This window comes from Dromiciops gliroides, chromosome 1 (assembly GCF_019393635.1).
Source record: "Dromiciops gliroides isolate mDroGli1 chromosome 1, mDroGli1.pri, whole genome shotgun sequence".
Lineage (NCBI taxonomy): Eukaryota > Metazoa > Chordata > Mammalia > Microbiotheria > Microbiotheriidae > Dromiciops > Dromiciops gliroides.
The window spans coordinates 521,660,676-521,717,755 of NC_057861.1; the positions used below are offsets into that span (position 1 = coordinate 521,660,676).

At 38.1% G+C, this 57,080-nt stretch overlaps 1 pseudogene; it reads left to right on the forward strand.

Moving 5' to 3' along the window:
* The first annotated feature begins 428 nt into the window (after nt 1-428).
* Nucleotides 429-53,699, forward strand: LOC122751142 (annotated as a pseudogene).
* Nucleotides 53,700-57,080: the final 3,381 nt, after the last annotated feature.

Sequence of the window (57,080 nt, forward strand, 5' to 3'; positions counted from 1 at the left end):
CTCAGGGGTACTGTCAATCAAGGCTACCAGCCAATTAGCTTGGAGATGTGTGCTTGCGAGTGGATGGAATATTACCAGTTTCACAGGAGGCTTGTGGGATGAAGGAGGTGTGGCTCACTCTCTTTCGTGAGGACTCTCGTGGAGAGTGGAGCTAAAATGCGCTCTCCCTTTGATAGATAGATGAATCTAGGCCTTTCCCTCTCTCTTCACCAAATTCTTATTCTCCTTAATAAATGCTTAAAAGTCTAAACTCTTGCTAAAGCTTCTAATTTATTGGTGACCACTCATTAGATATTTTAGACAGACTAGCTCGAATTTTAGCCCCTTACAGAATAAGAGTATAATTCTTTATTGAGGAATACCTAAGGATCACCACCTCTCACCTGTGACAGTATGATGCCAGTTTCTTATTCTGGCCAGCATAAATACTTAGTGACAGTTGGAGTGCCCAGACTATACTAAAATCTCCTTTAGATGAACATAACGGTTTTTTGAGGCTTACTATGAGAATATCTGCCAATAAGAGAAAAATAAAGAAGAGAAATACCCCTTTTGCTGGGTTTGGGATGAGATTTGATACAGTGGGAGTGGGATTGTCATTAATTTATGATTTAAAGAATATTTCTACCTTCTAAGGATCCAGTTTTCTGCCCATTGGTTTCATTTTTCCATAATGACTCTAATGAAAAAATACTTCTGCCAAATCAGTATCTGTGGGCTATAGGATGTCTCATGTTCTTGGCCTATCTGAGGGGCAGCTAGGTGGCACAGTGGATAGAGCACCGGCCCTGGAGTCAGGAGTACTTGAGTTCAAATCTGGCCTTAGACACTTAACACTTACTAGCTGTGTGACCCTGGGCAAGTCACTTAACTCCAATTGCCTCACTAAAAACAAACAAACAAACAAACAAAAAACTATCTGAGAACTGGGAATATGACTTCATTGACTTGGGGGTGGAGTCCCTTCACCTCTGTAAGGAATACTTTAAGGATAAGCTCTACCAGTCCCTGAAACTGCCACTCAAGAAACTCCATCAACTGCTCTCTGATCACCAGAGGGAACCCCAAAGCTATGGCCCAGACAGCCTCGATCAAGTTGGAGAACAAGTTAAAAAGGGAGCCTCTGACTGAGGCTGAATGACTCTCAACATAACTTGTTGCTGTACTCACTTCGGGGCAAGTCAGAGGTTCATTTAGTTTCCACTGAGCAGGGAGGAGGAGGAGGACTTCCCCATTGCATATTCAGTGGTGATTGAAAACTTTGAGAGGCTTCTGAGAGCTGTTCATGCCCCACAGAGCATCTACTGCATCCACATGGATAAGAAGCCTTCAAGGAGGCAGGCAGAGCCTAATATTGGTTCATGTTTCCCAAATGTCTTACTGGTCCAAGTGGTATAGGTATCCTGGGCCAGAGTAGAAGCTGATCTGAACTGCATGGAGGAGTTGCTCCAGACTTTTGTGCCCTGGAAATACCTTTTGAATACCTGTGGTACTGATTTTCCCATAAAGACCAAAGCTGAGATGGATTTCTTTAAGCAGAACAGGAAAGTTTGTAATCTAGATTGTCTGGTCAGGTCTGCTAAGTTATTTTGATGAGTAGCTGGGATGCTGCTCAATGCCTGTTGAATTTACTTTTTCCTGTGGAGACGACAGGGTACATATATGTTTTGTGAAATCACACAGAGAAATAATTTGTTTTTTTCCTCATAAGTTTTAGATGATATTAAAGATGTATTGAGTTAAAATCCTACTTCAGACACTTATTAGCTGTCTTATTAGGCAAATTATTTAACCTTGTCTGTCTCAGTTTCCTCTTCTGAAATAGGAGAAAACAACAGCTCCTACCTCACAGGGTTGTTGTGGGGATGAAATGGGATATCATATGTAAATCACTTTATAAATTTTAAAGTATAATTTACATATTAGCTATTATTGTTACTATTGGTAATGGCCAGGCCTTTGGAGGATAATAGTAATGTTGTAACATGTAAACTATATGTTCTCCTTTGTTTACAGATATATCTGTCCTCTTTCCTCTAGTGCCAATTTTTCTAAAAAGTTGTGTATACTTTTTTCTTTTTATTGAATGACACATTCACATTTATTCATACATAATTGTGAGGGTATTTTAATTTTCACTTTGAAATGATTTTCCATTGGTAGTGGCTTTTAGTAGCTTTAAGTTTCTGTATTTTCCCATTCATACACAACCCTAACCCCTAACCCTTCTCCCCACCCCCCACCAATTCCTCCCCCTACCCTAGTCTTCTGTCAAGTGATTAGTTATGCAATGAATTTTCCCTATCAAAAGGAATTATTTTGTAATATATATCATTGCATTAGCTCCCCTCTCCTCTCCCTGATGAGATTAATTCACACCTAGATCAATGGACTTTGCTCTGATATCATCCTTGGACTTCATTATAATATAGCCCAACTTCAAGTTATGTCAATCAAGCAGATTTAAATCATGCTAGCCAATTAGATTTGTTTGATGTATAACAACCTCATCAAAAAGGGATAAAAAACCTGGACAGGTAGCCATATTGTCTCTCTCAACTCTCTGGGACCACATGATCTCTGTCTCTTACTCTCTCCCTTGGTTTCCTTGGGACCACATGCTGTCTGTCTGGATAACCATATGTGGTCCCTTAGGGGCTTTTCTCCTGCTCATGCTAACTGGCTTTCTCTGCCTTTACTACCAAACAGCCTGGGACCATGAGAAGCTGGGGACATATGTGGTCAATCCCTTACTGGTATAATATTGATAAATTAATATAAGCTTATCCAAAATTTGTATCTATAGTAATTATTTTCAGCATCACAATACACCCCTGGAAGGAATACTTCAAGAATGATTATACCAAGTTCTGGAGCCCTGGGCCATCCACACCTCTCTTTTTGACCAAGGTTCCTGTTTGATGCTGCCTGAGTACAGAGTGCTACAAAGATGTGAAAATTTTGTGTGAAATAAGCTAAAATTACTGGTCATTTGCATTTTAATAGTTCTCAGTTTAAAAATAGGAGAAAGCACCAAGATGTTTCTTGTGGTCATTTTTGGTGAATAGGACCTACAAATTTTTAAATGAGCCTGAACCAAGAAAATATTGTAAAATAGAAATGTCCATTTTCATACAGATGGCTTCCAAATCTGTATACCCAGCCCTAATTTCTCTCCTGAATTTCAGTTACTAACCAATTGCCTGCTTGGACATATAAACTTAGATGTGTATCTGCATGTCAAATTTAATCTCTTCAAGAACCAGAACTCATTTTTGTCATTCTCCATCCCCAAGCTAACTTCCTCCTCCAAACTTCCCTATTTCGGTTGAGAGCACCACCCTTCACCCATTTCCCAGGTTCACAATTTCAGTCATTTTTGACTCTTGGTTCACCCTTACTGTCCATATTCAATCCATTGAAAAATCTTGTACAGTCTACCTCCAAAACCTCCCTTCTGTCTATTCATATAGCCCCCATCCTAGTTTAGATGATCATCACATCTTGCTAGACTCTGTAACAACCTCCTAATTGGTCTCCCTGCTCTTCTCTCCTCTCCAATCTATTTTCCATATAACTATCAAAATAACTTTCTGGCCATTTTACTCCTCTGCCCCACAAAACTTCAGAGGCTTTCTACTGCTTCCAAGATAAAATGAAAATTTCTGAGCCCATACCTTTAAGACTCCTCAATTTGTTCCAACCTACCTTTCCATACTTATTGCTTCTTACTTCTTATATACTCAGCATTCCAGCTAAATTGAACTAAAAATTCTATTTTTTACCTTTGTGTATTTGCCACCCCATATTCCTGAAATAGACTTTGTTCTCATATCTGTACTCCAAGAATCCCTACCTTCAGCATTGGGGCCAGATGCCCCACCTTCCCTTTTCTCTAAACACATCACACACACAGAGACACAGACACAGCATACCCCAGTTGCTAGTGTTTGTTTCATTAATGTGTATGTATGTATGTATGTATGTATGTATGTATGTATGTATGTTTCATTTCCTCCAATATGTGATGTTTAAAATCTATATTGTGTGATCACCTTAAATTAGAAGCTTCAGCACCAGTCTTTGGGCATTAAACATTTATTAAAGCATACAGGTTTTAACATGGAGTTCAGAAAGTTAAGAAAAGGTCCATCTAGCCTAGAGTTCTAGCCTGGTTGGGTTCTTCCTCAAGTCCTCCTCCAGGAGCCTGCTTTAATTAGGAACTCTCCAGCAAGCTGATTGTGGAAGCTTTTTATAGGTCTGGAACAGAGGCAGTCCTTACACACTACTTCAAGCTGATTGGTTGGCATCATCCAAATCCATTGATTTTGAAGGTGTTCTCAAGTTGAGTTCACAGTCTAGCTTCTGAGAACAATACCTTCTTAAGGGTTAGACAGGTGTGATTACAATCCAGTTAACTTGAAGTAGGCTAGTCAGCAATCAATCACTTTCACTTGATTCAATCAGTCTAGATTAATATCCAGGTGGGTCTTTGAGTATCTGTGAAATCCCATTATTTCATCACAAATAGAATGCAAATGCCTCAAGGGCAGAGATCATCTCCTTTTTTTTTTTTTTAAACATATAAGGTATTTTATTTTTTCTGTTACATGTAAAGATAGTTCTCAACTTTTGTTTATACAAGCTTTACAATTTCAGGTTTTTCTCCCCCCCTCCCCTCCCCCTCCCTCCCCTAGACAGCAGGTAATCTGATATAGGTTATATCTATATATCTATATACATATACATATAGATATATATATACACACACATACATATACACATAATAACATTAATCCTATTTCTGCATTAATCCTGTTACAAGAGAAAAAATCAGAGCAGTGATGCAAAACCTCAAAATAGAACAAAAAACAACAGCACCCCAAACAAAAGAAATAGTATGGTTCAATCAGCATCTATACTGATCATCTCCTTTTTATCATTGTATCTCAGTAGCTAGCACAGTGCCTTACCTTATATATCTAATCAATCAATCAATACTTATTAAGCACCTACTATGTGCCAAGAAATATAAATATAGGAGCACTAGCATTGGTGTCAAGAATGTGACATGAATCCTAATTCTCCTTACTTTTCCCTTGAACTTGTGTAAATCACACCCTTTCTATACTTCATTTTCATCCATAAAATAAGGAGATTTAAAATCCTTTCCAACTCTTAAGTTTTAGAAAATCTTCTAGAGTTTATATGCTGACATAATTCAGCTTAGCATTTATTCACACAATTCAAACTATCAGAGCAGCAGTACTTCCTTTGAAAGTAGTATTCTTTCCCTCCCTCCTCTCTCTCTCTCTCTTACACACACACACACACACACACACACATACACACACACTCAGATTTAGTTTTACTTGTATTCAGTAATAACACAAAATTTAAAAGCTATACGCTCCCCAACTGGACAGTATATGTTAAGGTGAGAAATAGTTATCTTTGGATGCCCTTGTGTACTTATTTGTGTTCTCTTGAGCAAAAGGCAGGGCGGCGGGTCAGAATGAAAAACATCTCCTGGCTACATGTGGCACCACATAGACACAAACTACTGTATCCATGGAGAGAGAAATAACTTAGGTTTAATAGTCCTACACTATTATTTTATATTCCATTTTGGGTTGTATATCTATTCTCAATTTCTTTGGGGTTTTTTTGGGGGGGGCAGTTTTTAGACTGGTTGATATCTTGTGTATGGGTTGGATTATTTGGCTGCTGGAGTCTCTTCAGCTTCTCAAATTCTGCGATTCTTTGTGGGGTGGGAAAAGCTGACCTCTGTGCTCAGGGCCTCCTGACATATATTCTTTCCCTCCATTTCTTGGAATATCACATGCTAAATTTAGGTTGGATTCTCTTGGAAACTTTAGGGAACACACACCTCTTAGATGGAGTTATTTTTGTCCTCAGATGCAGGCAAATTGCTATGTATTAACACTAAATTATTTTGTTGCCAAGTTTTAGAAAACATTCAATCAATTAAGTAGGTAAACAAGCAAGCAGGTCTGAATTGTCCAGGGCTAACCCTATGCTACATTGGGAATGCAAATGAAGTAGAAAACATAGCCTCTGGACTCCAAGAATTTAAAATCTAGTTGGGGAAATCAAGCATGATTTATAGATACATGAAATAATTAAATAAAAAGCCTAGAAAAGAAAGGTAAGATTTCTGGAAGTTGTATGATTGAGCTGGGCATTAAAGGATAGGATTTGGCAACATTATACAATAGAAAGAGCGATGGATATGAAATAAAAGACTAGAGTTTAAATCTTGGCTCTGAAACTTAAATCACCCTGGGTCCCTGTTCCCTCATCTGTAAAATGACATTGGTTGGAGGGGGGGGTGGGGGAGGAGGATAGATTAGCTGACCTTTAAGGAACTTTTAACTCTAAATCTATGGGTAGGTAACACAGTAGCTAGAACAGTGGAGTTAGTCAGGAAGACCTGAGTTCAAATTCTGCCTGAGACATGAATTCTGAGATACTGGGAAAGTCATTTATCCTTTTCCACATGAATTTCTCTGCATTATTTTAAATTTAGGAACTCCAAAATAGTCAGACTGCTTCTTTCAGTCATTAGTCCTTTCTTTGCTAGTGATAGTCACTACTAAAGAACAGTTTTTTTTTATTATTTATCCCCTCCTCTCATGGCCATTCAAAAGAACCATGCTTCACAGGTACCAAGGCCTTCTAATGTAAACCAGAAGAAATTAAGGGTTGCATCAATTAATATTCAGACTCCTTGGATATCATGAAGAAAACACTTTTTAAACCTTAAGGTGCTATATAAATATGAGTTTTTGTTATTCAGATACCAAAATCTACCCACACACTTCTAACAGAAACACCCACCAAACAGAATTGAGATCAAAAATTCAACCTTTCAGCTTTAACCTTCCTTATCATTAGCAGGACAGGTACAGACCACTTAGCCTGGCAGCATCACAGGGTGGGGTGAGTGCTGCATCTGGAATCTGAGCACCTGATTTAAAATCTTGGCCCCGTCCCTAATTCTGTAACTAGAGATAAGTACATCCATCTCTCAGGTCATGAGTTTCTTTATCTGTAAATTTATGGGTTTGGACTAGAAGATTGCCATGGTCCCTTCTAGCTCTCTCTGGTTCTATATTGGCATATAAACATCTGGGAATGAGCCAGCCACACTCTCAGAGGCTTGACATCAAGACAAAAGGGCAGATTTCTCTCTTTTCCCCCACTGTTTGGTGTTGATAGTATTTGTCCAGTTGTCTAAACTGAAAAGAGAATATCGCTAAGAATTTCAGATATATTTCTGAATTTATTTCTTTATATCGTCAATGGAAGAAGTGTGGAATAGCAGGAAGAACAGTGAACTTTGGAGTCTGAAAGGTTTGAATCCTAGTTCTGTGAAGCTCTGTGACTCTGGATCATCAATTATTACCCTCTGTGCACTGGAAAGATCTTGGTGTTTCAATGGATAGAGTGCTGGACTTGGAGTCAGGATGTCTCAAGTTCAAATGCTGATTACTAACTATCTTGGAGAAGTCATTTAAACCCTGTGCCTCAATTTCCTCATTTGAAAAATGGAGATATTAATAGCATCTACCTCACAAGGTTGTTGTGAGGACTAAATGAGAACATACACAAAGTGCTCTATCAACCTTAAAAAGCTCTATTAATGATAGCTACTTATTATTATTACTGTAGTTGTAGTTGCTATTACCTATTTTGGAGGTTGCTGTGAAGTTCAGATGAGCTAATGTATGTGTTTTATAACCATAAAGCTTTATCCAAAAATACAAATTGTGGTAGGCTGGGGGGCGGAGCCAAGATGGAGGAGGAAAGGCAGTGACTTCTCAGAGCTCTCCCCCCAAACTCCTCCAAATTCCTTCAAAAATACAAATTGTTCTTTCCTTTCTGGAGGTGGGTAGCATTTTTCATCATGGGTCCTTTGGAATTTAACACTGATCTTAACTAGAGCTTTTGGTGGGGCAGGTCACTGGGGAGTGTTTCAAACTGTATCCTATTTGTTAACCATGTGGGCCTGGTAAGCCCAGAAATGTTTGGGGGCAACACCTGTAAGAAGACTAGGAAGCCAGTATTTTCAATCCAGTTTCAATTCTGTAATATTACTTATTTTATTTTGTTTATTTGTTTAGAATTTTATTTTTCTGAATTACATGTAAAAACAAATTTTTACATCAATTTTTAAAAAGCTTTGTGTTTCAACTTCTCTTCCTGTATCCTTCCCCAAGAATTCAAACAATTCAATATAAGTTATACATGAGTAGTCATGCAAAACATCTCCACATTAGCCAGGTTGTGAAAGAAAACAGACAAAAACAAAACTTCAAATTAAGGAACTATCAAAAAAATTATGCTTCAATCTGTTTTCAGACACTATCAGTTCTTTCTCTCTAGATGGATTGCAATTTTCATAAGTTTTTCTGAGTTATCTTGGATTATTGCATTGCTGAAAATAACCAAGTCATTCCCATCAGATCATCTTACACTATTGCTATTATTTTGTATGCAGTACATTTCACTCTTCATCAGTTCATGTAGGACTTTCCAGGTTTTTCTGATAGCATCCTGCTCATCATTTTTTTTTGTTTCTGATAAAGTAACTAATAAAAAAAATTATGCTTCAAACTGTATTCAAATACCATCAGTTCTCTCTCTGTAGATGGAATGCATTTTTCATAAGATCTTTGGAATTGTCTTGGATCATTGCATTGCTGAAAATAACCAAATACTGCATATTTTAAATCATGCCAGGAAATATCAGACTATGACAGTCACCCCTCACCCCACCATCCTCCCACCCAACACCTCTACCCAGTCAGAAGAAGCAAAAAAACTTGGGTTTGGCAGGTACTGGAATGCAGTGAACATATTTGGCATTTGCTGTTGATTTACTGCACAAAGCACAGTGAATATCGTTTTAGTTCAGTAAACTTGGATCAAATGGCAAACCTTTCATTAACGAAAACAATCTGAGTTGATCTAAAGTCTCTGGGGACATCTGGAACTATTGTTCTCTGTGGTAGGTCAGCTCTTCAATACTTTCCAGTTTTAGGGAAGGGACTTTTGCTTCCAACATTGGGAGGGAGGGAGGAATTCTCATATTTAATGATTTGCTTTCCATGGAAAGAAGGTATTCAATATTATCATTCAGAGAATATGCTAGAGACCTATACTTTAACCAGGCAAGAGATCTACAGATAGAAATACTTTAATGACTTAGTAGTCGGTGAATTACTGAGTCAGTGAGTCAACAAGCACTTATTAAGCACTTAATATGTGCCAAGCACTGGGGATACAAAGAAAAGAGAAGGACATTCCCTGTCCTCAAGGAGCATACGTTGGAATGAGAGGGACAACATGTAGATAATTGGATATATACAGGATATATTCAGAGTAGATGGGAGGGAATCTGAGACGGGAAGGCACTAACATCTAGGGAGTGGGAGGAACGGGAAGAATCTTCTGCATGAGGTAGGACTTGAGCTGATGTGAAAAAAATCAGAGAAATAAAGAGGTGGAGGTGAAGAGGAAGAGTGTTCCAAGCATGGAGGTCAGCAATGAAAAGTCATGGAGATGGAAGATAGAGCTTAATGCCTGAAGGGTTACAAGAAGGCCAGTATAGCTGGATCAAAGATTTTGTGAAGGATAGTCAAGTACAAGAAGATTAGAAAAGACTTAGTGGTCAAAGGCTTTGAGGGCAGTGAGGTGGTACAGTGAATAGGGTGCAGGGCCTGGAGTCAGGAAGATTCATCTTTGTGAATTCAAACCTGGCCTCAGATACTTCCTAGCTGTGTGACCCTGAGTAAATAACTGAGTCTTGTTTGCCTTAGTTTCCTCATCTGTCAAATGAGCTGGAGAAGGAAATGACAAACCACTCCACTAACTCTTTCAAGAAAACCCTAAACAGAGTCACAGAAAGTCAGACATAACTGAATGACCAAACAACAAGAACATGAAGAATTGTAAATTCCAGAGATATTGATTTTCAAGGTGAGAGGGAGTCACTGGAGCTCTTTGTGTGTGTATGTTGGAAGGGAGGGTGACATGGTTGGATTTACCTTTTTTTAAAAAAATCACCTTGACAGATGAGTGGAGGATGGATTGGAACTAGAAGACATATGGTAGAAAGTAGTTAGAAAGCTATTGCAAAAGTTCAAGTGAGAAGGGATGAGAGTTTGGATTAGGTTGTGCAATGTGAATGGAGAGTAGGGGGTGTACAGGAGATATTTTCAAGAAGAAACAAGATTGGCAATATATTGGCTACATAGAGCAGCAATTCTCAATTTTTTGGGTCTCAAGAACCCTTTATACTCTTGAAAATTATTGAGGGTCATAGCTATTAATACCACATTAGGAATGAAAACATCTTAGTATCTCTGTGTGTGTGTGTGTGTGTGTGTGTGTGTGTGTGTGAGAGAGAGAGAGAGAGAGAGAGAGAGAGAGAGAGAGAGAGAGAGAGAGAGAGAGAGAGAGGGGCAATTGGGGGTTAAGTGACTTGCCCCAGGATCACACAGCTAGTAAGTGTGTAAAGTGTCTGAGGCCAGATTTGAACTCAGGTCCTCCTGAATCCAGGGCCGGTGCTCTATCCACTGTGCCACCTAGCTGCCCCCATCTTAGTATTTTTATGAAAATATTTTTTATTTCATGGAACACATAAAATGTCTCAGGAACCCCCAAACCACACTTTGAGAACCACCAGCATGGAGTGAAAGTGAGGTGTCTGAGGCACATAAAAGTTAAGTGAATGACTTTCCCAAGTTTGCAGAGGTGGTATCAGATAAGTTTGGAACCTAGGTAAGGCAGGGGAGTCTGATGACAATCTTTAGATATGTACTCAACTTTGGAAGAGGGAAGTTTCCCAGGCTCAAGTATGCAAAACTGATGACATATACCAATTGTTGCCTTCCTAGGTTTTCCTAAGTCTGTCTGGGAAAGGAGGGACAAGTCATTTCATAATATTCCCTCCACTAATCACTTGCCTGGATCTCCCCATGAAGGTACCTCCCCTCTTCCTTCCTACCTTTTCCAGCTATACTCTGGTTCCCTAACTCCTGGGAGGTCTCCAGCATCCTATGGATGCTGATAACTTATTCCTTAAATAACTCATTCCTTAAAGATTAACAAACTCCCACTTCCAGATTCTGAATTCAACTGTTATTATTCAAACCTCATTCTCTATGCCCACTGCCCTCCCTTATTCCTATCCACTTCAATGCAACCTTCCTTTCTGCCATGTCCCATTCTAATGCTACCCACCCCTTCCACTGAGTTCTTTGGAATGCCTCTTCCAGTTCCCACTCCTTCCACCTAGGATTCCCTGAGACCTGGAACTCTCCCAATGACACAATTTCCCTGGTCATCCCATTTTAACTTTCACTCATACTCCAACTTCCTGGTCAAGATGGGGGAGTTAGAATACTCTTGTTTCCCATTAGCTACTTCCAGATTCCCCTTCTACCCCATGATCACTCGATAACCTCCCCTCCTCTGAGGTTCACTCAATCCATACCAACCTATCAGAATTCTGGCAGCTCTTGTCTGCCAACCTCTAGGTCACTCTCCTTTCCTCTTTCCTGGTTCTCCTCCTCCTGATCACTCCTCAGTCTCCTTTGCTAGATCTTCACCAAGTCACATTCACTAATTATGAGTGTCCCACAGTGCTCTGTCCTGGGTCCTCTTTTCTTCTCCCTCAGTACTATTTCCATTAGTGATCTCATCAGCTTCCTTGGATTCAACTATCTCAATGCTGCTGATTCTCAGATCTATTTATCCAGCCCTAAGCTCTCCCCTGGCTTCCAGCATCTCATCTCCAACTGTCTATTGGCATCTCAGAGTAAATGTTTTCTCCACCATTAGACTTGAGAGCAGAAACCATTTTTTGCCTTTTTTGGTCTACTCATCATTTAACACAGTACCTGGCACATGGTAGATGATTAACAAATACCAGTTTGACTAATGTGCTTGTTGAGGTTGTAAGGACTAAAATTCTAGCTAGTCTGTCTAAAATATCTAATGAGTGGTAGCCAATAAATTATAAGTTTTAGTAAGAGTTAGACTTTTGGGGCAGCTAGATGGCGCAGTGGTTAAAGCACCGGCCCTGGATTCAGGAGTACCTGAGTTCGGGTCTGGCCTCAGACACTTGACACTTACTAGCTGTGTGACCCTGGGCAAGTCACTTAACCCCCATTGCCTAAAAAAAAAAAAAAAAAAAGAGTTAGACTTTTAAGCATTTATTAAGGAGAATAAGAATTTGGTAAAGAGAGAGAGAAAGGCCTACATTCATCTATCTATTAAAGGGAGAGCGCATTTATTTCTAGCTTCCTTCTCCACCGGAGTCCTCAGGAAACAGCGAGAGTCAGAGTGCCAGGCTCCACCTTCTTCCTCCCACAAGCAAACGTCACTTCCTGATGCCAAAGAAAAGATGCATGGTCTTTCCCTCAGAGACCTTCACCTCATGGCAGAGCTTTTCTACAGTAAGTCTCCAGCAGGTGGCGTCATTCTAATCGTTACAAGGTGTATATTAGAGATAAGTAGGGTAAAAAATATCTACCCATTAAGGCCTTATCTGTAGTCTTTTATAAATTATTATTGTCTCTCCTATCAGTTGAGGTGATTATTTTCTGGTTCAAGTGTTTTCAAGTGGAGGAAGCCTCTGCAACACTTACCAAAGGAGATTCAACAGAATGATTTCTTAAGTGGAGCAAAAAGATAAATAGTAGGAATGTGTACTACCCAAGCATTCTGTGGCCAAGGAATCTAAACTCTAAGATGTGACACTGCATACATAAGTAACTGGGAAGTAAAAAACTTTGCTTGGACACCAGATAGGACCAAGACCCATCTCCCCTGGCATATTATCAGCATTTATTTATATAATATCATAATCCATGTACATAACAGGGAGAATATTATATTACAGATCCCAAGTGTATAGATACCCATAATATTCATTATCCTATCATCCACAAGGTGCTGAATGTTATGATAAACACATTCTCAACTGTACCTAGTCCTTGAAAGTAGATGGGGTGATGAGTCTACTGAGAGTTGATTATAATATGGTAGGACATACCAACATGCTTCTGTAAAATGGCGATCAAGGAAGATTTAAAATTAGTTATCTTCTGAAATATTTGCTTTTTAGAAACTTTGAGTCCACAGGCAAATGTTTCTGAAGGAACCCTGTTACTTCTTCTTCTTGTTGTTGTTGTTGTTTTTTGCAGGGCAGTGAGGGTTAAGTGACTTGCCCAGGGTCACATAGCTAGTAAGTATCAAGTGTCTGAGGGGCAGATTTTGAACTCAGGTGCTCCTGAATCCAGGACTGGTGCTTTTCTCCACTGTGCCACCTAGCTGCCCCCAGGAACCCTGTTACTTTAAAAAGAAATAGATCTTGGGTAAAGAAGTGACTTATGGAAAGAAATTGATACTTAGGTGGTTACCCTTATAAGGACAGAAAAAGGAGATACCTGGCAAGAATTCTACCTCATTTCCATACTTGTGGCTTCCCTTTCATTGCCTTTATCCTTTCCTCCTTCAGATTAGAGTTCTATACAGAATTAGCCCTTAACACTTAAATCACTGATTTGAAACAAAATCTCTCCAGCCCCAGAAGATTTACCTAGAATGGGTAATAATTGTAACTGATGTTGTATGGTACTTTAAGGCTTGCAAGAAACAAATGAGGTAGAGAACCTCATTTGAACCTTGAAACAATTTTGTGAGGTAAATTCCTTCATTCCTTTCCAGGCTACACTCTTGACTCTCTGACTTTCTCAACCATTCCATAGAAACCTCCTCACCCTGGGACTACTTCTCATACTGGAAGTATCCTCCACCCCTTCAGTTTCTTCCTCTGATTGGCTGATTCCTCTCAAAAACCTCTATTTTAAGGAGAATGCCCAGGCCAACCACATCTTTATTCCTTTCCAGGCTGCATTCCCCAATTCTGGACTTTATCATGCCCTACATAGCTCCCCTCCCACCCCATTTTCTTCTACTATTGGAAGGTAAGCTCCCTGGGAAAGGGGCTGCCTTTCTTTTTGCTTATATGGATATTCATACCACTTAGCACAGTTAAGCACTTAATAAATGCTTATTGACTTAACTTTATCCCTTTTTGCAGATGAAGAAAAACTGAGGCTTATAAAGGTTAAGTGTACTTGCCCATGGTCACACAACTAGTCAGTTTCAAAAGCAGGACTTTCCCCACTTGTCTTCTTACTTCAAGTACAATACCCTTTTCCTTAGAGTACATTTATATTTATTGTAAATATGCATTATGAATTCCTCAGAGATCTCACATTCAAAGTTACCAGACATTCCAATTTGTTCAATCTTGGGTTTTTAGGAACTGTACTGAGTAAGCAAGATTCTTAGAAAATGTATTTGGCAGGCAAGGTTCCCCTTGGCACTACTTGGCATTGGTAGGATGAATGAATGAATGAAAAAAAAATATTAGGTACTTACTATGTGCTAGTCATTGTGCTAAGTAAAATATAATAAAAATTGTCAGTACAAAAAGTAAAACTATCCTGTCTTCCAAGAACTTACCTCTAATAGGGGAAGACAACACACGTAGGGGAGTGGTGTCCAGAGAGATGTAGCCAATGATGAAGTGAATGAGTGCTGTGTGAAATACTAAATCTAAAGAACACAGGTGATATAGTAAACTCCAGTTCCCTAGTTTGTCTATAAGTTTATTTATATCTAGGAGTTAGGAGTCCTTTCTTGGAACATAATGTAGATTTGGAAAGTTATTCTCTTATCTCTCAGACTGCCAGCTACTTTGGCTGGGAACCTTTAAGGAGAATAGCATTTTATAGACTGGGATTCTCCCCATGCCCCTGGCTGCCACCATAGTTTCTAGATCAGCCTGTGTGGAAAGGACAGGACATACTCCTCTCATCTATTCCCATCCCATTTAACTTACTAGCCCCCATTCCCTGGTCTTTCCACTTTCCTGAATTTGCTGATCTTTCTGGAACATAGTAAATTTATCCAATCAAATAAGCAAATTTACTTTAGTGCTAAGACTAAGACATTTGGATTATTTCATGGTTCCATGTTACTTCCAGGTCTTACTATCCTGTAGGGGCTGCTTGCTTTTAGTCACACTTCCACTAGAGCTAATAAAAAAATTGTAGCTGAATCTACAATATTACATTTAGTTACAACACGAACACATTAAAACCTTCATTGCCTCTCTATCTCTCTGGGTACCCCAGACTTTGGGTTCATAGGAAGATAATGCAGGATTTTCAGAAATCTTTCTTTTGTAATTTAATGTGCATGTTCATTATAAGCAAAAACAAAATAAACCTATGCACAGAAGGCATGCTTGGCTTAACTGGCTTTGTGGAACTTGATGTGCCACCTATAAACCTGGGTGCAACTGTTTGGAAAGTTGGAAAATATGGTTCAATTATTTGTTTGATTTTCCAAGGAGACACACCTATCAGTTCATGTCTAATGCTAATGTCTTTATATAATGAAAGGTAATGTCAGTGACCCCGAGGTCTATCTCAATCCCGGGTTAAAATAAAACCTATATCATCAATAGACAGATATTGCAACTGTTTCTCTCTTCAGAGCACAAGTTTACTGATGCCAAGGGAAATTCCCAGGTGTTTATTTGACTATCAATACATATATATGGCCCTATTCACCTTTGGTAGAGCTGACTTTGGACAAAATGTTACCTGAACTAGCTTGGTCTTAACCTCTTTCCATTCTGCACTCTCTAACCTAAGGTGTTACCCTCAGTCTTATTTTGTGCCTTCTACCTAAAGTGTTACCTTTTGACCCTATGAGATGTTCACCTCAATCCTATTCTAGATTCTCATAGATTAGTCTTCTATTGTCTTGGGACTTTCCACCAGACTTCCAAGATAAATCAAAGATCTTAGAATCATAGACTTTAGCAATGAAAAAAACCTCCCGGGTAATCAAGTTCAAACTGTGCCTGAAAAGGAATCTTCTCTCCATCATCTCTGAGAAGTGGTCATTCAGTCTCTTCTTTTTTTTTTTTTTTAGTTTTTTTTTTTTTTTTAGTGAGGCAATTGGGGTTAAGTGACTTGCCAGGGTCACACAGCTAGTAAGTGTCCAAATGTCCTGAGGCCAGATCTGAACCCAGGTACTCCTGACTCCAGGGCCGGTGCTCTATCCACTGTGCCACCTAGCTGCCCCACATTCAGTCTCTTCTTAAAAGATATCCCAGTGTGGGAAGCCACTACTTCCCTAGGTACTTTGGGACAGCTTGTATCTTTAGGAAGTCTTTTCTTGCATCAAGCCTAATCTGGTTCTCAACAACTTTCACCCAATACATCCAGTTTTCCTCTCTGAAGCATACAGAACAAATTTAGTCTTTCTTCCACATTACAATCTTTCTAATGTTTGAAGACACCCTTCCTGGACCCCTAAATCTTCTTCAGGCCTATTATGATTGATTCTTTTAACCAAACCTCATAAGTCATGGTGATCTCTATTGCTCCCTCACCATCCTGGGTCACACTTTTCTAGGCATGCTTATAAATGTCTGTGTCCTTTCCAAAATATGATATTAAGCACTGAACACAAAATTCCAGATGTGGTCTGGTCAGGGCAGAGTAGAGTGGGATTATTACTTCCTTTATTCAGAGTACTACATTCCTCTTTAAAAAGCATAGAATTACATTAGCATTTTGATTGCCATGCCACATTGCTGACTCATACTGAGTTTTCTGCTCATTAAAACACCCATACCTATCTACAAGAACCATTTTCTAGCCATTCTTCCTCTACCTTGTGCTTTTGAAGTAAATATTTTTAACCCAAATGGGAATGTTCTATTTTTCTGATTGCTTTTCCCAGTTTGTGTCCCACTTATTGTATCCTCAGTGTTTTGCACAATGAGGCAATAGTAAAAATTTGAGTCAGTCAATAAGCATTTATTTAAGTGACTACTATGGAACAGACATTGTGCTAAGCAGTAGGGATACAAAAAGATGCACAGGACAATCCCTGACCTCAAGGAGCTCAAAATCTAATGGGAGAGACAACATGCAAACAAGTATGTATAAACTAGTTATGTAAAGGAAAAATAAGAACTCATTAAAAGAGGGTAAGAATTAGAATTGTGTGGTTGGGAAAAGCTTCCTGTTGATGATGGGCTTTTAGTTGGGACTAGAAAGAAACCAGTAGTTGGAGCAGAAGAGAGAGGGCGTTTTAGGCATGGGGATAGTAAGAGAAAATGCCTAGAGTGGAGAGATGGAGTGGTGTTTTTTTTTTTTTAATAGAACAGAAAGAGAACAGAAAGGAGACCAATATCACTATACTGAAGAGTACATGGCAAGGTGTAAAGTATAAGAAGGCTGGAATGGTAGGAGGTATGACTTCATTATGAAGGACTTTGAATATCAAGTAGAAGATTTTGTATTTGATCCTGGAGGCAACCAAAGGAGTTTATTGAGAGGTCTGGGAGAGGGAAGGGTGGAGAAGTGGGATGGGGATAGAGGTGGTGACATGATCAGACCTGTGCTTTAGGAAAATCACTTTTAGCAGCTGAATGAAGGTTGGATTGGAGTGGGGAGAGACTTGAGGCAGATTGATCCATCAACCGGTGATTGCAGTAGTCCAAAAGGATATTATAAACACAGTTCACTGACTTTCTTTCTTTCTTTCTTTCTTTCTTTCTTTCTTTCTTTCTTTCTTTCTTTCTTTCTTTCTTTCTTTTTCTTTCTTTCTTTCTTTTTTTTTGGCGAGGCAATTGGGTTTAAGTAACTCACCCAGGGTCACACAGCTAGTAAGTGTCAAGTGTCTGGGGTCAAATTTGAACTCAGGTCCTCCTGAATCCAGGGCCGTTGCTTTATCTATTACGCCACCTAACTGCCCCTGTTCACTGACTTTCAGCAAATCTTCATGCTGTACTTGATCTATTTTGGTCCAGGGACAGTGCTTGGCACATAGCAAGCAAATGCCTAATAAACACTTATTAATGATGTCCAAGGGCTACAAAACTGTGCATACCCTTTGACCCAGCAATACCACCACTAGGTCCTGTATCCCAAAGAGATGAAAGAAAAAGGAAAAGGACCTGTATCTGTACAAAAATACTTATAACAACTCTTTTTGTGGTAGCAAAGAATTGAAAATCGAGGTGATTCTCATCAATTGGGTAATGTCTGAACAAATTATCACATATGATTGTGATGGAGTACTATTGTGCTGTGAAAAGTGATGAGGGGGCTGATTTCAGAAAAACATGGCAAGAACTATGTGAACTGATGCAAAGTAAAGTGAGAAGAACTGGGAGATCATTATGCACAGTAACAGTAATATAATGATTAATTGTGAAAGAGTTGGCTACTCTGATCAATAAAATGATTCAAGACAATTCTAAAGGACTGACAAAAAATGCTATCCACCTTCAGAGAGAGAACTAATGAACTCTGGGTACAAATTGAAGTATAATTTTCTCACTTTGTTTTTCTTACTTTTTTTTGGAAATATGGCTAACATGAAAATATATCTTGCACCATTTCACATGCACAATTGATATCATATTGCTTGCCATCTCAGTGAGTGGTGTTGGGGTAGGAGGGAACTAAAAAAAAGAATGTTTAAAAAATAATTAATTTTAAAAATTCTTCTTGAACAGAATTTATAAATTTAATTGAAGAGCCACTATCACCGATACTTAAAAATCTGTGGAGAATGGGGGGCAGCTAGGTGGTGCAGTGGATAAAGCACTGGCTCTGGATTCAGGAAGGCCTGAGTTCAAATCTGGCCTCAGACACTTAACACTTACTAGCTGTGTGACTCTGGGCAAGTCACTTAACCTCAATTGCCCCCCCCCCAAATGAAACTTGCTAATCTAATCCTAAAGAATGAGTGTGCTAAAGAACAAATCATAGAAACAATAATAATTTCATTAAAGAGAATGACTACAATGAGACAACATACCAAAATTATGGGATTCAGCCAAGAAGTACTTAGGGGAAAATTTATATCTTTTAATGCTCACATAAATAATCAAATATTCAACCAACAGATTGAATATGAATGCTTGGGATAATGGTGGTACCATTAAAAGAAAAATGAAATTCAGGAAACAGTACAATTCTTTTTGTTTTGTTGTTTTTCTTTTTTCTTTTTCTTTTTCTTTTCTTTTCTGAGGCAGTTGGGGTTAAATGACTTGCCCAGGGTCTCACAGCTAGTGTCAAGTGTCTGAGCTAGATTTGGACTCAGGTCCTCCTGAATCCAGAGCCAGTGCTCTATCCCCTATACCACTTAGCTGCCCCAATAGTACAATTCTAAGGGAGACTATAACTTCTGTCACTGACAACCCAGAGAGAATAATGAAGAGCTCAGAAAGTGTTTCAAAAGACACCAACTTTATGACCTAAATGATCAATTTATCTTCATATAAAGCTTGTAATATGCTTAAACCTCATGCACCTTTCAGTATGGCCCACCACACAAGAATTCCAAGAGCCAATACTATGTAAAGGAATGCAGAGAATATAGGGAAAGAAACATTGGAATAGAAGACCCCAAAGGAATGTTATTATACCACATAGCTCCTCTTTTCTCCCTTTTGAAACAAACCATTGTATAGATTTAGGAGAAAAGTGGAATGCCAAATATTATCATCAAATACTATCCCTGAGGTTTTGGCTCTTCCTAGTTTAAATTTTGCCTACAGGCAGTCTCAGAGTGGGTAAACAGCTTCAGTCCTCATTAACTTCATCAGAATCATTCCAGCATTCCAACTTCCAACTCACGCAATTACTTTTCCTTTTTATCTTTATGATCTATAATACAATTTGCCTCATTGTCAGATGGCCAACAAGACTGGCCCTAGGAGTATCATTTGATTTGTACCATGATAATTTCTAGATTTAAAACATCTGCTTTTATTAAAACACAATTTTGATTGATTAGAGTCACAGGGATTGCATGATTAGAAAGATTGTGTCTGATGGAGACTAATTTTCTGAAGGGTTCTAGGGTGTAACTTTTTCTCTATTTCCTTTCAAAGTACACAAAAGCTAAGTCCATTTCTTCTATTTTCTTACCCTTCATAGAAAACATTAAACTTTATTCACTTTTCAGTGGTTTTCTCACTTTAAAGCAAGCTTTTCTCTCTCTGGGAGCATTTGAGATTCACCTTTCATTTGGGAGTCCTATTGTAGGATCAGATAACAGGACCTATTTGGTGTTTTCAGGTCCATTGTTTAAAAGTATTATGCAACAGAAGGGTCCTAAAAATCCAAATTGTGGGATTATTTAGACTCAGGAATTTTACTCTAATTTCTCTTGTACCCTTTACCTAAGTTCTTCTTATCTTCACACCACTGAATTTTACTGAATCTCTTCTGAACAGATTTCATTTCATGATCAATAAAACAGGTCTAAAAAATTAACAAAATTTACTGCCACCATAAGACTCATCAAAATACTCATAATGGGGGGCAGCTAGATGGCGCAGTGGATAGAGCACTGGCCCTGGATTCAGGAGTACCTGAGTTCAAATCCGGCCTCATACACTTGACACTTACTAGCTGTGTGACCGTGGGCAAGTCACTTAACCCCCATTGCCTAAAAAAAACCCAAAAAAACCCAACAACAACAAAATACTCATAATGCATTTAAATCATAATTTAAAAATTTTCAGTACAGTAATTACTATTTAATAAAAACAAATTCGGTCTTTAGTTTTTGTATTTGTATTTTAGCTCTGCAATTTACAACATGGTGAGTGTTGGAAATATATAAAGGAAAAAGGGATTTTTCTTCTCTGAAGACTTTTGAAAGTTTTACTTTTTGCAGTCTTTTTCTATTGGTTTATCAAGCCAAAAAAAGAAGCATAGGTTGAATTATCAAGACATGGAATAAAACAGATACTTAAAAACATCTGCTGTCATGGATTAATGGAAAGCACAAATAAGACAGACCCTTACCACCACCAAACACCCCTTACTTTCATGCTGTAAATTTCTATTTGACCATAGTATAAAAAGAATAGGGTGGAGTAGCAAAAGATGAGAGTAGAGTTAAACATATTAATAGATTACATATCACGTATATTATACATATAATCACAACGATTCATATAATTGTATTATAGAATAGATTAATAGAAGAGAAAATAGAATACTTAAATAATGCTATCTTTAAAAAGGATTTGAACAAGACAAATGAACTCCATAAGGAAAAATCACCAAGACCAGATGGATTCAGAAGTGAATTCTAACAAACATTTTTTAAAAATCATAATCATTTTCATTTGTAGTTTTTGGTTTCAATTTTTAAGTGAGGCAATTGGGGTTAAGTGACTTGCCCAGGGTTACACAGCTAGTAAGTGTTAAGTGTCTGAGGCCGGATTTGAACTCAGGTTCTCCTGACTCCAGGGCTAGTGCTCTATCCACTGTGCCACCTAGCTGCCCCTCAGTTTCAATTTTTATCCCTCTTTCCTTCTCTCCCCTTCCCCCCCCCGCCAAGTTGGAAAACAACCAGATATGGGTTATACATGTATGATTATGTAAAACATTACCATATTTGTCATTTTGTACAAGAAAACTTGATTAAAAGAAAAAAAATGAAAGAAATTGAAAATAGCGTGCTTCAGGCTGTTCCACCAATATCAGTACTTTCTTTGGGCGTGGATAGTATGATTTATCATTAGTTCTTTGGGATTGTCCTGGATCATTGTATTATTGAGAATAGTCAAGTCATTCATAGTTCATCATCAAACAATATTGCTGTCTCTATGTACAATGTTCTCTTGGTTCTGCTCATTTCACTATACATCATTTCATACATGTTTTTCCAGGCCTTTCTGAAGTCATCCTGCTTGTCATTTCGTATAGCACAATAATATTCCATCACTATCATATACCACAGTTTGTTTAGCCATTCCCCAATTGATGGACATTCCTTTGATTTCCAATTCTTAGCCACCATAAAAAGAGCTGCTATAAATATTTTTGTACAAATATATCTTTTTCTTTTTTTGGTCTACCCAACATTTAAAGAACAATTAATTATAATACTATATAAACTGTTTGTAAATGAGGCAAAAAAGGAGTCCTGCCAAATTCCATTTATGACACAAATATGGTACTGCTACCTAAAGCAGAATGAGCAAAAAAGAGAGAAAGAAACCTATAGACCAGTTTCTTGAATGAATATTGATGCAAACATTTAAAATAAAATAATAGCAAGGAGATTATAGCAATGTATCAGAAAGATCATGCACTATGACCAGATGGCTTTTATACCAGGAATGCTGGGTTGGTTCTATTTTAGAAGACTATAGGCATAATTGACCATATGAATAACAAAAACAATAAAAATCATATGATTATCCCAATAGAAACAGAAAAGGCTTTTGACAAAATACAATACAGATTCCTGTTTCAAAAAAATAATTGAAAGCATAGGAATAAATGGAACTTTCCTTAAAATGATAGTAGCATCTATCTAAAGCCATCATCAAGCATTATCTGTAATTGGGATAAGCTAAAAGCTTTCCCAGCACAATAAGGGATGAAGCAAGGATGCCCATTATCACCACCATTATACAATATTGTACTAGAAATGCTAGGTATAATAATAAGAGAAGAAAAATACATTGAAAGAGTTAGAAAAGGCAACGAGGAAGCAAAACTATCACTCTTTCCACATGATTTGAAGGTATATTTACAAAAGAATAAACTAAACAAGGTAGTTGAAATAATTACCAACTTTAGCAAAGTTGTAGGTTATAAAATAAATCAACATAAATCACCAGCACTTCTATATATTAGCAATAAAGTCCAACAACCAAAGATGGAAAGAGAAATTCCGTTGAAAATAGCTGTACACAATGTAAAAAACTTGGGAGTCTGCCTGCCATGACAAATTCAGGAACTATATGAACACAATTATAAAACACTATTCAGAAAAATAAACTCAGATCTAAACAACTGAAAAAATATTAATTGCTCATGGGTAGGCTGAGCCAATATAATAAAAATAACTCTACCTAAAATTACTGAAAAAACTAATTTACTTATTCAGTGCCATACCAATCAAACCACCAAAAAGTATTATATAGAGCTAGGAAAACTGGTAACAAAATTCATCTGGAAGAACAACAATCAAGAATATCAAGGAAATTTATAAAAAAGAATATGAAGGAAGGTGACCTAGCAGTGACAGATCTCCAACAGTTTTACAAAGTGGTAGTCATCAAAACAATCTGGTACTGACTATGAAATAGAATGAGGGATCAGTGGAATTGATTAGGTACCCAATACATAGGAATACAGACATATAATAATCTAGTGTTTTAGAAATGCAAAGATCCAATCTTATGGCACAAAAACTCCCACTTTGACAAAAATTGGTGGGAAAACTGAAAAGTGATTGGGCAGAAACTATATATAGATCAACATCTCACTCTGTATACCAAGATAAACTCAAAATGGGTACATGATTGGGGCAGCTAGGTGGCACAGTGGATAGAGCACCGGCCCTGGAATCAGGAGTACCTGAGTTCAAATCCGGCCTCAGACACTTAACACTTAACACTTACTAGCTGTGTGAGCCTGGGCAAGTCACTTAAGCCCAATTGCCTCACTAAAAAAACAAAAAAAACCCCACAAAAAACCCAAAATGGGTACATGATTTAGCCACAAAGGGTGATACCATAAGCAAATTAGGAAAACATGGAATAGTTTGCCTGTCAAATCTATGGATAAAGGAATAATTTATGAATAAAGACTGGGGACGTAAAGTGGATAACTCTGATTATATTAAATCAAAAGTTTTTTTTCCCCAAACAAAAGCAATGAAGCCAAGATTAGAAGGAAAGCAGGAAACTGGGGGAATTTTTTCACAATAAGTTTCTCTGATAAAGGCTACATTTCTGAAATATATAGAGCATTGAATCAAAATTACAGGAATACGGGGGCAGCTAGGTGGTGCAGTGGATAAAGCACTGGCCCTGGATTCAGGAGGACCTGAGTTCAAATCCGGCATCAGACACTTGACACTTACTAGCTGTGTGACCCTGGGCAAGTCACTTAACCTTCATTGCCCTGCAAAAAAAAAAAAAATTACAGGAATACAAGTCATTATTCAATTGATAAATGGTCAAATAATATAAACAGGCAGTTTTCAGAAGAAGAAACCCAAACTATCTATAGATACATAAAAATGCCTTAAATAACTATTAATTAGAGAAATGCAAGTTAAAACAACTCAGAGGTACCACCTCACACCTTTCAGATTGGCTAACAGAACAGAAAAGGATGTTGGGGGGATGTTGGGACCCTGAAGTATTTTGTGGGGGGTTGTGACTTAGTCCAACCATTCTGGAGAATAATTTGGAACTATGCTCTAAGGGATATGAAATTGAACATATCCCTTGAAAGAGCAATACCATTACAAAGTTTATATCCCTAAGAGATTAGAAAAAAGAAAAAGAAAAAGGATTTAGATGTACAAAACTATTTATAGTATCTCCTTTTCTGTGGTAGCAAAGAATTGGACCTTAAGAGAATGCTAATGAATTAGGGAATGGCTGAACAAGTTGTGGTATGTGATTGTGTCGGAATACTATTGTGCTAAAACCAATGAGGAGCAGGATACTTTCAGAAAAACCTAGGAAGACTTCCATGAACTGAGGCAAAATGAAGTGAGCAGAACCAGGAGAACATTGTATGCAGTAATAGCAAAAGTGTAAATGACTATAAATGATTTAGTTATTTTCAGCAACACAATGAAGATAGTTCCAAAGGACTTATGATGAAAATGCTATGTATCTTTAAGGAAATAACTGACAGAGTACATGAAAATTGAAACTTTTAAAAAAACTTTCTTTTTCTTTTTTTTTTCTTGTTTTTTTTTAGTCTATGTTTTCTTTCATAATATGACTAATATGGAAATATGTTTTATGTGATTGAGTGAGGGAGGGAAAGAAGTTTGACCTTAAAATTTTTTAAAATGAGTGTCATAAATTATTTTTACATGTAATGGGAAAAATGAGTGCCATAAATTGTTTTTACATGTAATGGAAAAATAAAATATGAGAAAAAAATAAAAGAACTGGAATAAAGAGTACCAGAAAAACTAGCCTGGTAGCTATATGGAAGGAGGTTTATATCAGGAGAAAATTGGAGGTGAGGAGATATTAGGAAGCTATTACAGTAGTCTGGACAAAAGATCAAAAAACTGGATCTGGCATGACAGAAATAGGAATTATTAGAAAAGATTCTCAGAATCATAGAATCTCAGAGTTTGAAGGTACCTCAAAGGCCATACTGTCCAAGTGATACATGGGCAAGAATATCCGAGAATTCCGAAATTCCTAAGAATTCAACTTTGCTTTAAAGACCTTCCCTGTGAAGGTACCTATTATGACCTCTAGAGGCAGCCCATTCTATTTTGGGACAGCTCTAATTGTTAGGCAGCTCTTCCTGACATCAATCTGAAATTTTCCTCTTTGTAATCTCTACCCATTGCTCCTTGCCAAGAAAAACAAGTGCAATTCCCTTCCCTTTGAAAGTCTTTCCATCAGTGGGAAAAAAACCCCAAAACTATCATGTTCCTAGCTGTCTAATATTCTTCAGGCCCAAATCCTCTCTTCCTTCCATTTATTCTCATATATCATGACCTCGAGGTCTTCTTTCAGTTTGATTGTCCTCCTCTGGACACTTTCCAGATCATCAGTGCCTTTCAACTATCACATCTAGAATGGAACAAAATATTTCAGATGTCGCCTACTCAGTAGAGAATCCAAGAGGGATATACCTTGCTTTTTTTAGATGCTAAATCTCTCAATGCAGTCTCATATCATAATATATGTATCTGCACTATTGTCTCATATTGACCCTGTGATCCACTAAAACTCCGGATTTTTAATCACACAAACATTTGTTTGCTACTCTGGGTCAGTTTTTACTTATCCTTTTGCTTACCTTTTATGTTTATCCTTGTTAAATTTCCTTTTATCAGATCACTTCAATGTTTTAAGTTGGGAAACAGGCAGAGGTAGCATCATTTGGACATAAGAAATTGATTATATGTGTTATGTTTAAGAAGAGGAAGAAATTTCACCAACATTTTAAGTATAAGTGTTTGGGATAATGGTGGTACCATTAACAGAAGTATGGAATTCAGAAAGTGGTACAAGTGCAAGGGAAACTCTATAGCTTCTGTCACTGACAGCCCAGAAAGATTTATGAAAGGCTCAGAAGGTATTTCCAAAGGTACCAACTTTATGGCCCAGAATTATGAATTTTTCTTCATATAAAACTTGTATTATTCTTAAGACCTCATGAAGCTTTCGATATGGTCTACCACACAAAAATTCCTAGGGGTTTTGCAACACAGGGGAACACAAAGACATAAAAGAGAAAGCCACATTGGAACAGAAGACTCTAAGGGATAGTATTGTACCACAGAGCTCCTCTTTTCTCCCTCCTCAAACACTATCCCAGAGTTTCTGGCTCTTCCTAAATCAAATTTTGCCTACAGGGACTCTCAGAGTGGGTAAGAAGCTTCAGTCCTCATTAACTTCATCATAGTCATTCCTACATTCCAACCTCCAACCTGCACAATTACTTTTCCTTGTTATCCTTTATGATCTACAATAAAATTTCCCTCATTGTCAGATGGTCAACCATGATTGGCATCTGAAGTATAGCATAATAATTTTTAGATTTAAAGTAACTGCTTTTACTAAAATACTGTTTTGATAAATTAGAGCTAAAAGGGATTGCACTACTGAACAAAATCTGTTTGATGGAGACTAATTCTCTGAAGGGTTTTAGGTATAACTTTTTCTTTATTTACTTTCAAAGTACTCAAAGGCTAAATCCATTTCTTCTGTTTTCTTACCCTAACTTATCTTGGACTTCACAGAAAATATTTAACTTTACTTACTTTTCAGTTGCTTCCTTGCTTTAAAATAAGCTTTTCTCTTTCTGGGAGCACTTTGAGATTCACCTTTAATCTGGGAGTCTCAATTTAGGATCTGAAAACAGGGCTTGTTCGGTGTCTTCAGGTTGGTTGTTTAAAAGCAGTAAGCCACAGAAAGGTCTTAAATTCTGAACTGTGAAATCATTTAAACTCATAGACGTTTTACTCTAATTTCTCCTGTACTCTTCCCCTAAGTTCTTCTTGTCCTAATACTTTGGTGAATTTTACTGAATTTCTTTTGAAGAGGCATCATGATCGATAAAATAGTTCTTAAATATTACGAAGTTTACCATTTCCCTCAAAACTTGTCAAAATACTCATAAAAAGGGGGCAGCTAGGTAGCACAATGGATAAAGCGCTGGCCCTGGATTCAGGAGGACCTGAGTTCAAATCTTGCCTCACACACTTGACACTTACTAGCTGTGTGACCCTGGGCAAGTCACTTAACCATTATTTCCCTGGGAAAAAAAGTCATTAAAAACATTCAAATTGTATTTAGAAATTTTCAGTAGAGAAATTATTCCAGTTTTTAAAATAGTCTCTAGTTTTTGTATCTCTGTTTCATCCCTGTAATTTCCAGTGTAGCTAGTGTTGGAAATGTAGAAAGAAGAGAGATTTGTCATCTCTGAAGTTTATTGAAAGTTTGACTTTTTACTATCTTTTTCTATTGGTTGATCAGGCCAAAAGAAAAAGAATAATTTGAATTATCAGAATATAGGAAACAACAGATATTTAAAATCATTGCCAGCACAGAATAATATAAAACATAGATAAGGCAGACCCCTTTAAATGCCCCATCCCCTAATTTTCAGGATGTTAATTTCTCTTTAACACAGTGGAGGAGGAATGGTGGGGGAGGAGCAAAAGATACGGGTATAGTCAGAATAGGATAGTCTGAAGTGGTCACTTTAAGAAGCAGTGGGCACATCTCATCTGGGCACACCATACTTTATTAGTTTTGAGTGAGATTGTTCAATGAGCAGTTTTTTAATGTGCAATAATCAAAAGCATTGAATTCAGGCTAAAATAATTCATCAGCTGAGTTCCTAGCAGTCCCTTAGTTTAACAGCATATGCCTTTGTCATCTTCAGTTGAACCTGCAGGCCACCTTGACTCCAGGTTTTCAGTAATTTTTCCTGGGGGTCCCTATAAGAATACTGCTTCAAGTCGCCCCCCCCCATTGTTACTCTTTAAAGGGATATTAAATGTACAATCAATAGCAGATGATCATATGTGTCCCTGAGGAGGATTAATTAGGGAAGAAGCTAGGATTACAACCAAGATTAACATACCCAGCAAAACAGTATAATTCTTCATGGGAAAAATGAATATTTAATGAAATAGAGGACTTTTACTTATTATTATTTTTGGCAGGGCAATGAAGGTTAAGTGACTTGCCCAGGGTCACACAGCTAGTTAAGTGTCAAGTGTCTGAGGCTGGATTTTAACTCAGGTCCTCCTGAATCCAAGGCCAGTGCTTTATCCACTGCACCACCTAGCTGCCCCTAATTATTCTCAGTGAAAAGACAAAGTTGAATAGAAAAGTTGATGTTCAAATACAATACTCAAGAAAAGCATAAAAAGGTACACAGGAAAGAGAAATCATAAGAGTTTCAGTAAGGTTAAACTCTTTACCTTCCTACATGGGAAGATATCCTTGGAACTCCTAAGAATTTTATAATTAAAGCAGTTAGAAGGAAGATACATAGAGAGAGGGCATGAGTGGGTATTAGTTGACTGTGATGGGATGATATCTAAGAAAATAAAATCAAGGCATAAGAAAGAAGAAGGTACTGGGAGAAAGTGGGTAGAGGTTGAATGGGATAAATTATCTCACAAGTGGAGGAGAAGATGGGGTGGGGGTGGACAATGATTCAACCTTAATCTCATCAGAAATCACTCAGAGAGAAAATAACATACATACTCAGTTATGTGAAAAAAAGTCTTTCTTACTCTGCAGGGAAGTAGGAAGGAAATGAGATAAAAGAAGGAAGAGGACTGGTAGAAGGGAGGCTGGTTTGGGGGAAGTGGTTGGTAGATACAAATACTTTGAGAAGGGACATTTTGAAAAGTGAGAGAGACAGATAAACAAGGTTAAAATGGGATGGAGAGAAATACACAGTAATCACAGCTGTGAGTGTGAGTGGGATGAACTCTCCCATAAAACAGAACTGTAGAGCAGAGTGTATTCATAATTGGACCTCTAATATTTTATTTATAAGGAGCACACTTGAAAGCAGGGAGATACACACAGAGTAAAGGTGAGGGGCTGGAGCAGAATCCGTTATTTTTCAGCTAAATAAAAGCAGGGGTAGCAATCATGATCTCAGAAAAAGCAAAATAAAAGATAGATCTAATTAAAAGAAACAAGGAGGAAAACTACATTTTGCCAAATAATCAGACCATGAAATAGTATTAATAATAAACATATATGCACCAAATGGTATAACATCCAAATTCTTAATTGCCAATAATCAGACCATGAAATAGTATTAATAATAAACATATATGCACCAAATGGTATAACATCCAAATTCTTAAAGGAAAAGTTAAATGAATTAGAAGAAGAAATAGATAATGAAACTATACTAGTAAGGGAACCTCAGGTTTTTTTCCTCAGGACTACATAAATCTAACCAAAAAATAAACCAAGAAAGAAGTTAACGGAGATAATAGAATTTAGAAATGTTAGATATGATAGACCTCTGGGAAAAACTGAATGGAAATAGAAAGGAATATACCTTTACTTCATTAAAGCAATTATTAAGAGCTATTTTGGACCAATTTATGCCAAAGATGGAAAGAGAAATCCACTTAAATAACTGTAGACAATGTAAAAATTTTGGAAATTTGCCTGCCATGACAAATCTAGGAAGTATATGAATGAAGTCATAAAAAACATTTACAACATAAAATCAGGTCTACACAATTGAAAAAATATCAATTGTTCATAGGTAGGCTGAGCCAATATAATAAAAATGACAATTCTACCTAAATTAATTTACTTATTCAGTGCCATGCCAATCAAACTACCAAAAATATTATATAGAGTTAGGAAAATGATAACAAAATTCAGTAAAGAATATTAAAGGAATTAATTGTTTTAAATGTGAAGAATGGTAGCCTACCCAGTACCAGATTTCAAACTGTATTACAAAGTGATAATGATCAAAACAGTCTGGTACTGGCTATGAAATAGAATGGTGGATCAGTAGGAATAGATTAGGTACACAATACATAGGAATAAATGGACAGAGTAATCTAGTGTTTGAGAAATGTAAAGGTCCAAGCCTATGGACAAGAAACTACCTCTTTGACAAAAATTGGTGTGGAAAACTGAAAAGTGGTTGGCAGTAACTACACATAGAGCAACATCTCACGCTGTATATAAAGATAAACTCAAAATGACGACATGATTTAGCTATAAACGGTGATGCCTTAAGTAAATTAGGAAAACCTGTCAGATCTATGGATAAGGGAATAATTGAGGGATGTAAAAATGGATATTTTGATTACAATTAAATTAAAAAGGTTTTTTTTTTCCCAAACAACAGCAATGCAGCCAGATTAGAAGGAAAACAGGAAACTGAAAACATTTTATGGTAAGTTTCTCTGATAAAGGCCTCATTTCTCAACTATTTAGAGAACCAGTCAAAATCACAAGAATACATTCATTACTCAATAAATGGTCAAACAACATAAACAGGCAAACAAAAATTATCTATGCATGATACTAAGAACTGCTTCTAAACTATTAATTAGAGAAATGCAAGGTAAAGAAACTCTGTTACCCACCTACACTTATTAGATTGGCTAAGATGACAGAAAAGGATGTTGGAGGAGATGTGGAAAAAATTGGGACCACTAATGCATTTTGTGGGGAAATTGTGAAGTAGTCCAAACATTCTGGAGAGCAATTTGGAACTATGCCTATAGGGCTGTAAAATTGTACGATACCCTTCACAACAGCAATACCTCTACTAAGTCTTTATCCTTAGGAAATTTTTTTTAAAAGGAAAAGGTTCTATATGAACAAAAAATTTTATAGCAACTCTTTTTGTGGTGGCAAAGAATTGGATATTAAGGGAATGCCATGAATTAGGGAATGGCTGAACGAGTTGTGGTATGTGGTTGTGATTGTGATGGAATACTATTGTGCTATAAGCAATGTGGAGCAGGATGCTTTGGGGAAAAAATAAACAAACCTGGAAATCCCAATATTCCTAACTAGGAAACATTCACCTTTGCTTTGAAGATCTTCCCTCTGGGAACCTGTGACCTCTGGAAGAGCCCATTCTTTGGGACAGCTGTAATTGTTAAGGAGCTCCTCCTGACACTAGTACTAAATTTTTCTCTTTGTAATCTCTACTCATTGTCTCATTTTTTTTCTTTTTTCTTTTTTTTTTAGTAAGGCAATTGGGGTTAAGTGACTTGCCCAGGGTCACACAGCTAGTAAGTGTCAAGTGTCTGAGGCTGGATTTGAACTCAGGTACTCCTGACTCCAGGGCGGGTGCTCTATCCACTGCGCCACCTAGCTGCCCCTACTCATTGTCTCTTGACAAGCAAAGACAAGTCTAATTTCCTTTCCTTTGAAACAAACAGTGGAAGAAAATGATCGTGTTCCTACTAAATTTAATATTCTTCAGGCAAAATCCTCTCTTCCTTCCATTCATCTCATATTTCATGATCTTGATGTCTTTCCTCAATTTGATTGTTCTCCTCTGGACACTTTCCAAATTATCAATGTCTTTCAACTCTCAGATCTAGAATGGAACAAAATACTTCAGGTTAACCTAAACAGTAGAGAGTACAAGAGAGCTACACCTTGCTTTTTCTAGATGCTATATCTCTCAATGCAGCCCAATGTCACATTAACTTTTTGCTTTTGCTTGCTATATCACACTATTGTCTCATATTGAGCTTGTAATCTACTAAAACTCCTGGTTCTTATCATGTGATTATTTGTCTAGCCATTCTGGGCCAATTTTTGAATTCTATACAACCCTATATGTTTATCCTTTATTAAATTTCCTTTTATCAGACTTAGTTAAATGTTCTAGGTTGGAAAATGGCCAGAGGTAGCATTGTTTGGACATAAGGAATTGATTATATGTGTTATGTTTAAGAAGAGGAAGGAGTCAGATATTTCACCAACATTTTAAATATAAATACTTGGGGTCATGGTGGTACCATTAACAGAAATATAGAATTCAGCAAATGGTACAAATGTAAGACAGATTATATAACTTCTGTCACTGGCAACCCAGAAAGAATAATGAAGAGCTCAGAAGGTATTTCCAAAGGTGCCAACTGTGTGTCCCAGAATTATCAATATATCTTCATATAAAACTTGTAATATTCTTAAGCCCTGATGACGCTTTCAGTGTGGTCTACCACACAAGAATTCCTAGGAGTTTTGCAACATAGGGGAACACAGAGACATAAAAGAGAAAGCCACATTAGAATAGAAGACCCCAAGGGATAGTATTGTACCACACAGCTCCTCTTCTCTCTTTCCTTTAGGGGAAAGTCAAATATTATCAAATCCAATCATCAAACACTATTCCAGAGCTTCTGACTCTCCCTAAATCAAAATTTGCCTACAACCAGTCTCAGAATAGGCAAGAAGCTTCAGTCCTCATTAACTTCATCAGAGTCATTCCACATTCCAACCTCCAACCTGCACAATTACTTTTTTATTATCCCTTTTGATTTATGATAAAATTTGTCTCATTGTTAGATGGTCAAGCATGATTGGTATCTGAAGTATCTTTTAATTTGTAGCATAATAATTTTTAGATTTGAAACATCTGCTTTTATTAAAACCCTATTTTGAATAATTAAAGCTTACAAGGAATTGCACTATTGAAACAATTGTGTTTGATGGAGACTGTAATTTTCTGAAGGGTTCTAGGTATAACTTTTTTTCTCCACTTCCTTCAAAGTACTCAAAGGCTAAGCCCATTTCTTCTGTTTTCTTATCCTAATTCATCTACCCCTCACAGAAAACATTTAACTTGACTTACTTTTCAGTTGCTTCCTCACTTAAAACAAGTTTTTCTTTCTCTGGAAACACTTTGGGATTCACCTTTAATCTGAGAGTCTCAATTTAGGAGCTGATAACAGGGCTTGTTTGGTGTCTTCAGGCTGGTTGTTTAAAAACAGTAAACCACAGAAGGATCTTAAATTCTGAATTGTGGAATTATTGAAACTCACAGGAGTTTTACTCTAATTTCTCCTGCAATTCTTTTCCTAAGTTCTTAACACTTCACTGAATCTTACTGAATCTCTCTCTCTCTGTCGTCTCTCTCTCTCCTCTCTCTCTCTCTCTCTCTCTCTCTCTCTCTGTGGGGGCAATGAGGTTTAAGTGACTTGCCCAGGGTCACACAGCTAGTATGTGCCAAGTGTCTGTGGCTGGATTTGAACTCAGGTCCTCCTGAAGTCAGGACCAATGCTTTATCCACTGTATCACCTAGCTGCCCCCTGAATATCTCTTGAACATATTATATGATCAATAAAATAGTTATTAAATCTTACAAAGTTTACTGATTCCCTCAAAGCTCATCAAATACTCATGTAATTTACGAAATTTCAGTAGAGGAAAATTACTCCCAGTTTAAAAATCCCCAACAAGAATTTAATCTCCAATTACTTTTGTATCTCTATTTTACCTCTGCAATTTCAATGCTGCCAATATTGGAAATATATATATATATATATCTATATAAAAGATATTGGTCTTCTCTGAGTCTTTTGAAAGTTTTACTTTCTACTGTCTTTTCTATTGGTTGATCAGATACTTAAAAACACATGCCAGCATACGAATAACAGGAAGCACAGATAGACAGAGCCCCTTACTAATGCCTTACTCCCTAATTCTCAAGGTGTAAAATTTCTATTTGATCAGAGTGGGAGAAGAATGGGGGAAGGGAACAAAGACAAGGGTAGAGTCAGAATAGGATAGTCAGAAAGTGATCACTTTAAGAAGCAATGGGCATGTCTCATCTGCTCACCCCATGCTTTATTTGTTTTGATTGAGATTGTTCAATGGGTAGTTTTTTAATGTGCAAAATCAAAAGCCTCAACTTCAGGCTAAAATAATTTATCAGCTGAATCCCTAGCAGTTTTAGCCCAGCTGTCAATTAGTTTAATAACATATGCCTTTGTCATCTCCAGTTGGCATTGCAAGCTACCTTGACTCCAGAATTATAGCAATTTTCCTGGGTGGGGGGGTGTTCCTATAGGAATACTGCTCCCTGCCCCCATTGTTACTTTTTTTTTTTGCAGGGCAAAGGGCATTAAGTGACTTGCTCAGGGTCACACAGCTAGTAAGTGTCAAGTGTCTGAGGTCAGATTTGAACTCAGATCCTCCTGAATCCAGGGCTGGTGCTTTATCCACTGTACCACCTAGCTGCCTCCCCCTCCCCGCATTGTTGCCTTTAAAGGGATATTAAATGGGCAACCAATAGCAGATGTTCACATGTGGCCCTGGGAGGGGATTAGGGAATGAGGGGAAGAAGCTAGAATACAACCAAGAATATTTACCCAGCAAAACTGAGTATAATCTTCAGGGGAAAATGGATAATTTAATGAAATAGAGGACTCTAGCATTCCCTGATGAAAATACCAGAGCTCAAACAAAAAATTTGACTTTCACATATAAGACTCCAGAGAAGCATAAAAACATAACGGAAAGAGAAATCATAAGGTTTTATATAAGGTTAAATATTTATCTTCCTACATGGAAGATGATACTGTAACTCCTAATGATTAATATAATTAAGAAAGCAGTTAGAAGGAGGATACCGGACAAAAGACATGGTAGGTATTAGTGACCTATGATGTGATGCTATCTAAGATAATAAAATCAAAGGGTGAAAGTGATGTTCTGGGATAAGGGATAAGGGAGAGGTTGAATAGGGTAAATATCTCAAGTAAAAGAGGCAACAAAATAACTTATACCAGTGGAGGAGAAGCTTGGGGGGGGGAGTGGACAACACTTGATCTTAATCTAATCAGAATTGGCTCAGAGAGGGGAGCATCATACACACTTAGTTGAGTGTAGAAATCTTTCTTACCCTACAGGAGTAATAGGAGGGTAAGGGGATAAGAAACAGAAAGAGTGTTGATGGAATGGAGGGATGTTTGGGAGATGTGGGAGTCAGAAACAAAATACTTTTGAGGATAGGCAGGGTAAAAAGAGTGAAAAAAGAGAGAAGGATATGCAGGCAGGAAAATAAGATGGACAGAAGTACTTGGTTAGTAATCATAGCTGTAAAAAATGTTTATAGTAAGTGTCTCTAATAATGGTCTCATTTATCAAATATATAAATGAGTCCTTTCCAATTGATAAGGGGCAAAGGGAAATTTTTCAGATCAAGAAATCAAAGCTATCTAATGATCATGCAAAAATATGCTCTAAATCATCATTAAACTAGAGAAATGCAAATTAAAACTCTGAGGAAGGGCAGCTAGATAGCGCAGTGAATAGAGCACTGGCCCTGGAGTCAGGAGTACCTGAGTTCAAATCCGTCCTCAGACACTTAAACACCTTACTAGCTGTGTGACCCTGGGCAAGTCACTTAACCCCAATTGCCTCACGAAAAAAACAACAAACAACAAACAAACAAACAAAAAAACTCTGAGGTATCACCTCACACCCATTCACATTGCCTAAGATATACAAAAGGGAAATGACAAATGTTGAAGGAGATGTGAGAAAACTAAATCAATTATCCAGTAGATATGTGAATTGATCCTAACATCTGGAGAGCAATTTGGAAATATGCCCAAAGGGCCTATAAAACTGTGTATACCTTTAGAACAATAATACCACTACTGAGTCTGTATCCCAAAGAAATTTTTTAAAAAAGAATATAGGGGCAGCTAGGTGGCTCAGTGGATAGAGCATTGGCCCTGGATTCAGGATTACCTGAGTTCAAATCCAGCCTCAGACACTTGACACTTGCTAGCTGTGTGACCCTGGGCAAGTCACTTAACCCCCAAATGCCTCACTAATATATATATATATATATATATATATATATATATATATATATATAGAGAGAGAGAGAGAGAGAGAGAGAGAGAGAGAGAGAGAGAGAGAGAGAGAGAGAGAGAGAGAGAGGTACAAAAATATTTATAGCAGCTTTTTGTGGTGGAAAAGAATTGGACATTAAAGGAATGTCTAATAATGTGAGAATAGCCAAATAAGTTGTGGTGGAAGATTGTGCTGAAATACAATTATGCTGTAAGAAATAAGGTGCAGGATGCTTTCAGAAAAACCTGGAAAGACTTACAGGAACTGAGGCAAAGTGTAGTGAACAGAACCAGGAGAACACTGCACAGTAACAGCAATATTGTACTATGATCAACAGTGAACGACAAGTATTCTTAACTTTTGAAGGCATTTTAATTGTTTATCATACCTAGATTTTTGCAAACCATCTGCCAGTTCTTCAAATGTCTTGACATCTAGTCTATGACTAATGACTTAAACTTGTTTATATTAACTAGATACTTTTTTTTTATCACAACTTCATTTATTTGAAGTGCTTCAAGTCTCTGTTAATTGATTTGGGTCTGTATTTCCCACTCTAAAAACCATTCTCCTTTGTAACCCCCCTCCCCAAAAAGTCCCCACAACCCATCAGAAGCAACCTAAGGCAGAATTTTCCGTCTGTTATCATTCTTCCTTTTATCTCAAAAATCCTGTAATCTCAGAGTTGAGAAGGACCTGAGAAGATAAGCTCTAATTAAGAAAGAATTCCTACCAACATATCCTTTTTCATCTCCAAGGTTCTATGATTTGTGGACAAAGTCTTGGTTTAAGATCAGAATAAATGGATTCCATATGTGCCCAATACTCCATGGCAGCCCTTTTGGCAGTAGCAAAGAACTAGAAAATAAAGTTGATGCTTATCCATTAGGTAATGACTAAACCAAATTGTTGTATATAAACATAATACAATGTTACTTAGATATAAGATAGTGATGTGTTATGGAAAATTTAGTGAAGTATGGCCAGACTTGCATGAACTGATAGAAAGTGAAAGGAAAAGAACACAGGAAAATTCTATACACGGCTACAATGCTGTACAATTAAAAGAACAATAGCACAAGAAACTGAAACTATACTTTGATGTGATTATAATAACCAAGCTGGCCCTAGAGAAGAGATAAGAAAAATGCAATTCCCTCCTCTTCTTTGCAAAGTTGGAGGCCTATAGGTGTGGGAATGTTGCATATGTTATCAAACTTGATGTATTGGTTCATTTTGCTGAACTGCTTCTTACCTCAACACCCCCTCTTTCGAAGGATTGCTCTCTATTAAGGGAGGAGAGAAGAATACATTTGGAGATGAAAGCGATATAAATATAAATACAAAAGTATCAATAAGAAGAATCTGGGTCCGGTCCCCAGGTCCCACAGTTACCCGCTTTGCAAGTCGTCTCAAACATAGAATCTCAGAGAGGAAGGAACCTCAAAGAACATCTTTCTAATCGTTTTTTTAAAAACTGTTTTAATCCTTCTTTAATGTCCCTCTAGCCCCTAACTTGATTAAAATAGCCCCCTCTTTTTTAATCATATAATTAATTACCTCCAGCCATTCCTCATCCTGAACTTTAATAATGCTCCTGACAATATTCCTTATAGCATCCTGCTGTTCTTTTATATCCATCCTATAACCCGCCCTTGTTTCCAACTACTACATGGTGACTTTTAGGGTTTGTTTGGTTTTTTTGCCGGGCAATAAGGGTTAAGTGACTTGCCCAGGGTCACACAGCTAGTAAGCGTCAAGTGTCTGAGGTTGGATTTGAACTCAGGTCCTCCTGAATCCAGACCTGGTGCTTTATCCACTGTGCCACCCAGCTGCCCCTACATGCAACTTTTAAAAATATTCAATTGGCAATAAGTTCCCAGTGGAGTCATATTGGTCTCTTTAGATAGTTTTTCTTCCTCTTTCATTCCTTCTCTGAAAAGTTTGTATCTTCAGAATTCCATTCTTGAAAGCCTCTCATTCTTCTAGGGTCAATTTTTCCTTTTAAATTTCCTTTTAAATTTAAGCCATCGGTTATGCCTCTCATTTTAATGGATCCTTTGAAATGCATTCTCTCAAAATCTAGGTAAATTTCAGAGTATGCCTAGAATTCTTTTCCTCCCCTCCCATAGATTCTGAGGAGGGTTTATTTTCCAATAAAGTTGTTATCATTTCTACTTCAACATGCAGCTTCTCCTATTTGTTCAGTATCGATCGGATCCAGATTGGAAGCTCTATGCACTGCTTCCTTCACCTTTTGAAGAATGAAATCATCATGAAGACAATGTCAAGTAAGTATTAACTGCCTTGCTGTTGGTAAAGAGAGACCTCTAGGAGATGTCTGGAAAACTGAAGTCTTCCTTCATCAATATCAGGTTTTTCATTTGTTTTCTTCCCGTTTCATTTGGTAAAGAAATAACCTGGGGAGAGGGTGGTGAGCAGCAGCACCCCACTGTAAGATGAGGGGTGGTGTCTGCTTGGCATTCGGGGAGGGAAAAGGTCATGGTATAGCCACTGGAGAAACTCAGAGACCCAACTAACTGGACAGGAAGTACACCTTCCCCTCTTCCCATGTTAATGTCCTCCTGCAAAGTCTTGGATACCCCTTCCTAGTAACATCTCATGATATATGTAGGTGACACTATTGCTTCTGTCTTCCCCTTCCTTGTTCCTTACTCAAATTCTTTCTATCATTCTTCTTGCCTCTGTTTCCTGGATTCCCTTTTCCTTTATACATACACACACACATACATACATACACACATACATACATACATACATATATATATGTGTATATATATATATATATATATTTTTTTTTTTTTTTGGTGAGGCAAGTGGGGTTAAGTGACTTGTCCAGGGTCACACAGCTAGTAAGTGTTAAGTATCTGAGACCGCATTTGAACTCAGGTCCTCCTGAATCCAGGGCCAGTGCTCTATCTACTGTGCCACCTCGCTGCCCCCATATTTTCTATACATAGACATTTTCTATACCTATTCTTTTATGTATAAAATTTGACTTTATCTCACCCCCTTTATTCATTCTGTTTTTTTTAAATTAAGGCGTATCCTTCCATAGCCAAATTCCATTTATGAATTCCACCCCACAATGCCTTAGGGATACCTATGAAGTTGAATTTACCTCCTTTGTTATCTCTGGTTCACTGGCACCTTCAGGTACTTGTGTCTTGAGGGCACAGAGTAACATATGCTTTATTCTGCAAACATTTAATAAAACTTTATTTTCTACTCAATGTATGGCCTACTAAGAGAGTGGTGATCCAAGCCTAATACATCTTTGTCATATACTGTTAGATAATTCTCACATCTCTAAAGTGGCAACAGTAATAATGGTAATACTAACCTCACAGGGTTATTGTAAGGCTCAAATGAGATAATGTCAACGAAACTGTACAAACCTTAAAGTATAATAAAAATATAAGTTAATTTAATTAACATATACAACCTCTTTGGGTGTAGACATTTCCCTCTAGGAGGTCCTAAAACATCTCCTCTTTCCCCTATTTACTACATTTCTGCTGTTCTCTCATCTTTTGTTGTGCTTTTGTCTGATTTTTTTCAGATCAAATTTCCCACAATATGACCTTAAGTTTCAATTCCCTTGTAAAATCCAACCAGTCAGGGAACAGTATCTATATAAGGTTTTTATATAAAACTACTGTTAATCAGGATATCCTGTTTATCTGTTGTTTTTGTTTGATGTGCTACACACTTACTCAGTTGTTTCAGTTATGTCTTCACAACCCCATTTGGGATTTTAATGCAAAGGTACTGGAGTGGTTTGCTATTTCCTTCTCCAACTCATCTTACATATGAGGAAACTGAGGCAAACTGGGTCACGCAGCTAGTGTCTGAGGCTAGATTTGAACTCAGGTCTTCCTGACTCCAGAGTCACCCTCTATCCACTGTACCACCTACTCCCACTTACTCTTACCCTTACTCACTGGGGCTCAAGATCTTAATTCTGTGCCTCCTCTGTGTGGGTAAGTCTTAAAACATCCAGGGCCATCTCCAGGCTTCCTGATATATATCTTGCCATTGGACCTAGATGGCTCTGGTAGAGAGAGTAAGGTTGGTGACCTTGCACAGCCCTTCCTCAATTAAATCCAAATCAGCAAAAGTCATGACATCACCTTGATGTCATGGTTCTCTTTGAGAATGAAAGACAAACAATACAAAGTAAAATGGCAGAGTGGTTTTTCTATTTTAAACACTCTACCATTTTACCTTGTATTAATTTAGCTTTTAAATATTTGTATTAGTATTTCTACATTCTCTACATTATTGTAACCTTCATCAGAGTTTCTCACAATGTGAAAGATTGGTGTTAATTGGGGAGTATTTTTTGCTTCTATCATATATTATCCCTGATCTAGAAAATCTATAGAAACCAAACCTGACATCACCTTATATGGTGACACCATCTCCACCTTCAACCAAGTAGCTCACAAAATTAAGGAAGGAAGGTTTTATTGGATGGTTAAAGAAAGCTAAAAGAATCCTTGGGTAGCTAGGTGGTGCAGAGGATACAGTGACAAGCCTGGAGTCAAGAAGACTCAACTTCCTGAGTTCAAACCTGGCCTCCAGACATTTATTAGTTAATGGGCTTAATTTAACACTTAACCCTGTTTGTCTCAGGTTCTTCACTGTAAAATGAGCTGATAATTGGCAAATCACTTTTGACTCCAGTTATCTTTGTCAAATAACTCCAAATGGGGTCATGAAAAGTCAGCATGACTGAAAACAACTGAACAATAAATACAAATATACAGAGCATCTTCTCATATGGGGTTGAGACTATAGTTTCCCAGATTTATAAAGGCCAACACTCTTAATCTAGGGAATATTTTTTGGACAATAATAATAGCATACCTGGCAGGCTGAACCTTATTAATATATAAACTCTATAAACTCTAAAGATCCCCATCCTAACTCCTATTCACACAGTTCTAAAGGTACCTCTAAGGTATTGGGGGTATCTTTTCCATTGTTATAGACTCAACCTCTCATTTTGGTATATTCTTCCCATATCAATCACCAAGTAATAGTTAATTATCTCCCTTGTATCATTGATCCTCTCTAATGATTATCATTAATCAATTAGCATCAACTAGCTTTCACAAAAGGGATATTTCCTGTAAGGATCAACATGACTAGAAGTTGCCAAGGTTTTTCTCCACTAAATCAGTGGGTCACATTTTCCCATCTCCCACATCAGCCCTGTGAAGAGTAGGCTCAGACTTAAAGCTTTCCACAAAGCATTCTCCTACCATGGTCACTTCTGAATGTGACACTTATACCTCTGGGCTGGGTCAGAGTGATCACTCTCCAAGACCTTGGCTGCTTCTTCTCTCATCTCAGTTGTCAGCAAATCCCAATATGGACCACAGTTTCAAACTTTCAAAATTATTTCAAACTTTCAAAGTCTACAAGGTCTTATCTCTCTCCAATGCTCTGCCTCAAAGCAGGAACAAAGCATCACAAAGAGGTGTTAAAGTCTCAGTCATAACTTTGGTGGGGAGGACCAGAGGCCAACATATCCCTCTCCTTAGAACATACCAGGCAAGGAAAAGAAATGGCATCTCCTGTTAGAATACAACATTCAATAAAACAGCTCTTCTTTATGTGGTAAGAAGACCAGAAACAATGAGAATTCCAACCTGTCTTCTGAAGGAACAGCAAGGCCCTTCCATTCCAAAATCAACAGATCTTTGCAGAAGCTGGCTCCCTGACCTCTCCATGTGGTCAGACACAGAGCGTGATGCACATGCTCTGAAGATGGACCACTCTATCTGGGAATAGGTGTCATATTGTGAGGATCAGCCAGGCCCCTGTTATATTAATAACACACAATTTTGCTAGAAAAAAGAGAGATGAATAGAGATGATCAAATATAAGGGATACCAGGAAAAAATCTGAGCTAAATATAAAGTTACAAATACATCAGAACTGACTCTGACATAGTGTGGAAATAACAGATCTAACAATCTTTTAAAATAGGGCATATATTGTTTCTTTTCTGAGTCTCTAAATTTTTTAATTTATGCCTTTTTATTTTCTATCAGTTATTTCTGGATATTCCTTTCCCTTAGCCCTTTCACTCCTGTAGGATTTCTCTCCCTGTAACAAAGAAAAAAACATTATTTTTTAGTCCCAATGAACTAGGGGACAGCTGTGAGGTTCAGTGAAATAGTAATGCTTAGCCTGGAGTCAGGAAGACCTGAGTTCAAATGTGACCTCAGATACTTACTAGCTATGTGACCCTGGGGAACTCATTTAACTTCTGTTTGCCTCAGTTTCCTCAATTGTAAAAGAGGAAATCTATAGATGTAAATTATTATCATAACAGGCACCAGGGTTAAGTGAGGTTGAAAAATATTTGTGCCTGTCAAGTAGACTGCTAGAATAAAATAATGATAGCTAGTATTATTACTAATTAGCATAGCCAGCCATGTTGGACAATATATGAAACATTATGCACTAATAATCTTCTACCCTCTATCAAAAGGAGGGAGGTGTTTCATCATCTATTCTCTGATACCATTGATCATTACAATTATTTAGAGTTTAATTTCCTTTTAGTGTTTTTTTTAAATGTACAAAAACCATTCACTTACCACTCCTGCTACCTATCATCTCATATATCTCTTACTTGAGAATGTGCCAACTTGCTGCCCTCATCTCATTTCCTCTCTTCTTAATTCTCTGCAGTCTAGCTTCTAACCTCACAATTCAACTGAAACTGCTTTCTCCAAAATTATCAAGGATCTTTTAAATACTAACTCTAATGGCCCTTTCTCAATTCTCATTTTGTCATCTCATTCTCATTGAGCCTGGTAAATGTGATTAATGAAAAAAATGGTAAATGTTGGAGGAAGTGTGGGGAAAAAAGTACATGAATATACCATTATAGAACTGTGAATTGGTCCAATCATTCTGAAAAACAATTCAGATTTCTACTAGAAAATTCAATAAACTGTACATACCCTTTTACTAGTACCATTACTTTGCACATATCCCAAGGAGCTCAAAGAAAGAGGCAAAGACATTATATATAATGAATATGTAATAAATATATATGTAATAAAAATTTAAAAACACTACTTTTGGTGATAACAAAGAACTGAGAATAAAATAGATGACCAGCAATTTTTTATGACATAGCCAATGGGGGACTTTTTTTCTTGACTATATGTATTAGTTATAAGTTTTATTGTTTTTCCCCACCTTTTTATTTTGTTTTGTTTTTGTTTTTTGTTTTAGTGAGGCAATGGGGGTTAAGTGACTTGCCCAGGGTCACACAGCTAGTAAGTGTTAAGTGTCTGAGGCCGGATTTGAACTCAGATCCTCCTGAATCAAGCACTGGTGCTCTATCCACTGCACCACCTAGCTGCCCCTCCCCACCTTTTTAAAAAAGAAAGCAGCAGTTGGGAGGGAGAGGACTACATATAGGGTTGCAAAAATAAAAGAAAAAGGAAAAAAGGTTACTAAAACTTTTTTTAAATACTCAGAAGGAAGGATAGAGGGAAATAGATAAAAGCAGGGCAGTTTTATAAGTTATATGCTACATTTATCATATATTTAAAATAAAAGGTGATAGAGATTCATGGTTTTGTGTTCTACTTTATATATGGAAATGCTCAATTTGTTTGATGTCTATTAAATTCTGGATAAAAAATTAAAATAATGAAAAAGAACATTGTTCATAGCCTTTGATCATTATGTACTGGGGAATGCCTTTTGGGTAACTTATTAGAGTGGACAGGACTTTAATTCAGGCAAGACTTTCATTTGAATCCTGCCTCAGATTCTTACTTGCTGTGTGACCTGGGGCTAGTCATTTAAACCTTTCTAAGACTCAGTTTGCTTTTATTCCTTTTTTTAAAAAAGTAATAAACATTTTAATTTATCAGTCTTGTGTTTCCAATTTTTATCCCTCCATCCCTTCCTACCCTCCCCTTTTCCTGAGGGTGGTAAGCAATCAGATATGGTGTTATACATGTATGATTATATAGAACATTACCGTATTAGTAATTTTGTATATGAAAACTTGAAATAAAAGAAAAAAAGTGAAAGGAAAATTTAAAAATAGCATGCTTCAGTCTGTGTTCCATCAATATCAGTTCTTTCTTTGGAGATGGATAATATGTTTTATCAATAGTCCCTTTGGATGTCTTAGGATCATTATATTGCTGATAATGGTTGTTATTCACAGTTCTACATCAAAACAATATTGCTGTCTCTGTGCACAATGTTCTCTTGGTGCTGCTCACTTCACCCATACAGTCAATTCAAACAAGTCTTTTCAGTAGGCCTTTCCAAAATCATCCTGTTTGTTATTTCTTATACTTCAATAATATTCCATCACCATCATATACCAACAGTTTGTTTAGCCATTCCCCAAACTGAGGGCATATCCTTTGATTTCCAATTCTTAGCCATCACAAAAAGAGCTGTTATGATATTTTTGTACAAATAGGTCTTTCTCTTTGGGGGTGATGTCCCTTTGGGATATAAACCTAGCAGTGGTATTGCTGGATCAAAGGATATGTCACAGTTCTATAGCCCTTTAGGCATAGTTCCAAATTGCTCTCTAGAATGGTTGGATCTTTTCACAACTCCCATCAAATAGTGGATTAGCATCCCAGCTTTCCCATAGTCCTCTCCAACATCCAATATTTTTCTGTTTTTGTTATATTTGCCACTTTGATAAGTGTGAGGTGTAGACCTCAGAGTTGTTTTAATTTGCATTTCTCTGATCAATAATGATCTAAAGCATTTTTTCAAATGATTATAGATAGCTTGTGATTTCTTTGTCTGAAAACTGCCTGTTCATATCCTTGACCATTTATCAATTGGGGAATGACTTGCATTTTTATAAAATTTGACTCAGTTTCTCTATATATTTGAGAAAATGAGGCCTTTATCAGAGATATTTGTTTCAAAGTTTCTTCTTCCCAGTTTTCTACTTCCCTTGTAATTTTGTTACATTAGTTTTGTTTGTGTGAAAGCTTTTTAATTTACATAACCAAATTATCTATTTTAACATTTAAGTTTTATTCTCTATTATCTTCTTTGGTCCTAAATTCTTTCCCTGCCCATAAATCTGACGATAAATATATTCCCTACTCCCTTAATTTGCTGATGGTATCATCCTTTAAATATCCTATCTTTATCAAAGTAACTTCACTCCTCCTTGACTAGCTTGTGTGGGTGACTATGAATAATTTATCAGTTCATACTTCAGTTTCCTCAGAAAATGGGACAAATATTTCTTGTGTCTTATTTGCCTTGTAGGGATGTGATTAGGGATAAATGGCACAATAAAACCGAGGGCTTCATTTTCTTTTCCTAAGAAGAAAGGTCTAATTAAAACTAAGGTATATTTTCCATGCTTTTATGAAATACAATTATACTCAGATGTTACAACATCATCTCTTCACCTTTTTTATTAAGACACCAAACAACCTTTCAATTTAGTTCCTTTAGGTTTTATAGGTGTAATAAACTGATGAGTCAAGGTGCCATTCCCCTATGCCTGCAGCTTGTTCCCTTCCTCAGCTCTCCTAGAATCCTTACTTTCTTTCAAGGCTCAACTCAGGTACTACCTCTAAAAATAAGACTTTCCTGGGACCTCTAGTAGTTTTTAGTGCTTTTCTCCTTCCTCAATGAAATTATTCTTTCTTAAATTTATTTTGTTACCTGTATGGTGCAGCAGAAAGAACACTGATCTATAGTCAGGGAAATTTGGTTCAAATCTTACTTTTATGTTTGCAAGCTGGGAGACCTTGGGCAAGTCATTTCTTCTTGCTTCAGATTCCTCATTTACATGGCCTCTAAGGTCCTTCCAGTGGTAGATCTGTGATCCTTTCTGTATTTATCTGCCCAGTTTTGACAAAGTTCTTGGAAGTCTTTGAGGGTTTTTTCATTTTTCTATTTCTATTCATTGCTGGCTGGCGACATTACTTAGCACTAAGGTCAGGTATGTAAAAAAGCATGTGCTATTTTTCTATTTAGAGTATTAAAGGGCTATAATAATCTGGGTAGCACTGATCATGAGACTACTCAGAGACACGGGGTGTTGACCCCAACAGAGACTTTGAGAGGTGCCAGCTCTGATCTAGTCATACTTGACTACCATCTTGCCCCCTTCAATAGCATCTTTTTTTTTTTTTCAGGGCAATGAGGGTTTTAAGTGACTTGCCCAGAGTCACACAGCTAGTAAGTGTCAAGTGTCTGAGGCTGGATTTGAACTCAGGTCCTCCTGACTCCAGGGCCAGTGCTCTATCCACTGCACCACCTAGCTGCCCTCAATAGCATCTTGATCCCCCAGTTCTGTACCTTATCTTTTAGCCCTGCTTTCGGCTGTGTTGAGAAACAGTGGTCACTCCCATCCTGAGACTTATAGGACTTGTACCAAGCTTGTCTGGGTCACCATGAAATTAGGAAGTGATCTTCATTTTTTTTTTTTTTTTGGCAGGGCAATGGGGGTTAAGTGACTTGCCCAGGGTCACACAGCTAGTAAGTGTCAAGTGTCTGAGGCTGAATTTGAACTCAGGTACTCCTGAATCCAGGGCCGGTGCTTTATCCACTGCGCCACCTAGCTGCCCCCCGATCTTCATTCTTTTGCAACAGACACCACAACGCTCAGAGTAAGTCACTCAGTGGCTGGCATTCCCACAGTTTATACTACACCACCCACTGTGAGCCTGTACAGGCAGTCAAAAGCCCCAGGCTTTTGCCAGTCCCTGAGACCAAGCAGCATGGTAGCAGGAGTCTGAAGAGCAAAGAGTCTGTGATTGTCATCCAGGCAGTAAATATCTGAGGGCAGGATTTTGAAATCAGGTCTTCCTTGATCCAGCCCCAGAAGTTCTATCCACTGAGCCACCCACTGCCCTTAGTAGGACTTGGATCAAATGTTTTAATTTGTTATAAGAGAGAATCTATGAGAGCGGGAGGGTAAAAGCAATATCCAGAAGTGACTAATGAAAAAAAACAACAACAAAAAAAAAAACAACCCCATAAATAAGACTCTTTTTAGAGACTCAGAAAAAAAGAACCAATTATGGATCCTATTTTAAAGATTATCGCTATGCCTATTTTATTTATTGCATCAAAGAGAGTCACTAAAGGAACTGAAATTGGTTAGTCTGGAGAAGTGATGACTTAGAAGGATGCTGTGATATTTAAATGCATATCTTATGGACAGAAGAATTGTAGGGTCATAGGCTTGATATTAAGCAAAACATTGCTAATAATTAGAGTGTTTCCCAAAGAACAAGTACATTAGGGCTATAGAGCTGCCTGTCATTGAATTGTCTTTTGTGGAGCGTTTCATAACCACTTCTCTTTTTCTTTTCTTTTCTTGAGACAATCAGGGTTAAGTGACTTGCCCAGGGTCACATAGCTTAGTACATAAACTACTTTTCAAGGAGAATACCTCATTTCTGATGAGGGCATGAGTTGGATTTATAAAGAATAATAACAATATCTAGCATTTCTGTAATGCTTTAAGGTCTGACTAGCTGTGTGACCCTGGCAAGTCACTTACACCCCTGAATTGCCTCACCAAAAAAAAAAAAGAAAAGCTTTAAGGTCTGCATTGCTCTTTAACAAATATTATCTCATTTATCTTCACAACAACCCTGAACTAGAGTCATAGACTTAGAGGTAGAAAGAATAGTCTTTTTTGTTGTTTTGTTTTGGGGTTTTTTTTGGTGGGGCAGTGAGGGTTATTTGACTTGCCCAGGGTCACATAGCTAGTACATATCAATTGTGAGGTAGAAAAAAGATCAAGAGGGGCAATCTAGTCCAACACTATAAATTTTTAAAAATTTTAAATTTTTATTTATAGATTTAAAAACTGCAAGCCAAAAGAGGCTAAATAATTTGCCCAAGGCCACACAGAGGCATTGATTTGAACCCCATGTTAAAGCTGGCTCTAGAGCATCATCCTATCCTGCCTCCCCAGAAAGCCTTTGAGCTCCTTTCAAACAAAGTCTGAGATTCAGAAAACAATCTCATTGACACTTTTGATTATGTAGGCCAAAAATATGCGAGAAGAAAAACGGTTAGCTAAGGCAGACAGATCTTGAGTCTTTCCTTATGGGGGAGGCAGATGAGAGTAGTAAACTGTGAGGGGCACTGGGTTTGGAATCAGAAAACCTGGACTCATCCTGGCTTCTGCTGCTGACTAGAAATCCAACCTCAGATCACATGAGTTGGGCTCTCTCTCAATTTCCCCATCTTTCAAATAAAAGGAGGTTGAAAATAGATGATTTGAGGCCCCTTATACTTTAAATCCTATGGTACGGGAAACAAATTGTCATTCGGAGAAAGACTCCTAGATCTGGAGGGGGACCTTGGAGCTCATCTAATCCATCCATATATCTTAGAGATAAGTAAAGTTAGACCCCAGGGAAGGGAAGCAACTTGTCCAACGGTTGTTGTAAGTGGCACACTGAGACTTGAACACAGAGCTTCTGATTCCCAGTTCCATGGGGTTGTGACTGTTTAAATTTTTTGTTTTGTTTTGTTTTTGTTTGTTTTTGTTTTTTTTGTGGGGGGTTGCTACAAACATTTATTTTATTTTTTTCAGTTACATGTAAGTGTAGTTTCAACATTCATTTTCATAAGATTTAGAGTTCCAAATTTTTCTCTCTCCCCTCCCTCCCTTCTCCTCCCCCCTCCACAAGACAACAACCAGGTTATATATGTACAATCCACAAGTGTTCTTTTTATCAGTTCTTTCTATGGGGGTAGAGAGTAAGCTTCCTCATTAGTCCCTTGGGATTGTCTTGGATTATTGCATTTCTGAGAGTAGTTAAATCATTCACAATTGCTCATTAAAACAATACTGCTGTCACTATGCACAATGTCCTCCCATCTCTTACTCACTTCACTATACATCAGTTCATGAGTCTTTCCAGGTGTTTCTGGGATCATCCTGTTTGTCATTTCCTACAGCACAATATCATTCCACCACAATCATATACCACAGCTTCTTCAGTCATTCCTCAACTGATGGACATTCCCCTGATTCTCAATTCATAGCCACCACAAAGAGTTGCTATAAATATTTTTTGTACAATTTTTCCCCCTTTTCTTTTTTCATGATTACTATTGTTAATTGTTTCCCCTTCCATCCTATTCCCTTCCCCATGATATTTATTCTATTATCCATCTTCTTTCATCCTATCCCTCTTCAAAAGGGATTTGCTTCTGTCTGTCCCCTCACCCAATCAGCCCTTCTTTCTTTTGCCCCTCTCTCTTGATCCCCTTCCCCTCCTATTTTCTTGCAGGGTTAGAGAGATTACTCTACCCAATTGAGTGTGTATATTATTCCCCGTTTGAGCCAATTCTATTGAGATTGAGGTCTCTGAACCAATTCTGATGAGTGTTAGGCTCATTTACTGCCCAGATTAAATAGATTACTCCACCCAGTTGAGTGTGTGTTAATCCCTCCTTGAGGCAACTCTGATGAGTTTAAGGTCTTTTGAGCCTTTTCTGATGAGTGTAAAATTCATTTACTGTCCTGCTCCTCCCACATCTATTCCCCCACTCCATAAGCCCTTTTCCTGTTTCTTTCATGTAGGATTTCACCTCTGCCCTTCCCCCTCCCCCAGTGCACTCCCCTCACCCCTCAATTCAACCCTAAATATGTCATCACGGGGCAGCTAGGTGACACAGTCCACCCTGGACCCATGGGGATCCCAGGGAAAACCTGGCCTCAGACACAATACAGTCATCCACTGCATGAACCCCAGGTATGTTCCCCAACTCCAATTTTTTGTGGTTCTCTAGGGTCTTGTATTGAAAGTCAAATTTGCCATTCAGTTCAGGTCTTTTCATCACAAATACCTGAATGTCCTCTTTTTCATTAAAGTCCCATCTTTTCCTCTGAAAGATTATGATCAGTTTTGCTGGATACATGATTCTTGTTTGTAATCCCAATTCCTTTGACCTCTGGAATATCATATTCCATTCCCTCCAGTCCTTTTAATGTAGAAGCTGCTATATCTTATGCTAACCTGACTCTGGGGGCTCCACAATACTTGAATTCTTTCTTTTTGGCAGCTTGCAATATTTTCTCCTTGACCTGAGAGCTCTGGAATTTGACTATCATATTCCTCAAGAGTTTTCCTTTGGTGATTCTCTTTCTGGAGGTGATGGGTTGATTCTTTCAATTTCTATTTTACTTTCTGCTTCTAGAATATCGGGGCAATTTTCCATGACAATTTCTTGAAAGATGATGTCTAAGCTCTTTCTTTGATCATGGTTTTCAGGTAGACCATTAATTTCTTTTTTTTTCTTTTTTTTTTTTTTGGTGAGGCAATTGGGGTTAGTGACTTGCCCAGGGTCACACAGCTAGGTGTTAAGTGTCTGAAGCTGGATTTGAACTCAGGTACTCCTGACTCCAGGGCCGGTGCTTTATCCACTGCGCCACCTAGCTGCCCCAATAATTTTCTAATTATCTCTCCTGGACCTATTTTCCAGGCCAGCAGTTTTTTCCCAGAGAGATATTTCACATTGCCCTCTATTTTTTAGTTCATTTGATTTGCTTTATTATTCTTGGTTTCTCATAAAGGTCACTTGTTTCCATTTGTTCAATCCTAATTCTTAGGCAATTATTTCATCAGAGAGCTTTTGTACCTCCTTTGCCATTTGGCCAGTTTGACTTTTCAAGCTGTTGACTTTTTTCTCATGTCTTTCCTGCATCACCCTCATTTCTCTTTCCATTTTTTTCCTCTACCTCTCTAAATTTATCTTCAAAGGTCCTTTTTGAGCACCTCTATGGCCTGAGACCTTTTTCTGTGGAAACTTTAGATATAGGGGCCCTGACACTGACTATCTTCCTCCGAGGGTGCACCTCAATCTTCCTTGTCAATGAAGAACTTTCTGTGGTCCTCACCTTTCTCTGTCTGCGCATCTTGCCTTTCTTTTATTTTGACTTTTATCTCCTCAAAGTGGGGCACTGTATTCATGCTGCAGTATCCCAAGCTTCAGAAGTCCCAGGTGGTATGATTTAAGGAGGATCAGGGTTCTTCACTTGCCTGGCTTATTCCCTGTTCGTAGATAACCCCAGACCAGCTTTGTGTGTAGTGGTTGTCAGCTGCCTGTGCCCCTCCCCTACTCTGGGCTACCTGCTACTCAAGCCTACCTCCTGGTTTCCAGCAGGGTGAAAAACCCAAGTTCTGCCTCAGCACCAGCATAGACCCCTGTAGTCTCCCCTCTGCCAAGGGCTCAGCCCTCTCACCAGACCTGTGAGCTTAGTTCCAGACAACACTGGTGCTTCAGCTGATTCAGAGGCTCTGGGAGTCTCCTTCTCTGGTGAGGACTTCCTGGGACTGATCTGTGTCAGGTTGACTATGGGGTTGGGCTATGCTCCTGTCTCAGCACAGCAGCTCCCTCCTTCTGACTTTCCAAGCTGTTCTTGGTTAGAAGATGATTTCAGTACATTCTTCTGTGGGTTTTGCTGATCCAGGCATTGTCCTATGGCCATTATTTCCATGACTGGGTTTAAATTTGGGACAACTAGTATAAGTGCTGGTAGTGGTAGTGTCAGGAGCTAGAACTCTGGTGTCACTCTTTCCATTAATCATTCCCCTTGTTGGAGTTTATATTTTCTTCCTTTTTTCCCCCTCTGATTTCCTCCCCTCACCTTGCATTAGACTCCATGTGTTCTCTGCTGCTCTGGGTCACAAGTTCTTACAAAGGTGTTAGCAGACTTGGTAGTACAAGGTTTCATGTGTATTATAGGAGCTGTCTCTCCAGAAAATACTGAGACTCGGGCCCAAACTAGAAGAAATGACATAGCAATTTATATGTATTTTATTTTTGGATAATAAACATTTTTATCTAAAGTTTTGAGCTCCAAATTCTATCCTTTCCCTCCCTCTCCTCCCCGAGGTGTAAACAATCAGATATAGGTTATACATGTGGCAATTATGTAAAACATTCCATATTAGTCATTTTGTACAAGAAAACTCAAATAAGAGAAAAAAATGAAAGAAAAGTAAAAAATAGCATGCTTCAGTCTGTGTTCAGTCTAACACCAGTTCTTTCTTTGAAGGTGAATTTACATGGTACTTTTGAAATTCAAGGACCTTATTCCTAGAGAATGGCAAGTTTATTGTTGTTTTTTATTCATCCTTCAATATTTTGAAGGGGGGGTGTGATGTCTTGATTTGCCGTGTGAATTGGATTTAAGTGAGGCAGAGTTACACAAAGTGTTCAGCCTCATTCTCACTTCCAGAGTCCTTGAAATCACAGTGGCAAGACAGAAGTCAGAATGACTAGATATCACTCAGGATGCAGGGTGTTAAAAAAATTAATTATTAATACAATATAACTAACCTGGAAAAATTATATATAATATTGGATTTATGAAAAAATATGCGTGTATATGAAAAATTATAGGTTTAGAGAAATTATAATGGGCCATAAATCCCTTCGTGGTTGCCATTCAAATGTGAGATATTTTGAATCGACTAGGCCTAATTTTGGGGGGCCTAATCTGTGGATGGACTAATCTGGGGACTTTTGACTGTTTGGCTGTCTGACTTCGTTAATTTAATATGGGCAGTTTATAAAGTTCCACAACACTGCTCCCAAACTGATAAGCCACAGGATTAAGAAGCCTCTTAACTAAATAATCAAAGCAGAGTTTATTTATGAGATACTATTTAAAATTAAGAATACAGGGAAATAAAATGTACAACCTGACTGCTTTGCTGTGGCTCTTTCCACTGAGTTTCTTTCCCACCTGCTGTGTGATCTTATTGAATACAATAAGGGCCTTAGCGGCCTCGGCCTCAGGGCACATTACACTTTCTCTGATTTGTATTAAGGCCTGTAACCTGTCAGCCCTGTCTCTCCATCCTTGTCCTCTCTCCATCCTTGTCAGAGCTCCCCTCTAGTCACGCCTCTCCAATCTTGTCTCTCTATCTAGTCAGACCCCTTTAGTCTCCTTCCTTCCTCCTATCTCACTCCCAGGTCTATATATACCTTTTTTTCTCTCCACTCAAATCTCGGGGCTTCCTTCGCCCCCACAGACCAAGCTAATCTGCCAGCCAGAGCTGCAGCTGGTGGGTGGTGGGGGGTGTTCTCGAGCCTCATGCCTCAGCACAGGCTATTCTTCGGATAGTGCCGCTCAGGTCAGAGGGAGCTGGGGGGCTTTTTTTTCCCCCCAGCTGTCTGACCTGGCATCTTGTATAGCCCACGGGCCTTTTTCTCCTCAGCTGAAGCTGAGGAGGAGGGGGAGAGACCCTGAGGGCCTAAGGCTTTCTAATCTCAGCCTAAAGGTAGGGTCCCCAAATCAAAATAAATTTCCACAGAGAATGACCTTGGCATCTTTTCTGTCTGACCAAGCTCTAAGTGCTCCACACCACCTGCTTTCAGCTGCCTTCATGGCTATTAGAAATGAATTGTTCTCATCCTCCCATTCCACCAGGAGAAGTCTTCACATGCTTGTGGTAGCCATTACACTACTCACTGGTGGGTTCGAGGCTTGTCAGTTTCTCTCAACCTGGTTTATCCCGTCTGCCAAGACAGTGTTACCAGGCTGTGGCTGCTGCACGTGCTACAGCTTCTCGGAACCACAGGTGAGAGTTGGATGAAAGGTGATGCTGAGCTGCCCCGAAAAGGGCTTGGGAAGCCCTCACACCAGAGGTGCTAGTGCTCCTTGAACATTCTATATATCCTGGAAAACCAGTGTAAAATGTAACATGTCTGCTCAGTAGGTCTATAAATTGTTTTACATTCTAATGATGTTTAAGTCTCAACTTAGTGGTAGAGATTATGATAAGTAACAATCCTTCTTTTAAGTCTGTCAATGAACTTGAATGTGTTTTGTATTAGGCATTGCTTTTGTGAATAGGAAATAAATATCTGTTCTATACTTAGTTCATATTGTACAATGGAATGTCTTTCTTCCTATTTTGAGGAGAGGCTAGACATGAACCAAAATGGAAACCTTAAGCAATTTTCCCCTGGAGGCAATAAAGTGAGGGAATGTTAGGAGCCCTTATTGTGTATTATTTATCTTTCCTCTTCCTGGAAGAGGACCATGATGTCAGGTGAGGTGATGTCATGACTTGCAATGAATTGTATTTAAGTGAGAAAAGGCTGTGCAAAGCCTCCAGCTTCACTTTCTTCTCCTTCAGAACCATCAGGGTCCAGTAGCAAGATCTCTATCTCCATCTCCATCTCCATCTGTTCTCCATCTCCATCTTCATCTTCATCTCCATCTCCATCTCCATCTCCATCTCCATCTCCATCTCCATCTTCATGTAGATCTCCATCTCCATCTCCATCTCCATCTCCATCTCCATCTCCATCTCCATCTCCATCTCCATCTCCATCTCCATCTCCATCTCCATCTCCATCATCTCCATCTCCATCTCCATCTCCATCTCCATCTCCATCATCTCCATCTCCATCTCCATCTCTATCCATATCTCTATCTATATCCATAACTATGTCTATACCTACGTCTATACCTATATATATCTATATCTATCTATCTATATCCATATCCATATCTATATCCACATCTACATCTACATCTATATCTCTAGATCTATCTATATTAGGATCTAGATCTACAGATCTATAGATATATCAGGGTAACTGGAGATGACCCTGGATGCAGTGAGAGACCTTGGCCTTTTAAACTAAGGCCTTTCTCAGGTCTCAGTTTGTCTGAGGCAACTTCCATTGAGTGATTAAGGCTAGGTAAGAGAGGAGGCAGAGAAAAGGCCTTTTTTACCTAGTCAAAAAAAAATAGCTGGGGGGGGGGGGGAGACCTTCAGGATTTCTGACCAAAACAGATGCAATTGCTATTTAGGCTCATCCTGAGCCATCAAGAGGCCAAACAATGGTAAAACAATGTCTGGGCTGGGGCCTATTGTTGACCAGTCAGTGAGGGCCAGACTTATTTAGGTTTAAGGACTGAGTGGTCCTTGGTTGTAAAGCCCAAGAAATCTTGTGAGGTTTCTACAAAATTGTATTCCCTTGGGCAGAATTGCCTGCAGGTAAGGATAAGAACCAAAGAATGTGAGAAAGCAGCCTAACCTCTTGTTAGAAGCCAAGCCAAGCTCTCCCCTAAGACTGAACCTGGTCTAATCAACAAGTGCCTGGGTCAAGAGCAGAGGGGCACTTTATTGTGAAGGGAAAGGGTGCAATATCTAAGCCCCTTGGCCTAGAAATGGTTTTTAATAGTTAGATGTATAAAAATGGGTGATGAATATTTTACCACAGGAGGAAGATATTGATGCATTCTGGAGTGGACATAGCAGGTTTCATGGAGAAGGTGGGACTGGATCTAGATCCATGAAAAATGGGGTAGCTTAGGGTAGCCCCTACAGAAACCCATCCACCTACCTCCTCTCTAGGCTATCTTGCTCTGACCTGCTTTCAAATCAGCAGGTCCGAAGTTCTCAGAGATGGTCCACAACCATGTGGCTACAACTCAAATGCTCTCAGGATCTTAGGGTTAACTTTGGTTACCTCAGTGGATACATTCCTTACTACTTTCCATTCGTAGCTCTTGAGTCCTCACTGGTGTGATTCTCATTTACACAAAAAACAGCCATCATCACTCCCGCTTTTATCAAACATAAAATATTTACTTAATGATATGATAAATGCAAGAATAAAGATAACATCACAATTACTCAATATAAGGGAAATGCAGTAATACGTTATGAACAAATGTAGGCAGATAGGAATGACCATGGGCCCCTGGGAAGACAATGACAAGACTACTTCAAGGCTAGTGAAGACTGGTTGAATGCATATGGTGAGGTTAAGATTATGAAGCAAATGAATGTACTAAAATGAATGGAACTGTAACAATTGGAATGACGCCACCCTGCTGGAGACTTACTGTAGAAAAGCTCCCCATGAAGTGAAGGTCTTTGAGGGGCAAGACCAGGAGTCTTTTCTTTGACGTCAGGAAGTGACGTTGGCTAGTGGGAGGAAGAAGGGAGGAGCCTGGCGTTCTGACTGGGGCTCTTTCCTGAGGACTCTGGTGGAGAAGGGAGCAAGAAATGTGCTCTCCCTTTGTTTTGTTTTTTTGTTTTTTTGTGTTTTTTTTGTGGAGCAATGAGGGTTAAGTGACTTGCCCAGGGTCACACAGCGAGTGTGTCAGTGTCTGAGGCTGGATTGAAATCAGGTCCTCCTGAATTCAGGGCCAGTGCTTTATCCACTGCACCACCTAGCTGCCCTGTGCTCTCCCTTTAATAGATAGATGAATGTAGGGCCTTTCTCTTCTCTCTTTACCAATATTCTTATTCTCCTTAATAAATGCTTAAAAGTCTAACTCTTGCTAAAGCTTATAATTTATTGGCAAACCACTCATTAGATATTTAGACAAACTAGCTAGAATTTTAGCCCTTAACAGAACAAATGTGACTTTAGTTAATTTGTTTGGAATTATATATATCAGGGATTCTTAAACTTTTTCTACTTGTGACCCCTTTTCACTTGGAAAAATTTTTATGCAACCCCAGGTATATAGGTATATAAAATAGGTATACATAACCTTTACTGGTTGCCAATTTTTCTGCGACCCCTACACTCAGTTATAAGATCCCATATGGGGTCTCTCACCCACAGTTTAAGAAGTTAGGACATGTAGCACTCATCAGTTATCATATATGTGTTGTTGTTGTTTTTGTTTAGTCCTTCCTTCTTGAAGAAGACCATAACATTGGGGTGATGTCATGACTTGCACTGAATTGGATTTAAGTGAGGGAGGACTGTGTAAGGTCACCAACCTCATTCTCTCCTCCGGAGCCATCTGGGTCCAGGGACAAGATATATATCAGGATGACTGAAATGTCCCCAAATGTTTAAGGCAATTGCTCTTAAGTGACTTGCCCAGGGTCACACAGCTTGGTAAGTGTCCTGAGGTCAGATTTGAGCTCAGGTCCTTCTAACTTCAGGACTAGTGCTCCATCTACTGTGCCACCTAGCTGCCTATATGTGTGTATACACACAGATATAAACACATGTTTTGTTTTGTTTGTTTTTTTGGTGAGGTAAATGGGGTTAA